This window comes from Seriola dumerili, unplaced genomic scaffold, assembly GCF_002260705.1.
Source record: "Seriola dumerili isolate Sdu_G_001 unplaced genomic scaffold, Sdu_1.0 BDQW01000242.1, whole genome shotgun sequence".
In the NCBI taxonomy this organism is placed as follows: domain Eukaryota; kingdom Metazoa; phylum Chordata; class Actinopteri; order Carangiformes; family Carangidae; genus Seriola; species Seriola dumerili.
Window position 1 is genome coordinate 8865655 of NW_019174497.1, and position 72089 is coordinate 8937743.

General features: G+C 40.5%; 3 protein-coding genes across 4 annotated transcripts in view; 2 read left to right on the forward strand and 1 right to left on the reverse strand.

Moving 5' to 3' along the window:
* Positions 1–6423, reverse strand: part of zfpm1 (zinc finger protein, FOG family member 1) — a 112313-nt gene extending 105890 nt beyond the window's left edge. The window contains exon 1 of the mRNA XM_022756264.1: positions 5862–6423. Coding sequence (XP_022611985.1) covers positions 5862–5901 — 40 coding nt within the window. The 5' untranslated portion in view covers positions 5902–6423. The remainder of the gene's footprint in view (positions 1–5861) is intronic.
* A 10595-nt stretch (positions 6424–17018) lies between these two features.
* Positions 17019–28627, forward strand: LOC111229555 (carboxylesterase 5A-like). The gene is made up of 13 exons (XM_022755909.1): positions 17019–17113; positions 18597–18798; positions 18902–19040; positions 19873–20006; positions 20165–20318; positions 20556–20660; positions 21957–22058; positions 23898–24038; positions 24248–24328; positions 25729–25870; positions 26029–26178; positions 26448–26520; positions 28259–28627. The coding sequence occupies exons 1-13, from the start codon at positions 17047–17049 to the stop codon at positions 28440–28442; spliced, it is 1674 nt and encodes a 557-aa protein (XP_022611630.1). The 5' UTR covers positions 17019–17046; the 3' UTR covers positions 28443–28627.
* A 257-nt stretch (positions 28628–28884) lies between these two features.
* Positions 28885–58146, forward strand: kiaa0513 (KIAA0513 ortholog). 2 transcript variants are annotated; one of them, XM_022755910.1, is made up of 13 exons: positions 28885–29067; positions 41857–42463; positions 44461–44560; positions 45136–45209; positions 45928–45998; positions 47442–47649; positions 47747–47787; positions 47928–48000; positions 50033–50110; positions 50555–50584; positions 55210–55290; positions 56068–56162; positions 56770–58146. In XM_022755910.1, exons 2-13 carry the CDS (start codon positions 42060–42062, stop codon positions 56817–56819), a joined length of 1305 nt encoding a protein of 434 aa, XP_022611631.1. In that variant the 5' UTR covers positions 28885–29067; positions 41857–42059; the 3' UTR covers positions 56820–58146. The 2 variants fall into 2 exon arrangements, with proteins under 2 accessions (XP_022611631.1, XP_022611632.1); XM_022755911.1 differs by lacking the exon at positions 50555–50584.
* Positions 58147–72089: the final 13943 nt, after the last annotated feature.

Below are 72089 nucleotides of genomic sequence, written 5' to 3' on the forward strand. Positions count from 1 at the left end.
TCTCTCTGCTTTTCTCTTCTTTTAATTATCTAGAGATCCACCCCCAGCCAATCGCAAACAAAACCACCAACAACAACATGACAACGCTGGCAAAATGGCATGCAACTGCCAGATGTAATTACAATGTGCCCTCCATCCTCCATCTCTCCTTCCATCTGCCCAGCCTCTCCCCTCTCTCTCTCTCTCTCTCTCCCTCTCTTGCTTTCTGCGATATCAGCAGGAGCAATCGCCGCCAAGTTTTATCACGTCTCCCATCTCAACCGCCAAAATATAAGCCCAGGGATCCAGCCTCAGTGGGCTGCCTGCCTGCCTCCTATCTCCCAATCAAGGAGAGGAGCCTTATCAGGCTGAAAGATCACCAACCGTTGGGGAGGATGACGCACAAAGAGACACAGACAAATATCTATCAGCTACACAAACACCCCCTTCTCCTCCTCTGCTATGGGCCTCCAGAAAGCCCTGGACTTAATCCACATTTGTTGTCTGTGTGTGTGGTGGGGTGGGGGCTGAGGGGGTGTTGAAAAAGATCCATGCTGTGTTGTTGTGTTAATGTACCGCTCTGTTGTGGGGGGATCGTTGTTGTTGTTGTTGTTGTTGTTGTCATCAACTGTTGCTTTTCTGGTGGCTTTAAAAAAAAAAAAAGTTATTTCAGGTCAGAGGATTAGGGGTAAAGCTACACACCACCAACCTACGTCACTTAAGGTGGGGCACAAGGTATAGATTTTTCATTTTTCATGACATACCTAAGTTTGGACGAATATTAAAAGGATACGTGACACTGTACAAGAATGTTGCCAAACTCACATTGTGTGTAATTAGCTAGATTGTTACTGAAGTCTGTAACTTTCAGATCAAAGAATAAACCGTTCTGATCAGACATTCCATGCTGATATTTGACAGAGACACGTTTTGGTAAACACGCAGCCCTTATCATTTGTTTACCTACTGGAGGTTATTGAAGGAAGCACCTGTAGCCTCCTCTCTATCACAAGCTACCACGTTCTCAAAAATCCAAATAAGAACTAACATGTATTTTACTCACAGCTCCTCCTTTAACGGAGACTGATGCTTCCTGTAGCTTTTTCTTTTATTCTCACAGCGACTCTGACACTTTTTCTTCAACCAATCAGCTTGCTTGACACGCGGGTTCACACAAAACATTATTGAAATTTTAGTGGTGAATGTGACAGCCCATCTAGCTTGTTCTCCAGAAGCAGAATTTCAGCTTTGGTGATCTATAGTGTTGAATCCAAAATAGTTCAAAAACAAAACAAAACAAAACAAAACAAACAGCCTTCAATAAATACTGAGTTACCTGTCTGTTTCTAACCTCATGGGCTCTTACCCAAAATGTAAGCATGCATACACCAAGTATGCAAATAAAGTGAGAGAAAAAATACAGTCTCTGTTTCAAACTATTTTGGGTGGCTTATATTCAAATGAAACATGTCAAATCAATTTTCATGTCAAACAGCTAAAAGATTAAGATTCACAGCATTATATAAATTCTGACACCTGCTTCACAGGTGCTCACTGTGTTACAGGGGTTTGTACAAAGGAAGGTTTTAACTGTGATGCAGCTGCAAGAAGAGCTGAGTTTGCATCAACACCAACACAGACTTAGTTACTGCTCCAAACACACAGCACAGACGAGAGCGACTAATTATTACAATAAACAAACATCCATCACTCGGCTTTAGCTTCATCACATGACTCCTTTTCAAAAAGGACGTTAGAGGTGTCCTGCTGTGATAATGAAACTCAACCCAACAACACTGACCTGGTTGGAATTTGTCATCAAGGATGGGAATTGATGACATTTTATTGATACCGATGCCATTATCGATTCTGCTTGTTTACCAATTCCTGATCAATTCTCTGTGCGGAAGAAAAGCCGGCCTACACAGGTTTGTGCCACAGTCACACCCCAGTGCTCCCGCTACAGTCCTCTTTAAAAACTAACAGGTATAAACAAACAATATTTATTCAATAAAATATTTTCTATAGAATCATAATATAAGAAAATAGTACAATTTAACACAGAGCATTGTCCACCAATTACCTTTGGTTATACAGTGTAACCATAAGCCTACAGGCTATGACTGCAGCTTTACTATTTATTTTATCAGCTGCATCAGGCCCCATTCATTTACTGAGAGATGTGCATCCATATTGACCTGTATATGAACATTTTAAATTCAGTATTTAATCAATAGTCAATGTCAGTCCATTGCTTTCAGTCCAGAGCTGTAACTAAACCTTGACAGAGAGACTAGATCATTTTGTTCTTTTACAAAGCCATATATTCTTATATTTTAAAAACTATATATTGTCTGTCATACAGTATGTATGCGCATATGGACGCATGGTTATCTTTTCCAGACAGAGACTAGAGAGAGATGCACATCAACTTAACGTTACTGTTATTTGCTGACATCAAGCTCAGAGAGGAGAGAACACTATATTTTTCTCTTTTGGTGAACAGAAGGACCATTCCACCTCATCTTCTCATCAAAGTTGGAAACACAGATACCCGCTTTGGCACGAGGGGGAGTCAGGGAGTCTCATTTGGGGGACCCTATACAACTTGCGTAGTGAGCGTATATGGCCGCCCGTCTATGAAAACCATGCTGGCATCGATAAAAGAAGGAATAAAAAGAGGAAGCTCAGAGGAATATGTTTCCAATGGTTCTTCAACTGGTTCTTAACTGGAACCGGTTCTGGATTCCCACCCAGCAAGCAGCACGCTAAAAACAACATGGTGGACACAATGCATTAGTGGTTATAGTAGTAGTGGTGGCAGTGGTAGTGGTAGCACCACTAGCCCCCACCTCTGCTGAACCTCCACACACCCCAGCCAAACAAAGTCCTTATCACTCTCACTCTTTCCTATCAAAATGTCTGCCAAATCACAAGAGAGTCACGGGGCTGAGAGCCTGGCTGGCCTCAACAGCAGCCGGGACCTGGTGTACAGGGAAGCATGGTGGACCAGAAGCACTGATAAAGACGGCCATGACACCCCTGAGACGCACACATGTACACACACTCTCTCATACACGCTAAGTCTAGTCTGGGTTTATCAGCCTCAGGGTCTGGAATACATCTCCAGGCCTCGCTGCTGGCTTTACTGTAGGTGCCTGCTGGGAGTTCACAGCTGATAGGCCTCTCTATGGAAACAGATATGAAAAAACAGGAAGTGACAAACCATATGTATATAGGCTACTTGTAGTAGCACACCAGAGAACTTCATGAATGATAACCCAGCAGATACACCTGATCACCACACATCCCGTCAATGAGTACAGTGGTACCAAGGAAGTCAGCAGCCAACATTCACTTTAACTATGTTCACTAGTCGTGCATCAACACCTCATCATCTTAACAGTGCAACTAAGAGCACATATGTTAGTCCAGGTTAGTTAGTTAATATTACTGATTACAGGGCTGAAAAACCAAACTCCAAGTATGTGGTTGTGTCAGACGAAGTAAACTTGTTTTTTTTCTATAGAAAACTATAAACTATACTTATCATTACTCAATAATATTCCATGATCATGATGTTTAAAAGTGGATTTACAGTATATCTGTTAGCATCAACTAAATGGTTGACCAGTTATGGTAATAATAAAGTGCACTGTGTGTGTGTGTGTGTGTGCAATTTTATGACATTAACTAAACTAACTCACATCTGACAATGTTTGATAATGGCCTGACACACCCTAATGATACTGTTGACAGTTTTGCACTTCAGCTTTTTAAGCTAACATTAATGTCAGTTTCACAGACTGACAGAACAGACTGCTTCACAGCTCTGGATCCTGGAGGTATCACTTGAGAGCTTAAACAACAATAATCAACAACAATAATCATCAGTTTTCACACACGTGTGTGAAAACTGTATGGTATTCACGCTCAATATCTACTGAGCTACCTGCTAGCTAACTACCTGATACTGAATTGAGACAAGTGACTGAGAACATTTAAGTCAAGTGGATCTACCACTCTGATGGAGTTTTTGAGAAGCAGAAAGAGACAGCCGAGACAACTCTTCATTCTGTTACAGAGTGATGTGTCTTCTTCTATAGTACATATCGTACAAACACCAGCATACAGAGAACCAGACAATAAACCAAAACTTTTATTTTCACTGAATTATTGTTAATTATATGTCTGTCACCTCCAAAAGCCTTAATCAAGACTTTGTTAATCATGTATGATTTTTTTTTTTTTTTTTTAAATATGTTATTGCGAAGTTTCACTTCTTCAAAATCTGACTTAGAGAAAAAAAATATTTTTCAAATGATAAAAATTCGTTTTTAACCCTTAGTTTGCAGATAGCACCGCAACTTAATGATGCGTAACACAAATAAACACTACTCACAGGTGAGGTTTGCATTCCACCATGAGAGAAAAGGTGATCTCTGCCATTAGATGTATTCATTTCAAAATTTCACAGAAAGTGATTCTTTCCTTGGTTTATCTTTTGAGATTTAAAAATCAAAGCGTAAACACACCTGCTGTCAACAGAGGCAGGCACTAAATGTGGTTATTTGTTCAGAAATGTCAACTCAAGCATCAACCTAATATTATATCCTTATATTATATACAACTGTATTGAAATAATATGATACCATAGAGCCTAGATTTCCAAATGTTGCTGTTAGACACTGGGTTTCTCGGAACACGATGACACAATCACTGATGACAAGATATTATTATTTGCTCAATGTGATAACTTACCAAACAAACTATTCTGCTGATGTCATGGTTTCCATTCCAGCTGTGGCTTCCAAACAGATACTGTAGGCCTACATCCACACTTTTTCTTTAATCTCTAATCTCCACTATAATTACATTAAATTCAGACTGAGACTCCTCATCAGCGTGTGAAACAGGCCTCAAAAGCACAGGCACGGGTTAATCACAACATCATTAATATGCTTTTATATAAACTTTGAACATCAGTCACCTGCGATAAGCGTTCACACGTTTTATAAACAGGAACAACTCGTCAAGCACGGAGACCAGCCAAGCGCCAGACCAAGAAAAAGGCCTGTCAAGCGGCTCCTAAGATGCATTATTGAGTTAAAAGGATAGATGAAAAAAAAGATCCAATTGTAAGCAGCTATCAGCAGAAGAGATCAGCCAGGCGGCCTATCTGACGCCCCATCTCTGGAAAAGAGAAGTGAAAAGCCAGAGGGAAAAATGCAACGGCGGCCTCGGCGCTGGCTCAGACAGAAAACAAATAAAAAGGATCCAATTTTAATCTTTATCTGAGCTCACATCGGATCGCTGCTTTATCTCTGTTCACATCGGCTTTTTCAGAGAACACTGACGTTTCCACAACAGAATTAAACAGGAAGCCACGGCTACAGTTTTTAGCTGCCAATGGACAAAAGCATTCTTTGCAGGGTACAAGGCTGAATGAAAACTTTTCTAATATTCTTTCACAGTCTTGATAGAGTGGGTGCCAAAGTGACGCTTTAATAATTTTGAAAGAAGAAAGAAAAAGTGCAAACCAAGGCTACATTACTGCTTAATTTTGAGCAAAATACTGGAGCTGAAATCTATTTAATTTGTGAGGTTCAATTGGATGATATTATCAAGTGCGCAACAGAGTCTCGTGTGTAGGTCTGGCTTGTGTTTAAACGATGTTTAAACATAAAAGCGGCGTCATAAAACTACTGTGGTAACAGTCGGTTAGGTTTCATACTAGTTATTAACTTTATGGTGAACGCACAATTCAACAGAAGCGCCGCTCTGAACGTGCGGCTTCTTCTCTGGGTGCGTGTGGCACACCGCACACGAGCTACATGCTCACAACAAAACAACATCAAGTAATGAACTTGTTTCATGCTTACGTTTTATCTGCCGGGGTTTGCTCTGTTTTCTCCGGGACATGGTGGCTCTTCCCCTCTGGTCGGGAGCCCGCTTTGGACGGACTGACGGAGCGGCAGAGAAGCGGTCTGGTTCTTCTGTTTTCTTCTTCTTCTCCTCTCACCCCACCTTTTACTGCTTCGACGCGGCGCTCCGAGCAGCGACCGGAGAAATCCGCATGACCCGCCTGCACTTTGATTCTTCTTGCCACGACAGCTAACGTGTGTCTACCTGTGGCTGTGTCCTATCTGTGGCTGAGTCCGTTTACTTGTCGCTACCCGCCTTCTCCTCTTCTTCTTCTCCTCAAACGTGCCTTCACCTCACTTTTCTCTCTCCGTTTTCCTGCTAACGTTATTCCTTCGCCGGGCGCTCCTCCGCCGCTCCCCCTAGCGCGTTTGTATTCGAGCACAGTTGACTGTCTTCAGAAATATCAACGCTGATGATTAACAACAGTTTTGTGGAGGTCAGCGGAGTGACTGCTGTTGTTCTCTGTCAAGTTTCCTCTCGCCGGTCCGCCCCCTCGGCCGCCTGCACTGTCTCTGAACCAGGGAGCCACTTTCGATGGAGCTCCAGCGCTACAGTCAACTCTGCTTACTAGGTGCAGACGCGCCTCGTACGTCTGACGTATGACACCGGACTCATCTCCTATTGGTTCACACCCATCCCTTGTAAAGCAAGCATTTTTTTAATCTGTCAAAATAAAAAAAATAAAAATACATATTATACTTCATATTTCAACTGCGTGATTGGGCAAATATTATATAAAAGTAGTCTAAAACATAAAACATAAGTGAATCAATAATACATATACTCTGGTGAGTCAAATTAGTATTCATTTATTTATTTTATTCCTTAATGATATATCTGCCCTAAGAATCACCATTTTGTCATGTTAAAAAATACAACATATAATAAAAAATAATTCAAAAAGGAGAAACATTTAATATGTAACGTATTGTAGGCTAATTGTTTTCCAATAGTTTGCTTCCTTAAAAAAAAAGTCAGGCTAAATTTTTTGTTAGTTGTTTTTTTGTTTTGTTTTGTTTTTTGTTGTACCCCAAATAAAGAGGGACAATTTGGTCCTCTAATGGAAGGCTAATAGAATTATTAAGTTCTTGGCACTAATGAAACTCAAAAGATTGGGCCTCATCCAAACGATTATTCTCTTGCAACCTACCTGAGCAGTGTGCCCCCCTCAATTAAATTGACATCATATGTTGTTCAAAATTCTTATTTTATCGAGTGTGTAATACATGATATTGTTGAGTGATTTCATTGTACTGTACTTCAGTCCTTTAACAATGATACAGACATGAGATTAGCTGGGATTTCCTTTTGGGCTGACTACAGGCTGCTTTGGTTTCCTGCATGGATGACTCAGATTGAAGTTATTGCATTACAAAGTACTGTAGAAGTATTAGATTATGATGCATGTTGAGGGTGAATTTGCCTTTCATTTCTAAGATTTACAAGGTAAGACAGTTTTAAGTTGGTTTCATGTTTGTATATTTCCATCACTTAGATATAGCAGCACACTACTGAAAGTTTCACATTTTCATTGTACAGTAAGAAACTACTTGGACAGTGAACTGTAATTCAGGTTTAATTCATTGGTTCCTGCAGAATCTCATTCCATCCAGGGAATTCAACCAGCAACCCCTTGGTCATACACTTGCTTTTCCAAATATGCTACTAGCCTCAACATGAACAGAGAGAGGAGCTGGACTTGGCTTATCACCAACTAAATTCACTGGTGCCACCTAGTGGCCATGTGTCAAATCATGAGCGCGCCTCACAGAGAGCTGAGAATGTGAAAAAAAAAACAAATCACATGCCTTATGCTCTTTAGAGCTCAACAGAGCAGTAGCATGGAAATTAGCCATGCTTGCAGGACCAGGGTTCAAATTCTAGGATTCTGAGAAGCTAACATTTAAAGTAGCTCCAAGTTTAAACTTTAGCTTCGTGTAACCTACACACACATGCATTAGAGGAAAACCCAACCTAGAGGGTCTTTGGTATTGTGTTGTACCATTGTGAGCCTCATTTGCTGGAATGAGGTGAAATGCCCCGTCTAACACATCTCTGTAAAGCCCATAGCTTATGATTCACATCTTCCTCATACTCACCAAACCATTCAATGAGTCCTTATACCCTGTATGGAAGCATCTGCATTCATTATATTTCTGCACTCATTTATTCAGGTATTCTTTCATTTGTCATCTCAACCACATCTGAAGGCACCTTCTTTACTCCTGGACATCACTTGTTGCTTAAAGGCCTTTCTTGTTTTGTGGTATGCACCCACTGATATGTTACAGAGTATCCACTCTGAATACTTCACCTTTTTGTCCAGCAGTGGGTAATACTTTGGGGATTTGTGTGGCTTACTAGAAATTTAAGTCATTAATCCAAATTCCAGACTGTTTGTTTGTCATTCTTTGATTTAAGTTGGGGTCAGTTGAAAATCTTGGTCATGTATTAATGTCTTGACTATTTTCCAGCAGTGAGCTCATGATGACAGACAGCGGTCAGACTGTTGTTTTTATGGATTTTAGTCACATTGTGCAACATGTACAACACATAACATATGTGGAATAGTCACCTACTGCTTATCCCTGCCAAGAATGACAGATGTGAAAAACAAAATGACCTCATTAGTTTCTGAGTCAACTCTGTCTGCTTTTCAAGGGCAACAATATTATGAGAACATAGGCTTTGATCTGCATGCTGCATGTAAAAAGATGCAGACTAAAAGATGGACACTATCTGGAAATTCAGGGTAAACAATTTTTAATCTGGCTAACTGAGAAATAAATGTGTTATTTTGTATCTTGCAGACAGATGATGTCATGGTCAAATTGTTTCACAATCGCATATTAACAAAGACCATCTGCAACTGCTGTACTAACATTTATGTTCCCCACAGAATACATTTAAATATGATCTCTTTACTTTTTATCCAGTCAAATTTTTTTCCCCAATAATTTGGTTTATGACCAAATACCTGCAAAATTGTAAACTCTTAGTCACAGCAAGTGGTCAGTTCAAATGCATCTCTGTGATTGACTTTGGTTGATATTAACACGGAATATAACCCTAAACCTGCAACCTGGTACCACTCCTTCTATTTTCCACCCCTTCCCCAAGAGAGCCTGTGTGCAGCTGCCCACATGTGTCACAGCAGGTGGACTGGGCAGACAATGATGTTGCTACATGCTACTGTAGATTAAAGTTCCCATATATGTCTTGTGTTTTATTTGAAGTGTTGATCCATAAGAAGATATATTATTGGTTTTAAGAACCAAAAACCATCTCAGTGTAGTTTTACATCTCCTCTCTCAGACTTTTCTCTAGATCTCTAGTAACAACAGGTTGGTGAGCCAATCAGAAGAGAGGAGGCTCTCAAAATCTCTTCTGATTGGCTGACTGTTTTCTGAATGATCAAATAAAAATATAGTAGATTTCAGGTAAAAAACACTCAGAGAAGCCAAATCCTGCAAGGTTGGATGGTGGGTCCAGGTGGGCGGGGCTTGGGGCATAGCTGAGAACGGTGACTGCTTTGTTGTGATGTCACAAAGTTCCAGAAGTCCTGACGGCTGGTTTTAAGGCTCAGTTGCTGAATACAGGCTGTGTACATTTCTCTGTGGACTGAGGCTTTGATACTTTCACAGTATTAATATAGAACCTAGACCTGATCTATAATCACACAACACATGGACATCTACCTTTAGACTATATGGGACCTTTAAGTGTTTTGTGTCATTTGTATCATCTGTCAGGTTAGAGTGGAACTGTGGTTTTAACAAACTTTGTTTTTTTTAATGGGAGACATATTGACTTGTCTTAGCAGGAAAAGCACAGGTGTAATTAATGAGATTGATTAACGATAGCTGCTTTCCATTTGAGTGAGGCAGTTCCAGGACCCAGTTCTGTTCATGACATGCCTCAGATACTTAATGGAATTGAGCAATCCTTCATGTTAGTAGTTGCACAAGTGTTTTACCTGCTGTGACATGTCAAAACGTCTGCTGATATCCATAGTACAATAGTTGCTCCTTGGTCAAACCAATGTTCTGCCACCTTTTGCAGTTAAGCTGCAGCATCACTGCGGAGCGAGTCCACCATATGGCAGAATGAGGTTGAACATTTTACAACAACGTGGCCTTGCTACACCCACTTCAAGTTCACAGAGCTCACCGTGTTTGTTCTGCCTGATGGAACATGATGTTTTTCTGCTGATTATAGAAAAGCAAACAGCGTCGTCAAACTTGACCTCAGGGGTGGAAGACCAAATCGACAGTCATGGATCTGTTCCCTGTTTGATCAAATTAGACTTGTTGAAGGTTATTGGTAACACCTACACTTTTAACACCTCCAGCTTCTGACAGCTCTGATTGTACTGTGATGGCTTCTTAATGTGGAACTTGTCAGGTGCTGTTAGTAGAGGAAATGGCAAGTAGGAGAGTCACAAGAGTGTCTTCCAGTCTCTCTGAATCCCGATCTGAGTCATTTGCTCGCTTCTTCCTTTGCAAGCTATTGTTGTGGATTGTAGGATAGGATAGGATAGGACAGGACAGAACGGGACAGGACGGGATGGGACGGGACAGGACGGGATGGGACGGGACGGGACAGGAAGGGACGGGACAGAATGGGACGGGACAGGACGGGACGGGACAGGACGGGACAGGACGGGACAGGACGGGACAGGAAGGGACGGGACGGGACAGGACGGGACAGGAAGGGACGGGACGGGACAGGATAGAATAGGATAGGATGGGATAGGGACATTTATCCTTCCAAGATTAAACGTGGAGATTAAGAATAGAGAAATAAATCTTTGAATATTGAAAATATCTGCAGGAAAATCGTGTGTGAAAGAAGAGTCCTGGATGAAAATGGAATCACTTGAGGACACAATTGATGAGGATCTGGCAATAATCAAATTAAGTAGGTGAGAAGAATAAAGAGGTTGTTAAAAAACCAAGGTTTGTCAGTGCTTGTAGAGTTTCATGACTCTGTACTTCTGAATAAAATAAACGTTACCTATTCCAAAATAAAACAGGAAATAATAAAGAGTCCAAACAAAAAGTCCTTTCAGGGGGGGTTCAAACCAGACTGCAGACAGGAAGAGTCTAAATAAATTAGTCAAGAGGGAAGGCTCTGGATACACCGGAGGTGGTGGGAAAGCAAAGGATGAGACACCGGGCAGCTCCTTCAGCAACAGGCTTCTCCACCCACTGAGTTCAAAGGTCAGGTCTTTTCTTCCTGCTGCTGTCAGACTGTGCAACCAGGACTGTACCCAACAAACCCAACTTTTTTACCCCCAGTGTTCGACATGTATGCAGTTACCACACTTCAAGCAGACAATGTGCAATATTACACCTCATGTTAATGCACTGATGATGTCAATATTTTTTTTCTCTCTCTTTCTCTCTTTGCTTTTCCCTCTGTGAGATTAATAAAGTTCATCCTATGTCATCTTTCTCTAAAAGATTCACCATTTTGACCCATAACTAGTACTAAATTCTAAAAATACCACAGTTCACAATAAAGCATGCCCCCATCAATATAGACTACAGATTATTTCATGTTTTAGTCTTTGTGTGGCTGTGGTGATTTGGTTAGTCAGAACCTTTTTGATATTAGTTTCTATAATAGACAATCCCTTTGTTTTCTCTTAGAAATTCAGTTGGGTCATTGAACAATATTCAAATGCACGTGTGCTGAAAGCTCAGTAATTGTATTAGCAGTGGTGGAAAGTGATTAAGTACATTTACTCTAAGTACTGTACTAAAGTACAATTTTGAGATGCTTGTACTTTACTTGAGTATTTCCATTTTATGCTACTTTATACATTCACTCCTACATTTCAGAGGGAAATATTGCCCTTTCTATTTCACTACATTTGTTTGACAGCTTTATTTAAACAAGCAAGATACTGTAATCACTGTAACACTTCAGTTCACTGAAGCATGCACCTGCACTGGGTTCACTTTCACTCTGGAGAAAAAGTAGACCTCCCTGATTGTCACTTTATAATTTGCACCCTGGAGTCAATCAGAAATAAGTAGATAACTTTTACAGTAGAGAGGCGTGCATCATTTTGCAGGTAGAGCTTTGCACAGCACAATTATCATTATTTGTCCAGTGACTTACAACCTCAGCACTGGGTTAGGAGGTCTGTGCGGTCAGATGTTGCACTGTTAAAAATATGTGAACACATGCATTTGTGATCAGACTTAAAGGAATAGTCTGACATTTTGGGAATTATGCTAATTCACCTTCTCTCTGAGAGTTGATACCACTGTCATGTTTATAAGCCATGTTATATTCAGGCAACCATGTGTGGAGGAGATGGCCAGCATTGTTCCACACAGATGATATATGGAGTTACTGTAAGTGACCCAGAACGAAGTTGGTCTACATGAGTCCATGTTTCAGATTGATGGGGGTTTACTCAGTAAAGTTTTTCATTTAAAGCGCATGTGTTGACATGGAATCGCAAATTTAACAAGATCTTACATGAGAGCAACAACAGGTAGTTAATACTTTATACGGTTTGTGTGAGGTCACACAGATGTGCAAGGTGTTACGACAACCTTGGGGTACAAACTCCAAACTCCTTGTGTTTATTTGTGCAGTTCTTCTTTTGAAGATCGGTGAAGAATTTCTGTGCATTACAACTGCTCCACTTGAAGCAGGATTCCCAGTTTGCTTCAACAAGATGCACTGCGACTAACTGAGATCATCAGAAACAAGGGAGGACCTGTCAGAGAGAAGACCAGGATATACTGGGAGTCCTGGAGCGGGTATGCATGTGCTCAGTTTGTGTGAGGTATCACCTGCATTGTGAATCAAAGGCAGAGAGCAAGATCCAACTGTGTGTATTGGCAAAAGCTGGATGTCATAGCCTCGATGCTAAGTTCATTAAGATGATTGTTATATGCATGTTGATGTTATGTTTGCTTGTAATTTGTATTGACATCAAAGGTGAACCCTTCCCTGCAAAAATGAAACAGCTTTGTTAATATGATCATGTTTAAACATTTGCATCATGCTGTTGGAGAACAAGATGATTGGATGTGCGCAGTGTTCATTGTGCAACTCTGGTCTATTTAGTGTCTGCGGTCTATTTAAAATAACTGTAATATTTTCCTCTTCAGTGTGTCTGTGTCTGTGTGAGTGTGTGTGTTTGTGTGTGTGTGTGTGTGTGTGTGTGTGTGTGTGTGTGTGTGGTGTGTGTGTGTGTGTGTGTGTGTGTGTGTGTGTGTGCTGAAGTGCTGTATTGTGTACTTGGGGGAAGATGTGGACCAGCTAATGGAGGAGAATCTGGTCTGTGTGTTTTTGTATGAATCACTTATAATGTGCATGATCCCAGTTTCTACAAGAACCCTGGTGCTCCTTCACTCATGCACATTTTTTAAGAGTTATTATTATTCATTATTATAATTAGTATTACACAATCTCATCATTATTATTTGACATAGTCTGATAACAATAATCCGATCAGCTGTGTAGGCTAGACTTCCAGTCTTGAGTCACTGCACATGGCTGTAACTCAACAGGAACTTATAGTGTACTATTGCTAAAGAAAAATTATAATTTTTCACACCTGCGTGTTGTAGTTTTGTCCATTATGTCTAAAGGTTTGTAATATTGCATAACAAATACTGTAGCAATTGTGCAAGACAACTTTATAACAGATTCCAGTGCAGCCAAGGAAGTACAAGCCTCAGTGGCTCTTTACCAAACAAAGGCAGTCATTTGTTTTACTGAATAATGAAAAATAAAATTAAAAGCTTGTACACCGATAATCTCTTACCAATGTCTTTAGCATCACAGAACTGTGCCTAGTCCAACCTGCAGGTCAACATGGATGACCTACCTGCATATTGTATGTACGCAAAGATGGGTTGTCCATAGGTTCGTAAGTACATACATCCATTCGTCCCATTCTTGTGGACACAATATCTCAGTATCGCATGGAAGGAATTTCTTCAAAGTTGGTAAACATTTTCGAATCAAATTTGGCACTTCGACTCAAGGTTGAAGTGATTCGATTTTGGTGGTCAAAGGTCAAAGGTCAAGATCAGTGTGACCTCACAAAACACTTTTTAGCCATCACTTAAACCTTCACACAACAATTACAACAAAATTTCAAACAAATGGTTCATATTTTCTATGACTCGGGATAAACAGGGACGTAACCTGAATCTAGTCTGAATGGAGGAGGCAGACAACCATGATTCTAGTTTTCTCAGCTGTTTGTCTCCTGCTAAACAGTTTTCCAGAACTTGTGTCCACTGTTCTGCAGTTATGATGGTTCACTGTCATTTAGGTTCAGCTACAGCAGCCCAGATGAAGCAGCGGGACCCTGTAAACGTACAGTTCATTCAGACACATCAGAGTAAAGTCTCAGTCTGACTTTGGATATCCATAGGTTTGGCTGCGTCACATTGCAGTCGCAGTGATGTTCTAATTTAGTTTGACTGTTAGCAGAAGCAGAGAGTGTTCAAGCAGTCTGATCCTAGACACATTTCAATATAGCTTGGAGTTGTTTGTAGTTGTTTTTAATTTTTACAAACATATTGAATAGCCATGTTTGCAGCACATTCAGGTTTAATAACTGTAATATGAGAGTATGTCCACATTTATACAGTCAAATTTATAGACACTTTTTTCCCTCTCAGTTGCATAACGTGTCATATTCAAAACAAAGTGGCTAAATCTACAGAGAAATAATGTTTTGTAAAACGATGATGATAGCTTGCCCAGTGAAGGTGGTAGCTGGTATGTCACTGAAGAAGAATTTGGCTGCTAATGATCTGATCAGCACCACACTACATAGGCATATGAGCCACAATAAAACCACTGCTTTATGCTTGCTCCTTAATCACAACTTTGGCTGGTTAACACAAGTGGACACTCGAGCTTTTCCTACAGTGATGAGTTGATGTGTTGACAGCTGTGGCACATGCTCGCACCATGTTACTTGGCCTCATCTACATACTAAATTTGAGCTACCCAAGTGAACTCAAATACACTTGTGATGCATGGCTAAAAATATTCATGGAGATTGAACCAAAGCAAATGATGCACTGGGTTTTCAGTGTGAGTGTCAAGCTGGAAGAATCTGATAAGTCTGAGGCAGGGTTTTGGAAACAGCTTGTCATGGTCTAGCTTAATGCTTGTATTTAACCACTTGACACATTAGTTCAGCCTTGATAAAAACTTCTACAGTGTGGTAACTTAGATAAGTCGGTAGGAGATTGGTAAGAGAGAACAAGACCTTCATTTAAGACATGCTATTATTAGATACAGGCCTATAGTTCTAATTTCCTCTGCTTCATAACCATATGAAACTGCATATATTCACATGAAGCCTCCTCGTAGCTGATCTGCTCCCTTTTGCTGTGTTACTTTGCTCTTAATCCTGGTTGCTGTTTATTTGTTCACATTAAAGGGGCTATTTGCAGGTTTTCTCTGCTGCTCAATGTGGTGTCTCGCCTGGTGCAGGGGGTGGTGATTGTTGCTTGACATAGCCTCAGTCATTGTTGTCTTTATAATACAAGAGGTTACAATAAGAGGTTATAACACGCTCTTTGAGCAGTGCTAAGTCTTCAGGGCGGACTGGAGGCTACAGTGAGTCTCTACTGTAAAGTGACAAGATGTGCTGGTGCTAGCTGTTTAGCATGCTAACTTCAGTAGAAGAAAAAAAGTTGTTAATGCTAATGTATGCTATTTAGCAATAGCAAAACTTACAAATAGCTCCTTTAAAGCCCTCCAGCAGTTCAGGTGTTGGTTCAGAATCACTGAAATTGTCTGTCTGTGTTCAACTGTGGATTACAGTTATACACGTGTAGCACTTTTTTTATTTGTGGCAGCAGAATGGTGTAGGTGGGATTAGGTCAAAATAAACAACAGTGTTAGTAATGAATACACCAGCGTCGCTCAATAGTTTTGGGACAACAACGGAGCTCTATGGCATCAGATACACAAACAAAACTGCTATCAATTCATCATTGTTTTTATCAAGGGATTTCTTTACAATAAGAAGAATATGGAGTACTTTCAGTCCTCAAGGTGTTAAATGTTATCTACACTTCATGTGGATGGATCCTCTGCCCACTTATTCCAACACCATTAAACCTTCTCTTCTCTTCTCTTCTCCTCTCTTGTACTTTATGCTAAAAGAGTGTCACCAGCTGTCAAAATATTCTGGACCACCTCTGTTCAGGATCACGCAGCAGCATGAGTCAGTGATGCAAGTGGGAGTTACAAATCTCTATTAACAGCCAACAATATCTTTGCCAGTAGCATTTTTTGCTGCAAACTCGCTCCTGTTTCACAAACATCTCACCATACAATCTATGTGTGCACTGAAACAACTGACTAAAGTGCATCAGCACAACGTGAACGGATCGTTTCCTGCAGTTGGTTTACATTTCACAGTAAATAAAATGAATTAGGATATGTTCAAACCTTTTATTCTCTTAAACTCAATCTTATTCAGCGCCTCTCAGCTGAACTGGCTCCCATTTCCTACAAGTAAGAGAACATTATGTCTGTAGTATATTATATGAAGTATTATAGAAATAATGTTTAGCAGCATTGAGCTGTGGTGGTCAAAGAGCAGGCTTTTGTAATTTTTGACTCAGCGTCCAGAGTCCTGCTGCATTGGAGGTTAAATCAATGGAGAGAGTACTATTTATGCTCAGCTGTAGTTGTGACATAATATGCTTGTTTGTAGTATGTGTGTGTGTGTGTGTGTGTGTGTGTGTGTGTGTGTGTGTGTGTGTGTGTGTGTGTGGGAGGTAGAGGCCGAAAGTGCATATGTGTTTGCATGTGTGTGTCTGTGTATCTTTGTGAGGACCAGTTTGAGTTATGGACCTTATGGCATTTTAGCCGGTCCTCACAACTCCTTTGAGGGCTAAGACTCGGTTTAAGGGTTCAGTTGTGATGGTTTAGGTTAGGGCAATGGGATAGGGGAATGCATTATGTCGAGGAGCGTCCTCTGAAAGATGGAAACTCGTGTGTGTGTGTGTGTGTGTGTGTGTGTGTGTGTGTGTGTGGGGAGGGGAGGGACCAGAGGGCTGGGATAAGGGCAGAGGGCTATTTCTCTGAGAGTACACTGTAATTCTTTCTGTCTTTTCTTTGAGTCCAGTCAGGATGAGAACAGCGCTGCTCTTTGTTTATCTGCTTCCTGCGCTGACAGAGGTAGCTCAGGCAACACCAGGTAAGAAAACACTTCATTTCACCTCATATTAGAGCAGAATACTCTGATGCAGTAGGCAGCGCGAGCTGACGACTGATACACTTTGTCCAGTTTTCTAATATTTTTGCAGCCCAAAGAAAAATAATCAATCCAACAATAATAAATTATGTAATAAAAAACATTGTCACATCTTTAATTTGTTTGTTCATTCTTGTTATTGACCAAAGAAAAGATGAACATGGTCAATTTGATATCTGGCTAAAGGAAACCCCTGTTCAGAGGCTACCAGTAACAGCCTTCTTGTAGCTTCACCACTGTTTGTGAGGTTTTTTTCATGGATTTTTAAGGGATTTCATAAAACAATAACTGGATTATGGAATTTTCCAAATCCACCAACTAATCCTTGGATTGACATTATTGTTTGTTTGTTTTGGTTGTTTTATAGTTGCTTACATGCATGTTTTGGCAAATATTTTATTGAAGTATACTGGGCCATCATTAAAAATGATCTCAATATAAAGAAATGAGTTTAACCAAAAGTAAAAATAGATAAATAAATAAAGGGTTATAGCTGTGTTTTCACGCGTTACCATACTTGACATTAGTGTTGACTACTCTTCAAAGCATGCTGAAATGTGTTTCCCACAATTTTTGGAAAATGATTGCACTCATGACAGCGCTGAAGTGCAGGACAGACAAAAAACATGGTGAAAAGAAAGCTGCCCTAAGGTTAAATGCATGCCTGTAATGATAAAGTCAGGTTTTGGTCCTTCATTACATATGACATAAGTAATACCACAGCTCCCGATTTCACTACATACTAACTACTGACATTTTCCATGTTTTTCTTTTTTCAATTAGTCTACAATACATTAATAATGCACTGTGTAATAACAGGAAATGTTGTTGATCACATTTGGAAGCTCATTGTCAAATAAACTTCACAAACCATACACACAAAAATATATTTTAGTATTTATACTGGCTATTTCAAGTATACTTTATTTTGTCACGTGCAATGTGAACACACTGAAAACTTCTAGAGTTTATAATGACATCACTTGAACATGGTCCTGCAAGTGCATGTAAACAGTTCACAACAAGTATAGTGTCCAAGGTTCGAGTACATACACGATATAACATGTCACGATAATGGAGACATATTTCAGAACAACAACAATATTATTATTATTATTATTATTATTATTATTATTGTTAATAATACCAATTCTTATTATTGTAATAATAATAATGCTCATATCTGAATCACAAAGCCAATCAAAGCCAGGCAGCCATATTATTCCATTTATTTCAGCACCGTTACTGTACAAAAACCTTGCAGAGATTCATCAATATACTAACATGTCTGAATCCACATTATTATATAGCTATATGACTTGTCCACTGTGATGGACAACCTCATTCAGGCAAGTCTCTGCAGGAAAACTTTGCAAAAACACTGGTGTTGTCCTTTAACACACAAAACCCACACTTGTATCTTCAGCAGGGAGCATTGACCTCGTGGTCTCGCTGAAAAATGGTCAAATCAGAGGGGAATACGTGACCGTGACAGGCACAGAGAGGAGGGTGAAGCAATACCTGGGAATCCCTTTCGCCCGGCCTCCCGTGGGGCCCCTCCGCCTGGCTGCTCCCCAGGATGTAGAGCCCTGGGAGGGGGAGAGAGACGGCACACAACAGCCCCCCATGTAATGCTGGGTGATACCTGAATTGCCAAAGAGCATGATCAGATTTAAGTAAAGTCTTTTGTCTCTGGATGACACAAACTTCTTCTATCTCTTTCTATCTCAGGTGCGTCCAGGATCCAGAAATAGTTGTGAATGTTTCTAAGACCATGTCAATGCAATACACTGTACCAGAGCTTTCAGAGGACTGTCTGTATCTGAACGTATACACTCCAGCTGAAGCAACAAAAAGGGACAAACTGCCGGTGGGTAAAAGAGATGGCCTGTATAAACAGGGATGCACGAACAAATGATTTAATTGCAGTTCAGCCTTAAACACTAAGTTTGTGAAGGGAGGGAGAGGCTTTTGATGCTGTTGTACTGAGCTGAAGTGCAATGTAAGATTTTCATTTAATTTTGTTTTCAGTATTTGCAGATAACAGTTATTAGGATTGCCACTGCTTAAATACCAAGTGACAACTCAACAGTTTCCACTGATTACACTTAAATTGCTTTCACTATTTTTAATTTAACTGACACTTCCATTGCTTTGTGTTAAACCTCCACCGGCATTTAAAATGTTTTTATTTCCTTGTCTTCATCTTTGTCTGCTTTCAGTGTTTACATCCCAACTGACACTTCAACTGCTTTCATTTCTTATTAACACACAGTTCACCTGCTTTTATCTCTTTTTAACTGACACTTCAACTGCATTCATCTCTTATTAACTCACAATTCAACTGCTTACATCTTTTTTTAACTGACACTTCAACTGCATTCATCTCTTATCAACTGACACCAACTGTTTTCATCTCTTATCGACTCGCACGTCAACTGCTTTCATGTCTCATTCTTCAGATCTTATACTTCAACTGAGATTTCACTGGTTCATTGGTGATTATGTCAGGCTCTTGTTACAAGGATCATGTAATGACACCTGAGGTGACTCTAGACAGAGCAGGTTTCTAAACAGGAAATATTTATCCCGCTGTAATCTGTTGTCAATTCCTCACAGTGTAGGTGATGCTTTACATCAGTTGTGACTTTGTGTGTGGAGAGGTCAGCTGTGAACCGCTCCTGTGCTGTGTTGTGTATCAGGTGATGGTGTGGATCCATGGAGGAGGTCTGTCAATGGGTGCAGCCTCTCAGTATGACGGTGCTCCATTAGCTGCTTATGAAAACATAGTGATGGTTATTATTCAGTATCGCCTCGGCATTCTGGGTTTCCTGAGGTAAGGGACTGTGTTGCTGATCAGATTTCTGTCACAGTTTTCAAGTAAAGACATAAACTGACAACATCCACAGTATCACAGTGACTGTTTTCCAGACTTTTCTAAATGAGATTCTCCAAGAATCCAAAGCAAGTGTCTTGACTTTTCCTGTCCAAAAGCACCGGGGATGAACACGCTCAGGGAAACTGGGGCTTCTTGGATCAGCTGGCAGCTCTGAGATGGGTGAAGGAAAATATTGAAGCCTTTGGAGGCGATCCTCAAGCCGTCACAGTGGCTGGAGAATCCGCAGGAGGCATCAGTGCCTCCATACTGGTAAAGAAAACTAATCACTGGAGGAAAGAAAAATACATGTGAAGCACCAAGTTAACCCACCCAGCAACCAGTGCTCGATGGTGAAACAACAGAAACATGATTTCAAACACACATTTATACATTTAACATGTTTAAGTGAGGTAAACGTGTGAAACTCAGTGCAAATGATGTCTGTAATTTATGAATTATCATGTCCATTTATCAAGCGATTACATACGTATCTTTCCTTATGACCAGACTCTGTCTCCACAAGCCAAAGGATTGTTTCAGAGGGCGATTTTTCAAAGTGGAGTAGCAACACTTGGGACCTACACCACGAGCCATCCTTTGAGTTATGCCAAGGTACTGTTATATGTTTACTGAGTAGATTAGCATTCAATGTTTTGAACAGATACACTCACTAAACACTTTATTAGGAAACATCATACTAATATAGGTGGGCTTAGAAACCAGCCTAGAAACCAGCCCCAATCCCGCCACGCTCAAAGTCATTGAGATAAAGCTCCTGACCTGTATCAGATTATGATTTCATGCATTGCACTGCTGTCATATGATTGGCTGATTGGATAATTGCATGAATAAGGAGTCCTAATAAAGTGCTCAGTGAGTGTATTTGTAGCAGCAGTAGCTGCATTAAATCTTTTGGCCACTTGTCGGCAGTGGATTAAGACAACAACACAGCATTTACATATGTTCACCTCATGGAGTTTTCATGGTGAACACAACAATTAGCAACCACTGACCTACACATTCAACAGACAAAGCTGAATTAAAATTTCACTGTCACGCTTGAGTCCACCTGAGGAATCTTAGTTCTCTCCATCGCTGGTCTCCATTAACTCCTGAGAAAAATATCAGCTCCTTCAGCTGCTATTTGCTCCACTTTGTTCACCAGCTAGTTGCTAACTTTGTCTGTGTGCTGTCTGGTGGAAACAGCTGCTGAAGAAAGACAAAACAATAATCCAAAACAGACTAAAAAGCTGCATCGAGCTGAAGGGAACTGCAGAGTCTCTGTAGGTGTGCTGCGTCATTGTTTGATATCATAGTTTCATTTGAAACAAGTGAGCCAGACATAGAAGCTTAAGCTACAACATGTACTGTAAATCCAGTCACGAAAACATTCTCAGGATCCAGACAGAGAGTGCTGCACGACTCAGGCACCATTAAATCAATCAGAAGCAGAAATGTGTGATATTGATTTAAACATGTGGGAAAAGTGTGTGAAGGGTGAGGAATAACAGGAATGTTCTGCTTTCAGTGTTTAAAAGGGGTTATACCCTTATCAACCTGAACAAGATCAACAGCTTTAACTTACTGAAACTTTCAAAAGTAAATGTCATTTTTCATTTTTCCAGGAGAGGGAGTAAGTAAACTAGTTAGCAGAAGAAAAAAAAAAAGCAAATATGCTAAATATTTGGATAAGAAATACTTGCTTTGGTGATTGACTTTTTGGTTTTAGGTCTTTTTGGTGCGTGTGACACAGAATGAAAATCAGGAGAAGGGAAAATTAAAGTGGTTACTGCAGCTGATCAACAATGCACCTATCCTGGGAGATACTGGATATCGTGGCTTCTTCATGTCGTGGATTAAAAAAAGTCAGGGTACATTGATTTTCATTAATCTCTTTCTTATACCTAGATTGTGGCCAACCTGACTGGATGTGACCGCAGCAGCACAGAGGAACTGGTCCAGTGTATGAGAGGAAAAAGTAAAGACGAGTTAGTTGCGGTGACTAAAAAGGTAAATGATCTTGTGAAGATACAGAAACAGATGTTAGACATGTACTTAGCTTTAATTTGATTGTGTGTTTTATTCTATATTGCATTTTCTGGATAGTTTTGTTTGTACAATGTTGTTCAATTTTTTACAAAGTTTCTGTGTGTGTTATGGATTAACCCTAAACCAAAACAACAACAACAACAACAACAACAACAACAACAACAACAACAACAACAACAACAACAACAACAACAACAACAACAACAACAACAACAACAACAACAACAACAACAACAACAACAACAACAACAACAACAACAACAACAACAACAACAACAACAACAACAACAACAACAACAACAACAACAACAACAACAACAACAACAACAACAACAACAACAACAACAACAACAACAACAACAACAACAACAACAACAACAACAACAACAACAACAACAACAACAACAACAACAACAAAAAATGCATATTGTTGCTATTCTGCCTAAATATGCAAAGAAACCTACAGTAAATATTATACGGTGCTGGTTTAGAGCTACAGAGGGAGCACAAACTAACAGAAATCCCAGATCAGAATTTATATTTACTCATTTGACAAACTGTTTTATCCAAAGCCATTTACAAGTGAGAGACCTTGACGTAAGGATGAAGCACTATATGTCTATTTAATAAGTGCACAGAGATCAAGAAAAGAAGTGCAGGTAGAGCTGATAGTAAGAGCTGGTTAGACATGTCAGGGTGTTAGAGGTGTTGGAGAGGAAGTCTCTCTGTCTCTGAGTCTTCAACAGATTCTTGAAGACAGAGAGAGACGCTCCTGCTCTGATAGTGTTCAGTAGCTTGTTCCACCATCAGGGAACCACAGACCAGAACAGTCTGGACTGAGACCGTCTTGTGTGCAGGGATAGTGATGACAGACCACGCTGACTGGAGCAACACTGTGGTTGAGAAGGAGCATCAGGCTGAATGACTGAGTTCAAATAGATTGAGCAGACCCACTAGTCACTCTGACGGCAGCCCGGCAGCTTGAATTTAAAGTGTCAAGTCTAATTTTAGCCACAAGATGGCAGTCTGTGAACACCTTTGACTGGTAAACACCCCATGGATACACGCTCACTTTATTAGGAACACCACACTAACACTGGGTAGTTCCTCTCTGCTCTCAAACAGCCTCAGTTCTTTATGTCATGGATTCACCAGAACTTTGCTCTGAGACTCTGCTCCATGTGGACATGACTGCATCACATCATTTAGACGTGTTCTAAGATAAGATAAGATAAAACTTTACAGTCCATTTTATAAAAAGGAGATTTGTCGTTGACAACCTGGCAACACAGTAAAAAACATAAATATATAAAATACACAAAAGTAACAATGCATGGGTTTTGTGTGTGTGGGATGGGGGGGTGTCGGGTTAAATTATTATGTTCCTGTTCAGAATAGTGACAGCAGAGGGCACAAATGATTTTTTTGTACCCATATTTCCTGGCAAGTGGGACCTTGAGTCTCCCACCAGATGGCAATAGCTGGAGTGATGAGTGGAGGGGGCGGGTGAGGTCATTGTAGACTTGGGTTGCCTTGTTGGTTATGGAGCCAGTGGCCATTGGAAGATGGTAAATTGTGGCCATAAAGGGAAGCAGATGGTCAGCAACAATACTCAGACAGACTGAGGCATACAGCTGACCTGTATCTGCAGGATTTGATGCAATGTTGTTGCCACATGACTCACTGAGTGGACAATTGCATGAATAAGCAGGCGTACATGTGTTTCTAATAGAGTGCTCAGTGAGTGTAGTTCAGTTTCCTTTCATCCACAGTGTCACTGATGTTGTGTCTTGTGTTTAGATGAAGATTTACCTGGGAGCTGTGGTGGACGGTGTGTTTCTAACTGATACAGCAGAAGAGCTTCTCAAGAGGAAGGAGGTGTTGAAGGTTCCGGTGATAATGGGAATAACCAACCATGAGTTCGGATGGATCCTGCCTCAGGTCACACAGATCTCAATGCTTTCATTCCAAATATTCAGACATAACATACTTTACCCAGCTGCTGTGACAACTTCACTTCACTGCTCCTGTTATTTCTGTCAGAAATCACTCCCCTCTGAAAGGAACTGAGGCGGCTTTCTTTCTTCTTTTTTTTAAAGACATACTTCATCTTGAACTAACTGTGACACATTGTGACATGTTGATCACAGAGCTTTGCTCCTCCTGGCTGGGAGAATGGTATGAACAGAGAGTCCGTGCTGGCAGTGGTGAACATGTTCAATCCTACAGGGGTGAGCTTCATGTTGATGATGATGATGATGATGATGATGATGATGATGATGATGATGATGGCTGATTGGCTGATTAACACTCAAATCATTCATTCAGAACAATTAAAAATACTAAATTTATCCTTCATGGGATTATTTGAGGCAAGCGAAACAAAATACACAAAAACTGTTTATTAAAAATGTGTTGAAATACACAAGGGTTAATGGGGATTGTCAATCCATTGCTGAATATCAGTGTTAAATACTGCAAAGCAGCATTATTTCATAAAGTGCCAAGATTGCCCTTTTACTTTGGCTGGTCTTCTGTATAAAAACCTTCAATTTGTTTTTCACGCAAGCAACCAAGCATGCCCGATCCCCTCCAGACATGTTCAAAGACATATGAAAATAGATATTAGATATTTATTTATGTCTGATTTTGTGTTTTCTTCAAAAAAAATTCTTCTTCTACCTCAGTAAACAATCCAGAATCTGTAAAAATACAAAGATAGATTATGTCGAAAGTTTATCTGCTAAACACGAGCTGTCTCTCAGTGTATGTGAGCTGCAGGTTTCCAGTTTCCATCATATTTGTGTAAGCTGTATATTGAACCATGATTGTCTTCCAATGTAATCACAAAGTTCAGCAGATGAAAGTGAAAACTGTTTTCTAGAGTCAAACAAAGTCATACATCATTCTTGAACCAACAGAAGTAACAATAAACACGTGTTAATTCAGGGGGACTTTATGTCATAAAAGATGTGTATTGGGTCATTGATAATCACATGATCTCAGTAACATCAAAGATGATGTTAACTACATCTTTAAAATTGAAAATAAGTTGTTGGAGTAAAAGAAGTAGGAACACTGAACAGTTTACTCCAGAGGAGCAGTATGCTAATGATGGGGTGTGGGTCAATGTGACTATCAGACTGACTGAGAGGAAACATCACTGTCAATGGCAGAGTTTACAATATTTACTACAAAATATATGACATGATATCAGTTCTGGTTAGGTCTCCATACAAAACCAGTTGAGTACCAAAAATCACACAATCAAAACTGAACTGTAGTTAATATTTTAGCAAAATATCTATTTCAATATAAATAATATTATCATGTTCATGATAAAGGAAGGGTTGTCTGCACAATAAATTTTAGAAGCCCCCAAAGTTTTCATTCTGCAACATTTTGACCTGCAGGGTCGACATCAGTCAAACACACTAATCACATATTCATCACATCAGATGTTACTAATACAGAGACTGTTCTTTTTTTTTTTTTAAGTAAAAGTTAAAGTAAGTAGACAGGACAGTCCTGCACATCTGTTCTACACATACTGTACATGGTTAGTGGCTGATAAGAGGTCAGCACTACTTCAGAGAGAGGTCTGATGGTCCAACCTTCCTCCTTGTTCCAGGCCTCTGCTGCCAACAACCTCATTGCAGATGAATACCTGAAAGACACTAAAACACCAGAGGAGATCAGAGACGGATTCACTGAAATCATGGGAGACCTGCTTATGACACTGCCTGTCGTCAAGGTGGCAGGATACCACTTGGGTCAGTGATGCTCCTTTAATCTCATTTCAACCAGGTGTAAGAAAAGCAGCACCTTTATGCATCACCCCTGTAGTGAACAACAATCATTACCTGCTAGGATAAACTAATCTTGACCTTTGACCTTCATCTCTCATCACACACCTCTTGTCTTTCTTTAGATGCGGGTATTCCAGTTTACATGTATGAGTTTGTGTACCGTGCTGAGATACACAAAGACACCAGACCCAGCTTCGTGAAGGCAGATCATGCAGATGATGTCGGCTTCGTGTTTGGTGGATGTTTCTGGAACGGACATATAAGAATCATAGGTAAGTGATACACTATAGTATATACTTGTAGTCCTAAAATGGGATGAGACGGTCTCCCCTGTCTTTTCTCAATGAATACTTGTGAGGCTTATGTAGCCTCATATGAACTGAATATCAGGCTTGGCCACTTCATACCCGAACTCTGGATTGAGTTGGAATAAATGAAAGAATGAGTGGGTGGGACACACATAAACACTGCATTCACTTGAGGGCATATTAATCAATATCAGTATTTGAATTTGTGATTAAACTCCTCGTCTCATCTTCAGGCAATATTACCAAGGACGATGAAAGACTTTGTAGGACCATGATGTCATACTGGGCTAATTTCGCCCGTACAGGGTGAGTAAACACTGAGAAAAAAAGACAATTAAAGCTGCACTAATCAACATTTTAAAATTTACAACAGAAAAAAATGAAGGAACATGAAAGGTGTTGTCTACAGTGACGAACCCTTTATTATTTATCACCAGACTACAGTTCACCTCAGCTCTGCTGAGCTTTTAGCATCTTTCAGTTCATTGTTTAGGTTTTATGGCCGCAACTTTACTGTGTCTTTTAGACCCATTGCTCTCATCAACAGTCATTTCCAGCAGCAGGGTTCTGTTTTCAGTTCAGATTTAATAAACAAACTGTATGTTACCTGGCCACCACCAAACATCAGACAAAGCTAGCTAGCTAATGGAGCATTTAGCAGCTTAAAGAGATTTCCTCAGGATTTCAGGGAAACCTAAACAGAGCTAGAATATGGAGCTAATATTCGTCAGGTGGGCAAGAACATGACTTCAAATTAATGCTAATGTTGCTCTACTAATATGCTAACATGAGCTAACACGTTCACCATAACAACTTTATACAGTAATGTGTCAGTGCTGTGTTGTGCTCTGCTGTCCCAAAAGTCAATGGATGCATCTTTAGTCTGGTTAAATGATTAGCAGGGTGGCAGACTTGTTTAGAATGGCAGCTTCATTAAAAGTTGATATTTTGTGGTACAGTAACCTTTTGCAAGATCAGGCTTTGACAAATATTACACTGTGATACAACACAGAAGGATGGCAATATTCAGCAGAATGTGCACATATTCATAAACACAGTAGCCTCTATCCAAACTGGGTTGTAGCAGCAGCAAATATTCACAGGATAGAGTCAAATGAAGACCAGTTGATACAAATTAAGAAAAAAATACTATAGGCAGAATCAAAAGTGCGAAATATGTATCAAAAAACTCAAATCACAAAGATGCACCACAGTCTGTCATGGTTGACTGTTTAGGTTAAATTAACATCCAGCTTTCTCACATTTGTCCATAATGCAATTGTAGACAGAAAACTGAACTTCTTTACAGAACAATTAGAATTAATTACAGACAGGGTAAATGCACAAACACCAAACTAGACAGGTCAGCAGGTCATCTAGAACTTCCAAAGCCAAAATCATATCAACTCAAAAACTCAGTCATGTACTTTTACAGAGGCTCCAGCCAGTGGAACTCACTACCAACACATAAAACAAATCAGAAGCAAATACCTATTTAAAAAATCACTCCCATAACAGACCACAAAACAGGAATGATACCACCTGCCAGGATGTTTGTTTGTTTTAATCTTCAGCATTAGATTATTATTTCAATTCTGTACATATATTGTTGAAGTCATCTGATATGTTGAGTTCATGATGAGTTGATTTTAAATTTGGAAAATTGTGTATGAATGATTTTATGTGGAGGAAGCTAAAGGGTATCCAAATAAAGAATAAATATGTGCTTTACATTATGTATGATGCAATCATGTGGAAACAAAGAAAAAACATTTACAGATATAAACATATAGAGTAATGAAAGATAGAAAAAGTAAAGACAGATTGATAGAAACATTAGCAGTCAAAAAATATATAAGGTCATAATTAATTGTGAATGCACAGGGTGTGAAAAATTATCATGCTATTAATAGGCTATCACATGAAAAGTTGCTTAAGAAAAAAACAGACACCACATGAAATCAGTAGCAAACTTGTAAACGATTTTCTTTGCTGCATAGACCAGCCTAATGTCTGTAACTGGCATGACTGAATATCTTCTCAGCTCTCCTGATGGTCCTGGTCTGGTCAGCTGGCCTCAGTATTCCAGACAGCAGCAGGAGTACATGGAGCTGGGCCTGACGCAGACTGTGAAACAAAAACTGAAGAAGGACAGAGTCCAGTTCGCTACTGTCACCCTCCCTCAGAAGCTGCAACAGTTGGCGGCAGCAGCCAAATCTGGGAACTGATTGCCGCAAGCTGTCGCATTGTTTGTGTTGGTCCCAAGTTTTAGATTTTTGTTTTCACCATAACTATCTCTATTTTACGATGGATTCACTGGGCTTCTTTTCGTAATCTTTCTTGCATGTAAGTGTCTTTTTTCATTAAATAGTTGTAATTAAAGGAAATCCTCTCACTGCAAAGAAAGAAAGGTGTCTCTTGTTATAACACCCTGATGTCATGCAGGTTGAAATGATTTTATTTAGAGCAAACAGAAATCATATAGGTGATTGATAGTGACATTTGTTGTTTGTGACATTCACATGGTGTGTTAAATAATCAAAAACTGTGCAAAAACCCTGGTCAACCTTTCATCAAAACAACAGTTTCCTTGAATTGTTGTTGTTCGGGGGTCTGAATTCAGTCATCGTGCCTCTATTGTGAAGGAAACAAGTTGACGCAGCAGCACGACTGCTCGGTCGCGCTCATTGGCTGTGCTGCTTGTCGACGTCATTGGGTTCCCCCCTCGTCGTGTTCTCCTCTGTTTGCGCCTGCGCAGTTCTGAATCAAGACTGGAGTCTCTCGAGCAGCAGCAACAACGCACAAACAGTGGGGAACAGCAGCCCCCCTCTCCTGCAAGCCAGCAGCTTCTACGTACGTACACTTCATACTTATATTTTCTTCTCCTAAAATATCAATTTACTCATTTGAGACTTATTTTTGTACGATTTCTAAACGCCATTTTGCTCACCATCTCAGTTTGTTGAATGGTTCTTGCTAACAGCGGATGGTTATTTCTCTTCTTTTCGTCATGTTTTTTTTTTTCTCTTGAAAATCGTTTAATTTGAGTAGTTTTGATGTGTAATTGGTTTCACTCGCGGATGGACCTCAATGACTGACCTGCGGTATCCCCTTTTCCATGAACATGGCTCCATAGTCACGTTCTCCTCAAGTGAACGTTACAGGAAACGTCAGTGTTTATTCAGCGCTGCTTCCTATCTCAGCTGTCAAGTGCGCCCAGTCCAGCACTGTGAACTCACTGCTCAGCATTTGTGTTAAATAATAAGCTGTGGTCTGCACTGTGAGAGTCAAAGCACCTGTTTCTGTCATGTTTTTAACTTTTCACATAATTAATTCATTGACGGATTGTAAACCAAACCTCAATAGTAAGGTGGTAGTTTAAAGTGACCTTGCATATTGACACAGCTGTATAGCAAGTAAGATGTGACTGGAAGGCTTTTGCTAATTTTTATCAAGGCAAATTAATATTCGGCGCATGTATCATCCACTTACAACATTGTGTTTGTAGGAAATGACAAGTTTTTAATTCGTCCACATATCAGTTCAACCAGCTTCTAACAAAACCGGACCTGCACACAAACCGGTCAGTTTCAGCGGCTTGTGTTGAGGAATAATAATATTTTAGAACAAAGGTTCTGTTTGATGATACTTTTAGGCATGCATTACAAAATGGCTGCTTTTGATTTCAAACGACCATCAAGTCGTAGTTCATCAGCTAATCGGACTTGCTGAGAAGCAGTGAATTGTAGAATTAACAGATTCTTAAATGGAATTTGGTGTGACTATGTTACTATCTGTGCCCTCTACTAACTATGTTAAAGAAATGTAGCCTAAGCTCCAATCTACACATTAACCTACAGATATGTAACCATATGCCAGTAAAGGAATCCCCAACTTAATCAAATATTGTTACGGCTACTAGGAGCCCATGGAGGAGATCTTCTCAGGTTTTATAGCGTCCATTGCTCAATTCACCCTGACACTGTAGTGTTTGTTTAGTTGCCTGGTTGTTAATGTTGGTGTCTATCAGTAACCATGAGCTTATCTTATATTGTATCCTCCCTCTGGGCACCATCGTCCACTAAGGTCATGAAAGATGGAGTCAAGGCTTGAAATATTTCTTATCCTCTATAGGAGCAATATATATGATCAATTGCACAGGAAGACATTTTGTCTTGAGAAACTACAGGAGAATATAAAACATGGGATTTTACATGCCTGGTCAAGAGGTGGTAATGGTATTAGTATGGAACAAATCGCTCAGTTGCCCTCTTTGACCTGTCTGTGACCTCTCTGTGCTGTTATTGAGTGTGAGTGGCTTCAGTGGGAAGTGCACCTCTGTGTAAGATGTAGTAGATAAGGTGCACCACACTGCTTTCATGTTTACTGAGGTGATGATGGAGTAAAGTGTGACCATTTTTCTGTCCCCAGGAATCCAGCTTGTCCTCTGAGAACAGATTTAGTGTTCTGCTGGGAAAGTAGCCTGTGGTGTGTAGATTATATCTATAAGTTCAGTCCCCTCAGCCATTACACTGGCCTCAGCCTCAGCTGAGATTCTAGACCTGACTTATCTGCCATCAGCCACTTCTGCTTGTCACGCATCTATTGTAGCATCTGATGTGAGGTTGTGCAGTTCATTTGTCGCTCTCTGGCACTATGTTGCGGCCCTGTCCCCAAACTGGGCTTTAAATGTATTATTATGAAGATATTTTGTTCTATATAACAAAATTACCATTTTATAAATGACAATAAATCAATGGGTTCCTGGCTCTCAGCCTGCATTGTTAAAATGTGACTTTATTATTACTGTGGGTCATATAAAGAGAGTAGTAGTTCCTGTTTGTTGGTGGATTCTGATACGAGTTATTTTTGCTACTATTAACACCTGTAATCAGGTCACACACAAACACCTCTTTCTGATAAGTCCAGTCTTGTGTGGTTCCACTGTGCCAGAGCTCCTGTAGAAGAGGCTGGAGCTGACACAGTTCATCCAAGACTAGAGTTGTTCCGATAAATGCCTCTGATAATGGCTACAACACTGTATTAGGTATTTGCGAGTACACAAGTCTATGCACTGCTCTGTTACCACATAATTTATTATTAAACTTCATAGTTTCGCAGCCAGATAAAATGGCAGTAGCCTGCACAGGAAGTTGTGCTGCGCAGCCACTGGCATCTACTGTTTTAGAGTGGCGAAGAAGAACCGATTTCTGATAATAGTTTAACGTTAGCCGTTAGCAAAATGTCTGCGATTTGGCAACATGTTACACTGGAAAGTCCCACCAGTAAGAAGGCATTACGTACCATGTGTAAGGCTTTGATTTTGGAGGGTGGTACTAGTGTTAGGACAACTAGTGTAGGAGGTGTTATTTATTCCTAGATTAATGGCTGACAGTCAAATTAGATAATAAAACGAAGACTCTATGGAATCATGTTCATGTTTTACACAGGGTCTAACCCGAGCCATGCCAGGCAACAATGATAGAAGGCATATCACATGCAGACGGGTTTAATAGTGTACAGCTGTTAAAGGAAATTTTTAGCACAGTGGTATTGGAATGATACTTGGTATCGGCCGAGTCCTGAACACTGCTGCCTGTAGAAGTGTGATCCACCTCGGCTGGAGGACTTCTGTCTCACTATCAGTGTGGAGACTGAGAGGACTTATTCTTGGTTAATAGCAGAGGTGGAAAATCACTTGGTACATGGACCAAAATGATAATTCTGGGTTATAGCAATCTTGTTATTTTCATAGCCATCATCATTTGGTCATCACTCCTGTCAGCAATAATAATATTACACTCAGCAAGTAAGTTTCAGAGCTCTGGGAACATGGTGATGTTGCTAAAAAGAAGTTCAGCAGGTCAGGAAACATGTGCAGTCAGATGATCAGACAAACTGTAAACAAACCCCCTGTTAGACAAACTCACAGCGAGCCTAACAGTAGAATTATTACTCAGACTGTCTTTAGTAAACAGTTTGCAGAGAAGCTCCTGCTGAAACGTTGACTTACTCATTGTAGTTGTGTGTTTTTCCTGTACAATGAGGGATTGTTACTAACACTTCGGCATAGACATAATTCATTATTATATAATTTACACCTGTGCTTTTACTGTGACATGTCAAAATGTCTTCTGTGAAAAAGCATCACTAAATCAGAATTATCCTTGATTGAATTCTTATAGAGTAGTAGTTCAAATTAATTGTACAAACATTAATATGTTCATGCATCAGTGTTAGTAATGCAATACTACTTTTGCTGTTGATATATTTTAAGACATTGCTGATAATAATTCTGTACCTTTTATTTATTACCCACTTAAGTCAAAATAAGTGTGTCAGTCCTTCATTTGTGCTGTTCAGCTGAACACTGTTCGAAACCACAGACCTTTATTTTGAAGTCAAGTGGAGATGCCACACTTCCCAAAGATACCAAATATTTGGTGAAATGTATAGAGGATATATCTAAAACACTGTTGGACAGTGTGGAACGGGATTATACAGGGGACTGGCGGGAAAATGTGACGTTAAAGGGTGAAGTAAAGGATCCAGGAGGAACGGCAACTAGCCTTGTTTCTTTGAACATATTCATCCATCAAGAATGGTGAGACGCTTCATTTTTGGTCCTAGCAGACACAATAATGAACAATAACTGAACAACTTACCCTCTCAAGTATTCCTAAGGATTGTGGGTCAGGGAAGTCCCAGGTTGGGTACTGGTTCCTCCATCAGGCTGAGCTGTGTTCAGTAAACGCTTTGGAGAGGAATGTGAATAATGGACCAGTGGCCTGAGAAGGAGACTTTGAAAGCACCTTGCCCATGCTGGATTGATACTCTATAAAACCATATCTGACATGGAAGAGAAGCTAATTTATGGCTATGCATTTGCGGCATATTGCTCATAAAGCTAGGGTGACAGAGACAGATGAACTGTGAAACACCACGAGTGCCGAGTGTTAACAGCAGTGCTGTGCTCATATCTTGCTCAACTGATGTTTTTGTGGACGAGGGTGCTGAATAACATTTCCTGGGGGTGGGAGAGGCTCGAGGCACGTTGCATAACGGTGCTGTCTTCTGTGTGAATCATGCAAAGTGCAGTATCCACTGAAGATAAGAAGAGAGCGCAGGATGGGTCCTGTGAATCTGTGGTGGTGCGCAGCTGACAGAAACAAACAGAGATCCTCTCTACCAAATCACTCAAGCTTTGTCACCTCCCTCTGTGTACACCACCTCTATGGATGGTGTAGGGAGCAGGTTGTCAGTGTGTGTTTGTGTGTATGTGTTGGTTTTTGTTTTTCTGTTCATGGAAGCAGAAATACTGCAACCTTTGCGGTCTAACTGAAGGAGTGCTGATTTACAGTCTCTCAGTGTCTTTGTGTGTGTGTGTGTGTGTGTGTGTGTGTGTGTGTGCTGTGGCAGGACAGGAGGACAGGACACTAAAATCAGGCCAAATAGCGTCACTGGCCGGCTGGTGACTGTAGTGCTGCCATCCATCCTCTCCAGGGAATCACGACCAACTGAGGGGCTCTGCTGCTCTCTCAGCTCGGCTCAGGCCTCCAGATAAAAGCTGAGAGAGAAAGACGTGAGATCTGACTCTGCATCTTCAACATGAAACACTCAGATTCAGGGATTCAGGAAGTGACACTCAGATTAAGATTTCTGTTCCAAGTGAGACCTGTGATCAAATTACATTCACAACATCACAACAAAACAGTTTAGTCACACAGTCACCACAGTCACCACACACACACACACACACACACACACACACACACAAATAAAAACATGTCAGTAAGTGGAACTTTTAAATCCCATTAGAGAAATTAGTTCATTACAGTAGTAAGGCACAGAGCACTGGAAACCAGTCCTCCCCAGTGCAGAGTTAGTATGAGAATTTGAACCTATTTGGTGTTACAGTATATATATCTCATATGACCTGTAGGGAACTCAGTGTGCTGACTGTGACAGCTGTCTTGAGTAAAGAAGTGAATGGCCCTGTGGTAAAGTGTGTCCAGTGGTTTAAGTGCAGTGGCAGCAGCATTAGCCAACAGTGTTCAGTAACAGTAATCCAGTGCAGACAGATATAGTGGATTGTATAATGTTTTTTAAAATATTTTATCAAATGAGAAATAAGTGTCCTGCAGTGTAAGAAAATTGGAGAGTTGAAGAGTAGAAATTAAGTTTTACTAATTATGACCAAATAAGCAACAAACAAAGTCTAAAAAACGTAGTGTTTTTAACAGTGTATTTTAACACTTAAACCCAGCCAAACTGCTTCCTCAGGACTTTTACCAGCTGTTACAGCAGGGCTGGTATTGTTTTCACTGTGTGATTCTGTGAGTTTCACCTTGTGTGTCAGCATCATAGTTTCCTGAAGTCTCTGTTTCCCTCTGTCCAGAAAAAAAACTAAAAGAGAGCCAACGTTTCCAAAAGTCTCTGCTTTAGGGGCTCTAAAATTCCAGAGTAGAGTGGGTGCCAGACGTAAATGTAGCAAAAGTGCATTTCAAAACTAAAATGTATTATTGTGGATGTAGCCTGTAGTGTGTGTGTGTCTTGTGGAAAATGTGGCCCTGGAAACACCTACTGTAGCAGGAACTACCACCGAGGCGGTTTTGAGGACTTGTTGTACTTGCAGGTGATTCTATGTCTGTGTGACTGTGGCCAGACTACTGTCACTGATCGCGTCACAACCGTGCACAATGCAGTCAGGAAACTTCACAGGTGTGTAGTTGAAGGCTGAGTTCGAGGAGGGGTCTGGTCCGACCCATCAGTGCTGAATACTCATGTTATAGTAATAACCACATATTACATTAGTACGCATGGCTCGGACTCAGAACATCAACATGTTGACGGTGTTGTGGCTGGTGTAATCCCATCGCAAGATGGCCACTCTAGTTTTGACAGTGACAACCCACCAACTGCTATCAGATTCTGAATCACATGTTGCTTAATCCTGATTGGTGCACAAAAGTATGTGACATCACATTTTCCAACTGAGCCCCACCCACTTCAACCCAATGAGAGGAGCACAGTGAAAAACACAAAGAAATCTGTCATGTCAAATAAAATGTTTTAGCCTTTAAATTGGTAAAAGAGATATTGAGGTTGTCAAAAGCAGAGAAAGTAGAGCAGAGAGGGTAGGGCAGAACCAACAATGTACAGGATGGTATCATCGGCATAACAGTGAACATTGCAGCGTTCAGTTGGAAAATAGAAATTTGTGTTCAGAGTGAGTAACAGTAAATTAGTTACATCTCTTTTTTTAACATTGCAACTTGTAACGAAACTTTTTTTTGACAGAAAATCCATTGCAAAAATTTTGGGGGAAAATTGGAGCGAATAACGGGAAATATCTAAAGCCATCAGCAACAACAGTCTGAATTAAATTCCACAAGAATAATCTGAAGAATCATTTAGCCAATTAAAATCAGCGTATTTAATTAAATAATAGCATCAAAAGCTTTGGAAAGATCAGCACAGTTGCTTTTTATCAAGGGAAACATCAACAATAGAAGTTGCAGTTATTTATGAGTTGGTCTAAAGCCAGACTGCTGTGACTGAACTACATCATATCCTCCAGAGTGATGCAGAGTTGTGAGTTAATCAGTAATACAGGGGTTTAGATAGACAGACAGACAGACAGACAGACTGACTGACTGACTGACTGACTGACTGACTGACTGACTGACTGACTGACTGACTGATTGACTGACTGACAGCTGTGTAGGTTAAACTTAAAACATTTAAGTTTTCTTACATCATGGTTGCTCCTTTTTTGTATATATTTCTACATGTTACATATATGTGTTTGTGCGCCTATGTGCATATGTGTGTGTTTATCTCTTCCCCCCATACTGTGTGTGTGTGTTCATCTGAATGTGTCAGCCTGAGTCTTACTCACTAAATACTGCGTTATATAACCACCTCATCTTCAGAGCTGCAGCCCAAACACAGGCCCAAGGGCTCCCAGACTGGCGCTTGTGTGTGTGTGTTTTTCTTAGTCTAACAATGTTATAGCTATGTGTGTTCAGTCAGAAGACCAAACAGTGCCATGAGATAGAGGAGCTAAAACAGATTAGCTGAAGGACTGAGTGCAGGGTGTGTGTGTGTGTGTGTGTGTGTGTGTGTGTGTGTGTGTGTGTGTGTGTGTGTGTGTGTGTGTGTGTGTGTGTGTGTGTGTNTGTGTGTGTGTGTGTGTGTGTGTGTGTGTGTGTGTGTGTGTGTGTGTGTGTGTGTGTGTGTGTGTGTGTGTGTGAAGGACAGGCAGCTGCTGCTGTTCTCCCCCTTAGAGAGTGTGAGGCCGGGGTGAAGGGGCCTGTGTGGGAGTCAGCTGTATGATGCTGTGACTGGGTCCTGTATTTCAGATCTGAGTACACTGGTGTTTCATTTACACAATAGATGTGCAGAAGTGCAGCAGACAGTGTGATTGTTTGAACGGATCAGATATTAAGTTTAAGATTTTAGTTTCCTGTCTTTGTGGTTTTCAATCAATGATTTTAACTTCCTGTTATCTGCATGATGTCAGTGCTGAACTAGCTGGACTACCTATTCTTGACATTTCATAAGTACAAGCAAAGGGCACAACTTACAGGTTTAAAGCTGCACTGGGAATCAGGTTTATGTACAAATTGCTCATGTAGAGCTGCAACATCCTGTTGTCGCTGACTGGGAGACTCCAGACTCTCATTTTAATAAATTAACTTCTGGTACATGTTCTGTTCCCCTCAAAATACGTCTTCCTTCCTTTTTTGTCCCAGTGTTTTATGCTTTGTGAACTGGAAACTGATATGCAGCAGTCTCAATTACTGTAAGAATTGATGGAGCTCTCCATCTGATATGAAAAAACACAAGAGAATCCTAACAGGAAGTCTTTTTTAATGTCACACCACAAAACCTGCTTTTCTCAGCTCCTTTAAGGCTGAACGTCTCCACTGATCAGCAACAACAGGAAATAACCTTACATGCATTTTCACATCTCGGCGACTTATTTAAATAAAGAGTACATAAAGAGTTTGTAGAGTCAAAATGGTTGGCAGTTTTATTTCCTTTTTGTGTCCATATGCCTCATGTCTTTTATTTGACTCAGACACGTGTTACTTTATGAGTTTCTATTTTATGCTTCTTTCAAATTCAGATACAGGTTACAAAATGAATCTGGGGGCACGATGATTTTTCAACATAACATTCACTTCACTAGTGTCTATAATGGAGCCCGATTGTCAAGGTCTCCCTCTCACCACTCACGTTGTTGCATCTGAGCAATAGGGCACTCTCTCTCTCTCTCTCTCTCTCTCTCTCTCTCTCCCTCCCTCCCTCTCTCTCCCTCTCAGTCTGGCCCAAACAGATGTTTGCTCTCCATGACGCTCCTCTGTCGACCCACCTGCAGTTTTTTTGAAGAAACATCTAATATCCATAATCTGTTGCATCTGCACAGGTGACTCCATCCATGCTGCCTAGTGTGTTATTAAGGGTCCAAGCCTAAGTGCGCTGTGCTGGGAACCCTGTTGTGATTGTTGTTGTTGACGTGACACTTTTTCACAGAGGGTGTTGCATTCTTGTGTTGGGTCTGAGCTCTACCTCATGAGCTGGACACCAAATATGCTGGTTTTCGGTTGTCTATCAATTTATTGGCTATCATGAATTAAGAAAAATATTAATATTAAAAATATCAATATTAAATAATAACTTTAAAATGAATTAAAGTCCTCGGGGCACCAGCCTAAACTAATAGGCCAAATAGCCAATATGGTTTTAGTCTCAATTTATTACCATTAATCTGGAACTCTGATTAACAATTAGAGTTTACTAACTATAACCAAACTACCAAATCAACAGTAAGTTAAAGTTGAAGGATTGGAATTCTACCAAGTAGAGGTTGGCAATATTCACGCTTGTGCAACATTAAACACACCAGTAGTTATACTTAAAGGCATTTATTTACCATGGAGCAGAGTAAAACACAATGTCTGATCTAGTATATACAGGTGTGTGTGTGTGTGTGTGTGTGTGTGTGTGTGTGTGTGTGTGTTTGTGTGTGTGTTTGTGAGGACACAAACAAAGGCAAGATGGCCGATTCAAAGTGGTCACTGTGACCACATGATCTGAACAAAGAAGACTACACAAGATGGCGGTAAACAAAGAAACTACTCAAAATGGCCGCTGAGACCACCTGGGGTGTGTGAGAGGGAAGGTGTGAGTTTCTTTGTTAGCCTAGCTCATGTAATCTAAAGGTACCAGGTTAGAGGGAGGAGGTTAGCTTCATGCAGGTTCTAGAACTGAGACGTACTACTATGTGTGTGAACATACTAAGCAAACATTACAACAACAAGTCTCTTTGTGTTCATGTCAGACATGCTGCTGCCCCAGCAGACTGCAGCATTTATGCTGCAGACTGCAGCATAAAAGAGTCCACTGGCCACCACTGACTGATAAAACATGTGCAGCATTTCACTGCAAACGTTAAAGGACCTGAGCCTCCTGAGGAAAAAGAGCCGGCTCTGCCCCTTCAGGTAGGTGGCATTCGTGTTCAGGGACCAGTCCAGTTTACGGTCCAGGTGCACACCTAGGTATTTATAAGTGTGCACCACCTCAATGTCCTTCCCTCCAATGTTGACTGGCTGAAGGGTGGGCCTAGACCTCCGACAGTCGATGACCATCTCCTTGGTCTTGGAGGTGTTCAGAAGGAGGCAGTTCTTGTTGCTCCATTCACTGAAGGCCATCGTCAGATCCCTGTACTGCTCCTCCTGCTGTTCCTGATAGGCGTCACAATAGCTGGGTCATCTGAGTATTTCTGGTTGTGGCAAGACTCAGTGTTGTTTTTAAAGTCGGCCGTATACAGGGGGAACAGGAGCAGAGCCAGAACAGTTCCCTGTGGAGCTCCAGTTCTGCTCATGACTGTCCCTGAGACACAGGGTCTGTAGTCATTTATCTCAGCCAGTATGTGGACTTGCTCCCACTTGTTGCCAGCGCATCATTATATGTGTAAAAAGTCTTCTTTGTGGAAGTCAAGTTATAGCAGCTGGTTTATAGCTGGTGATGTCAGCCATATTGAATCATGACAGTCTTGTGACCTGAGTAATTACAGTGTAGACGCTTGAATCTAGAGAGTGAAAAAAGACTCAGGCGCACTGATCTGGAGCCTCTTCTATTTGTAAGAGGAAGATGCATCATTCATGCCAAAATGATGAAAAACAGTCAACTGTCTGATCGCAGTTTTGGGGGTGGGACCATGGAAAGAGCTTATCAATGGTGACCTTGTTTGAGGTGAACTGAGCTTCGCCTGGAGAGCAGATGAGAGCAGGCGGCAGCAGCAGGGAACAGTGACTAAAATCTGCAGTCAAGATAGACAGTTTCCAGTTACAGACTCATCCTGATAGAGCCAGTCCCAATTTAATAACGTACTATCAGATCTATTCAATCAATCTATTCAGATTGTTCCCAGCTCCCAACTGTGGTGATTGTTTTCCTTTGTAGACTGTTCAAATGCTATAGTGGCGTCTGTGATCTCTGTCTATGCTTTAACCTCCATATTACATCTTATCAGTTTGTCTCCTTATATAAATCAGCTGACCAGGTTGTCTCTCTCAAATTCGATAAATGAATTCAAAACAATAATAAATAGTCAAAATACACGAGGAGAGGAAATGAACACAGTAGATTTGATTATTGATCTGTGAGATATTTAGACTTGTCACCTCTGCACAGATGCTATTTTTAGAATCTTCACATTTTACCAAAGGTTTTTTTTCTGTTGTTTAATACTTTAAGAATTCAATCAGTTCTGTCCATATAGTAGACTATAGACCTATGATAGGTTGTCTTCCATGCACTGGAACTATCTGTAATATAAGCTGAATGTATTCAGCCGCTCTAACTGATAAGTCTCCATCGAACACACATTTATTCTCTTTGCAGATTAAACCTTCATGGTGTGAAATCCAGCTATGAAATGAAAATCTCTCCAATTAGAAAGACAATGAAAAGTTTCTATAAAAGGTCAAGTTGTTGATTCATCTTCTAAACCAATCAGCTGTTAGATCAGGTGAGAGCCAGGCGTTTCCCATCATGCCCTGAGGTGCTACAGTTAGCGGAGAGCAACTGTGATGCTTCAATGACAAAAAAAAAGTTCCTTTCACCTCCTCATGAAAATTGATGATGGTGCTTTGTGTTTAGTTTCACCAGGTCAGTAAATCTCCCTCTGCTGGACAACATTGAAATACAACAAGCCTCTTCACTTTGTTATTACTGGTGTAATTTTATTTTAAGGGAAACTTCATGTCATGAGGAAAAACAAAACAAAAGGCTAAATAAATGTAATTTAACAAATGTTTTTCATTTCATTATTGTTACTAATATATCATCATTATTATATTATACAATTAACATTGTGTTGCGTTTCACTTTTATGTCTGTGTGTACAGTGATGTGTAACTAATAATATTATTGATTGATTCAGTTCCATGAAGTGCTCCAGAATGCCACTCCAGTGATCGAGCATGCACAATACTAGGACCCTAGAACTGGCTCACTTAAATTGAATGCAACCATGACATGTGAGAAAAGCTCCATTCAGTCTGATTATCAGACTGTGGGAAAATCACAGGTGCAAAAGAAAATTCATTAATGCATTCCATTGACGTGGACCAGGGAGCAGCAGGTACGACAGGAGCACTGTGGACTGATAGAGGCTGCAGCCACTATTAACATTACTACTCACAGCTGTGGTTGTCAGCCGTATGGAAATGTCTGCTCAGAAAAAGTCCTATAAATGTAATGATGATAAAAGCAAACAGCTCCTTCCTCTACATGACTTCCTGGAAGGCAACACATTGGAGTGAGAGATAAAACAATCAGGAGCAAGAGTCTTCCGGGTGGAGTGAGGTCCACACACTGCTGAGTGAAAAATTCTAATTTAAGAGTGAAATCCTGACTGTCTGTGTCCAGAGAAAACTGGACAAACCAGTGTTAGATATTTATTATATAGTTTAGATATTTTTCCTTTCAACAAGGGCAGGGTGTTTTTCAGCCATATGTGCAGAGGCTAAATAATAATAGGGTGTCTTCATAGACAAAGCATTGTGATCTCTGACATTTGTGTTTGGCTAACAGTCTTGCCAACATGTCCAGAGAACTACAAAGACCAATCCACAGGCCACTCACTAACTGGTCCAGACCACCATCTTCAGAGCCGCTACTGGTTTTGACCAGTGGTCTGTTTTGTCTGTTTTGGCTGATTTGGCGACAGACCAGACTGAAATATCTGTACAACTATTGGATTCATGATTCATTCATGTTCTCCTCAGTATAACTAAATTTGATGATGCCCTGACTTTTCCTCTATTATTAAAGTTGTGTAATACTTTTGTTTGTGACCAGATATCAACCTCGGCTGTACGTTGGTGTTTATTGCTAATTAGGAAACAACAGCATATTATCACACTAAACTAAGACTAAACTCGTCAATTTAAATATTATACCTCATCATCATCAGCATGTTAGTGATGTCATTGGAAGCATGTTAGCATGCTGACGTTAGCAACAGAGCTGTTAGCATGGCTGTAGACTCACTACCATTTGGATCTGTTATTTTCGACTGAATGTGAAAGATGATCACTGCTAATTTTCTCCCTCCTTTCTCCACAGATGCATTGGGTTTGTGATTTTACCTGATGTCAGCACCCTCAGGGGGTGGGAGGGTCTGCAAAATCAAAACCCAGTAACTGACCTCAGTTGAAACTTTCAGCTGGTGCCCACTTCTGTGACCGCCCCCATGTTCCTGCATAGCACTAAATAGCTCTTTCTAAAAAACACTGTTGCACAGCTGAAAGAAGAGACTTGTTTTCAGTATGGAGGGCGTAGCAGTGCAAAACCTGATAGACTTTGACCTGCCCTCAGATAACACAGCTCTCAGCGCAGATGCAAGCCAACATGAAGGCCACACAGATATTTTCTCCCCAGAGCCAGCGTCTTCCATGGGAGTCCAACAGCAGCCCTTACTGCCAGAGCCCATGGCACCATCCAAGGCCAACTCTCACCACCAACACCACCACCACCGCCAAGAGGAAGGAGGCAACGACAGTGACGCCACAGAGTCAGCAGACAGCGAGAACGACATGGACCCACCCTCTCATACGTGGGAGCTGAGGAGGTCATCGTCTTCGTCCGCTCACAGTCGGGAGGACGCTGACGCTGAGGCGGTGGAGAAGAGGCAGTTCATGAAGGCTTATGTGGAGAAGGTGTTTCATGGAAAGTAAGGGACTTGGTTTTTTTTAACTTCCAACTTAAACTTTTTAAAAACTGTGCTCTTTTAATCAGTAATAATCAATAGTTTCTGTCCTATAGTTTAATCCATTTTTATGATCATGATGATTTGCTGATGGAATTGCTACGTATGTCCAGAAGAACATCATTTCCACAAATGTAGATCAGAATTGAGCCAAACATGGTGGTTCTATGAAACTGCACAGGAACATACAGTATCTGTTCAGTCCGGAGCAGCTCACCGAGGCACCGCAGACACTCTCATCTGAATGATGTTGGGGCTATTGATGTAGTAAACCTTGTGTGGCTTATGGGTGCAGGGGGAGAGGTGAAGGTGCCCCTCAGCCTCAAGTACTGTCTAAGAAGGACCCTCTGCCACTACCTGCAGGAAGTCTGAGCTCAACAATGTGACTGTCAGACAACTTGTTGAACTTGTTTACACTTTCCCGTTATTCCATAACTGCCAGCAGACCCTCTATATACCTTTCTGTCCTCACCCTCTCCATCTTCCACCAGTTTTTCTTTTTATCCTATAAGTTTTAATGTTTTGTTGATGGTTTGTTTTGTCAGCAATTCTCCCTTTTCCCTGACTTTGTGACACTGATGTTTTCTCCTGCTTTGGGCTGTATATTCACTTATACTCAGATCAACACTGTTCTAGTTCTGTCACCCACAATGACTAGAAAGATTCACCCGGTCAGACGCTTCCATGACTCACCAGCGGAGGCCCATGGGGGACAGCAGTCTGACTGACGCATGAATATTTGACAACAGATCAAGTGTCAGTTTGGTAAAATGTTGAGAGGGCACTTCTAAATATCATGGCACCTTTGTGTTTAATTTCACAGACGTTTCTTGAACTTTTTCTTGGCATTTTCCCTGCAGAGATCCTGCTGGGTGCTGTCTCTCTGTCAGATATTTTTTGCTATCTGTTGGTCACTGAGCTCTTTGTTCAGTGCTAGAGATGGTAAATTGAAATAGTAACCCCCTCTGTAATGTCATAATCTAAAAGAATTCATGAGACCTCCAAGCCTGCAGTCTGCTGGTGACGACCTGCACTTCACCCCTCTTTACTTTATTTAGGACATTTCAGTCATCTTTACTGACTGACCCTTGTTCATTCATCATCATGTTTCTACCATGATGACAGAAACGGAGAAAATAGAGTCACATTTCTGTTGACTGAATTGTAGAACATGATACGATGCTACTTTATTGTCATCTTAAACTAAGGCAGTTCCATCTAAGAGGCTGACACTCAGATTACATGTACACTTACACGTATGACACTTCATCCAGTTATACATAACATAACATAACAATCAGAACAATCATGGAAATCACATACAGATAATAAAAATCATCATAAAAATCATGCAGAACACATACTCGTAACCACAGTGTGTCATGTTTACACCTTGGGTTTGTTCAGATTAAACAAACCAGACATAATGTGCTAATGAGTGGATTTTAGTTGCTTGTAGGTGGAATTTCAGGGCTAGCTGTTTCCACCTGTTTTCACTCTGAGTTAAGCTAACTGGCTGCTGGTAGCCGCGTCATGTTTACCATACAGACATGAGGTTAGTGTCAGTCTTCTTGTCTAACTTTCTGTATTACTCTCCCAGAATGTCGAACTATTCCTTTAAAAGTTAAAGGTTTCCTGTTAACATTAGCTGGAAGCTCAGTGATCTAAAAACAGGGCACCACTGCTGAGCCGTAATGCAGCTACACACCTTGGCATTGCCAACGATACAGAGTTTGTTAGGCATTTCAAATTGTGCACATTTTTTTTTTAATTCTTTTTGTTAATACAAAGTCTTGTGCATAGATCTTGTCGTTTTTGAATATTTTCCATGAACAGCTCAAAGATATAGCTTTGAATTTTTTTCAGACTTAATTGAATCTGATACATTATTAAATAAACAAAACCGTCTATGAAGAGACTATCCATTTACAGGGTCTGTGTATTACACCGTGTTTTCACAGGGAGGACTTTGACCAGGAAGAGAAGGCTCGGTTTGGAGAACTGTGCAGTGGAGAGACTAGCAAAGGCAGGGAGTGGTTTGCCAAATATGTCAGCGCACAGGTGAATATGGGGAAATGATGGGATGGTAACTGTTCAAACATCACGTGTGACCTTCGAGGAAACTAACCTAACCTCAATATTCCAAATTCATTGGCCAAAGAATTAAAGGTTCTTGTTGGACCCCAAACACATAGTGAGTTTTCTGAAACTGAAAAAGATCTAAAATAATTACAGATATTTGTGGTATTTAAGTGGCTCTCCAGATGTAAACAAGACCAACTAATTTCCTTGTTTTAAATGACGTTAATGTTTCCCTTACTTCAAGGAATCACTGTGTGTTTGAGGGTGACACCTGTTTCAAACTTGGGTTTTGGCAGACATAGTGATGGGTAGATCAGTTTTGAATGAACTGTCTCTTTTAATTAATAAATATACATAAAATTTGTTAGACATTATAGTGCCCATGTGAAAACAGGAAAGCAAACCAAAATAAAATTAGTGGTGGAGTCCTCAGTAAGTTTTTGAATGTATTAAGTTTTTTATTTGTATAACTTAGCTGATGGTTGTTGATCTTATCTTTCTGATGAGTTTTAATAATCAAGCTTGTAACTGTCTCTGTCACACTGTGTTCACAGCGCTGCCACTCTAAATGTGTGAGTGAAGCTACCTTCTACAGACTGATGCAGTCTTTTGCAGTTGTCCTGTTCGAGTGAGTCTACATGTGGTTGACTTTGTCGGAGACCAGCATACTATAATGATCCAAACCTATCTGACTGTAAAGGATGAGTGTGGGGACAATCTATACATTTGTTTTTGTCTGCAATTTTCATGAAAGACAAAAATATCTCAATACTTTTTGACTTTTGTATCCTGTCTCTGCCTCTCTGTCCAAAGCCCATTGGTTGTATATAATACTTATGTCTATGAAAGACATACTGTGTAGAGTAAAGTAAGTATCATTTATTAAAACAAAGGCTCTGTAATCTCCTAAAACAGCTGGGCATGGTAGTTTTTAGCAAATGTTACTCAGACTGGAGGAAATAGAGCATTTTATGGGGACTATTTTCAGCAGTGGATTAATACACACTTGCACTCTAGTGTTTATTTCCAGCAGCATGTGTATGTGGGACTGAATCAGAATAAACTAGTGTGTGTGTTCATGCTAATGAAGATACATGTCACCCAGTGCAACAGTGTGGCTCACTGATGTATTTTGAATAGTTTTTAGGAAACAATGCAGCTCTACGGCTCCGGGGAATAAGATGTATCAGGTTTGGAATACACAGCCAACCATGATTTGTAGTATCAGTTTAAAAAAAAAACATCCCACCCACTTCTCCTTTGAGTTGAAAAGACCCAGTAAATGACATCAGTTCTTGCAGTGAGGTCATGATAGGATCATCTCTAAAGACATGTCGTGTTTACAGATGTTACCAGATGGACGACTACAGCCCGGCCAAAAACCTCATGACTATGTGCTTCACATACTACTACATTGGTAAGGTCTAATTCCAGCTAAACATTTTCACTCTGTATCGTTCATGTTCTTTTCAAACTGTCAGACTAGTTTTACATAAACACCATGTGGTGTTGAGGTTAAGAGCAACTTAGCTCTTAATTACAAAAGAAAAGAATTATACAGCAAAAGAAAGAAAAGCAGCTGTGTGTGTTTAGGTGAAGATCTCTCCTCAGTGCTGATTCAGCGAGCGTCACTGCCACAGGTTGGCCCTGTGGTTTCTGTTGCAGCAACACCACAAACAATACATGCAGTGACTTTGTGGGGTTGCATCAAGGTTGTGTTTGTGCTTATGAAAGTAGGAAGCTTTTCTTGATTAGTCAACCAGTGTGCAACAACATCTGTCTGCAGTCAGGTTTGCTGTAATGTTTTAGTTTTTTACATATGAATATGAATAAACTAGCACCACTGGCAACTTCACACTGGTGGATGGCTACAAAAAATGTCCTTACAAATGATACAAACCTGCAAAGAAATACAACACTGATGGATCCATCTGAAGCTGGTGGACTAATTATTGTTTTCATTTCCTGCTCACTGAGTTACAGCTGGCTCAGGTGAAGCTAATTGGTCCATCACATTTCAGACAGGCCAATTTTCTCTAAAGACCACATGGTGTCTCACCTGTGAGATTAACCTGGGTCCAGTTTCACAAAGACAGACTGTGACTGTGTCTTAGATATAACAGTCAGGCTTCATATAGACTGAGTCTGAATTCATCTGTTGCTCAAAGCAGTTTAGTTCTTCACTATCTTAAGTTGGACTGTAGTACGATGAATTCTGGGTAAATTAAGAATTTTTTTTCTAAATTAAAAAATGGCCGACCGAGGAGCCACAGAAAATGTTTGTCTTTTGGAAGAATTCAACAGCTACAAAGACGTTTACTTGAGAAATTCAGTGAAGTTAGATAAAAAGAAAAATCTGATTTGGAAAAAAAATTGCTACAATCAATTTTAGCAAACCGCAAATGATGAGCCATCTTTTCCTGTTCTTTGTTATTGAATGCTACCGGTCAGCACAGGTGTCATTGATTGTTACCATGGTAACATTGCTTTTAGGCCTGAAGCAGTCTTACTTGCATCAGACTAATCTATGAGCATAATTAAGACTGGACCGACACTACACACCAGTCTGAAATGTCTTTGTGAAACCGGCCCCAGGCCTCAGAGACTTGAACATGTGGCTTTGGATAAATTCTAAGGTGATGTCTGTCAACAATATAATTAGTATTCTGTACACTGTTTATCAGCCTGACCAGTCTGTGATACCATAGACCAAAGGCAACACAGGGACATCGAGTTAAAAAGACAGACTGCTGTTAAAACAAATTTGTCTTGTGGGGCTTTAAAACATATAAAACATTTCATTAAAGCCATACAAAGACAGAAATCATCATTTTAAACTCGCTGCTCTCCTCCTCTTCAGGGAAGTCTCAGCCGTCTCCCTCAGAGCTGCTGGATCGTGGTGGACCTCCAGCTGGTCTGGACTCATACCTCAACAAGGCCAACTCCTGGCTGACTGGGAAAAAGGATGCTGCCGAACGCCTCCTTAAAACTACACCTAAGCCTGACGTCAAAGGCTTCTTTGGAGGTCTAGAGAGCAAGCTGAGGAGCTCAATGGCTCCTAAGCCTGAGTGAGAAAACGCTCAGTTAATGAATTTTCTTCACAAGCATAGTCTTATATGATTTGAATTCCTTACTCTTCCCTTCCTCCGTTTCTCTTCCTCCTAGACAAGGGGAAAGCCCAGGTGAGACGAAGCCCAAATCACCAGGTACAGTGCTCTTACTGCTGTTCAACAGACAGTACAGGAAAAACCTTTCTCCTTCTCCACTGATCTGTTAACGTTCATAAACTGTGGTTTAGAAATGTATTTAGCTTTGGCAGTGCCTCATGTTTTGTCTTCCTCCACAGTGTCTGAGGCTCCGGAGGAAAAGAAAGGAGAGAAGGTTTACCTGTACACTCACCTGAAGCAGCAGCCTATCTGGTAAGTCGTTGATCCATCATGTACTGTCCCTGTGCCTCATCAGAAGCTCATTTAGATGTCTCTGAAACATTTTACAGTGCATCAAGACTGTCTGCAGAAACCAAAGGGTAATGTTAATTTTGTAAAAGACAGTATTAAAATGAACTCAACTTTATAATATATATATTCTCCGCTGAAAATCTGCCTTCTAAGTATTGAATACATGCTGCCGACTGTATCGAGAGCAGCATATCTATGTTTGTCGCCATGGTTACTATACTACTATATACTACAGTCATGGCTTGGCTTTGCTTAGGTGAAGTTCATGATTTGGGTTAAAATAAGTACTTCCTCAACATTAGACCATCTTTGTTGTCATGGTTACAATAATAACAACTAATAGTAACTTTGTTAGTTAAGCAATTTTACACAAGAGGTTGTGATGTTGTACTGAATACCAGCCTGCGGCCTCGTACCTATGACCCAATCACAGCTGTGCTGGTATTCAGTACAACATCACGACCTCGACTGTGATATTGCTTTTATACTACGGTTCTACGAGCGCCATATTGGTTAAATAAGCAACAACAGCCAACACAAATAGTTCTACAACTGGACTGGTACTAGACTGTTGCTAAGCAACACGCAATATTTTCCTGGCCTGTACAGTGCACACTAGCTTACTACTTTGTCTACTCATTACCTCAGGAGTGCACTGAAGTATCCAGGATCTTTCCTTTCATCCTCTTCTGACGACCAGACATCATTTAATTCAAATATTATTTCCATGAAAGACAAACTTCCAATCAAATTACTTGGTTGGAACTAACTGTTGTATAATCATGGATACAACACAAACTGCTAGAATGGTACATCGCTCTCCTGTGTCATATTCATCCATCCACCACAACCTCCTCCTGACGTGGACTTCGTCTCTCTTTATACTACGTCACCGCACTTTTCCCTTATTTCCTGTCATAATTACTACAACACTGGCTGTCGCCTAGCAACAAAACATAACAATGGTTCATAATAACCTGCTGCACAGATGATCTATGGGCTCATTTCCTACAGGAGGACAGTCTCTGAATTCCCAACAGTTGCAGTGGTTTCAATGGTGACCAAAAAAAAAACCTCTCAGACTACTTCTCCAGCCTGATCAGCTTCTCTCCTGACGATCTACATGTTTAGTTCTGTTTCGCTCTCCAACAGTATCAGAAAAATATCTAGTTCTTAAGCCACTCTTCACCAGCTAGTCTCTAACTTGGTCTGCGGGTTATGTACAGTGGCTTTATTAGAGATTAGTTGGGCTGATGAGAGAAGCTGAATGCTGCAGTAGCGATGTGCTGCTTTAACTTTGACTGTTGTTTGGTGCTGGACAGGAAGTGCACAGTTGGCTCTCAGAGCTTTTTGATTAAAAACAGCTTCCTCCTGCAGGAAGAAGAGGGACACTACGAGAGCAGAGAGAGCGAAACTAAACAGTACAAGTTTCCAGTCAAAATAATCAGCCAAAAAGTTAAAAGAGACAAAAGTTCTGTAGAGATGAAGGGAATGGTTTGTCACTACAACTGAACCCTTTCACATACAAGTACACCATTGTTAATGATTGTTTGTTGATTATAATTGTGACCATATTTCCTGCAACGTGGCTGTTTGGTGGAGGCAAACAACCACAAGGTGGTAATTCTAGTTTTTTTAGAGTGTTTCACAAGAGAAAAAAATACATGAAATAGATATATAATAATATAATAAATTGATAATTCAAATTCAAATCTTTCTTTTCTTTCTTACCTATTCAAATTATGTTGTGGCCCCTAGGGACGTCTAGGGGGGTCCTGACCCCCATAACTGACAACATTAAGCGTGTATCAAAGCATTGTAATATGGACCATATCACAGCTTAATGCACCACTGTGTGGGATATAGAGTGATCTATTGACCATGTGCCCTCATGTTTTTGTCCTGGAGAAATGTTCTTTGCAGCCTCATCTCAAGTGATGTAGTGAAGTAGTCCAGGCAGGAAACTTGTAATGTGTCGTCTGTTCTCTGTCAGGCACACGCTGAGATTTTGGAACGCTGCTTTTTTTGATGCTGTCCATTGTGAAAGGAAGAAAAGATCACCAACCACAAGGTGAGGGTGGAGAACAGTCTGAACAGATAAATGAAACAATTAACTGTTTTATTAGTATGATATATTACAAATTTTAGTATCTTTTAAACCCTAAGTGCTCTATTTCTCTCTGTGTGTTCCTTTGTCACTGTAACTGTCCATTGAAATATTAATAAAGGTTGAAGATCCTGTATGGATGATCTGCTGCTTCAGCAAAGACAAATCTCACAGTGCTGTTCAGTCTAAACCACTGACAATCTCCTGATGCCCCACACCTCTTCTCTTCTCTTTTCCTCTCTTTTCCTCTCTTTTCCTCTCTTCTCTTCTCTTCTCTTCTCTTCTCTTCTCTTCTCTTCTCTTCTCTTCTCCTCTCCTCTCCTCTCCTCTCCTCTCCTCTCTAAGCTGTTGTTGTTCTCCCTCTTTCTGCATGTTGACTTTGTCTCTTTGTGCCTTGCTGCCGGGCAGGGGAACGCAGGATGAAGAGAAAGACGAGAGGTCTGTCCTTCTATTTGTCCGCTGCCCTAGAAAAAAACAAAACAAAGAAAACAAATAAACAGAAAGAAAAACAAAGTCAAACAAAGAGGAAAAGCACAGAATTAAGGAGGCAGACAGGAGGAGAAGGGCAGAGGCTCTGCAGTTTGAGTCACAGATCTTCTAGAAACAGTATCTGGTGACGTCAGAGCTGGAGGGGACAGAGAGCTAGCTGAACAGACTGTTGTTGTGTGGTTCTGTATGGTTTTAAGAAAAATATTGGTAGATATTTTGTTACGTGACACATTGGAAATATTTTGTGTATTTAGCTTTTCCCTTTTTGGTTTGGTCTATGAAGATGAAGAGCTGTGTTTAGAGTTGCACGACTAGCCAGAACAAGTAGTAGTTTGACTGTTGGTCAAACCACAAGACAAGACAGTGATGGTCTGTGGTGTGTGTGTCTAAGACATTTAAAAAGACCCTGAGGAAGAGGAATTGAATCTTTTGTGTTCTGGCATAAATAAGTACAAACTATGCATAAGGCTCCTTGGTTAAATCTATAAAGGTGGCAGAGTTTATATAATAGATTAAAGTGCAGTTATTTAAATAATTTCCGTGTCAGTGGCAATTCAATAATATTGACAATATTTTTAAAAAAATTCAACCCTAGGTGACATTTACATCATTAAAATGAAGCTTCACCACCAACGGCTAACTACAAAGTTATTATATATTATATTATATGCTTAAGAGATAGCGGGGACAGGGGAACTGGTCATAGTCCTGGTAGCATGAAGTGTGCCGCAGGAATAATTACAAGATTTTACAATGTTTTAACTATAATCAATTAATAAATTCATCAATTCAAAAATAACTGATTGAAAAATTGATAGACTTAAAAAAGTTAGGCTTAGCTAATTAACAGCTGATTTGCCAGCTGCTATGGAGGTCTGTTCGGTCACAGCTTCTGATGCTGTATTCACATCTTTAAATTTTACCGTGTGGAGTTTTTACCACTAGTTGTGCTGTGGAGCAATGTTTAAATTGTTTATCATTGATTTGTGCACACGCATGTGGTGGCACATCCATATAAGAGCTCATGTGGGGGATGGGATAGAGAGCCCTGCAAACAGTTTCACACTTTTCCACTGATTCACAGCTGGTATTTCTAAGAAAAGAGATTTCAAAATATTCAAAATATCAACATTGCAAATGTTTTATGAGCAGGGAAATATGTTAAACATGTGAAAGAGAAACAGTGAATATAAACATAATGCGTTTGTTTAATAGAAAACTTCACCTGCTACCTATTAAATTCAAGAAAGCTTCAGTGTCTTTAAATCAAAGTTATCACACAGTAGAAACTGTAAATTTTAAAGCAGGAAACAAAAGAAAGAAATGCAAGATAGAACACAGTAAACCCCCCAAAAAATCCTTAAAGCCTTATAATTAAAGTAGCATTCCATCTTAAAATTGTTGATTACGTGCAACTGTGATTATGTTTTAATATGTTTTTACTTTGAGTTATTAATGCTTAATTGAAAAGCTAATTTGATTAATCAGTTTGTCGCTTTTAAAAACGTGTCAGTATCTTAACTGATTATAATTAAACGTGGTGCAAGTCTATAATCATTCCGCCGGCACACTCCAGACTCCACAGCTGCCAAGACGGATGACCCACACCACACATCCTCTTCATCAGCTGTGACGGGCGTGAGACTGTGAATCAAAGTGAAACAGACGGTGCGTCGAGGAGGGGGGTTAATGTGGGTGCAGCTTGGTGCTCAGGCCTCTTGTGAAGGGTGAGGCTCAAGGTCTGGGAGTCACCCTGGGTCTAATTTGCAGTTTGTCAGATGCGCTCCAGTGAACAGAGATAGGATAGTCACTAATGGTAAATCCCCAGACTGGATGACTGGAGTCTGATGTGAGACTGTGTTGTGTGTAAATTAAAAGATATAATCTGTTTAATCACAGCAGGGCTGAACTGTCCACATCCCTAGAATTATAAATTGAAAGCAGTTTGACTTATGATTATAATTGAATCACTGTGTTTGTGTAATGTTGATTTATTTAGTGAACCCTATAATTATATTTCTGCTTCTGTTGGCATGTTGTTGTGGTCGTCTAATAGGCGATGTGATTCACCTGGGTATTCTGTCATGCTGCTGTTGAAATGATTTTTGTGGCGAGTAAAAGCTTCACACCCACAGTTAACATCCTGAATGTGCAAAGAGACAGTGTTAAATGTCTGGGATGGTATTTATATCCAGAGGCAGCAGCACTGCAGTCTGAAGTCTCTGTCTCTTCACAGCTCACTGCATGTTCACACCATTAAGCTTCTTGCATGTGATGGTTTTTCTACCTCCATCTGCATGTTCCCCTCGCTGTCTCTATCTTTGCACATTTCTAAGTTTACACTGTGGATTGATAGTCGAGATATGGAGAGTTGTTCATGTTGCACATGACATAAATACAAATAAGTAAACACGTTGCTGTTTTGTCGATTTTGATGTCTGGAGATGTGTTATTTTTCATTTCTTACCTTAACAGGTCGCGTGAGTTGATGTGTGATGTTGAGATATTTACTTATGATCCTCAGTAGAGTATATAGTCGATTTATTATTTTTTGGCTTTTTTGGCTCAGTTTTTCACCTGGTCCTGAGGGAAATACCTGGATTTTTAGCTGCTAAATGCTTAATTGAGGTTTAATAGAGACTTTTTGTTGCTACCTGATGCTGCTGTAAATGAGACAGATGAGAAAGGAGAAGCTGAAATTCTCTCTAGAGCTAAAGAAAACACTGGAGTCAGGCATTAATTGTGGGTGCATCACCTTTAGAGCCCACTTTGTTGTTACATATAGTTCATCAGTTAGCCCGTTCTTATTATTGTCCTGTTGTCCATCAAGGTTTTTAAATATAAATCTCACCATCATCTAAGAATCTGTATCTGTATAAATCTGTATTTTCATAGTGAGGATAGGTATACCTATAGAAGCTCTGAGAGGCAAGTAAAAAAAAAAAAGTATTTGTTTTTGCAATACTCATTTTGGCCACAAGAGGCTGAAGTGCACCACTATTTCAGTTTAAATAGGACCAAAAGCGTTCATGTTATTTTCCAGGTCATTTTTAATTTCTCCATGTGCTCTAAACAGAAGGTAGTGTTTCGTTTAGCTATAAATGTATTTTAATCAGCAACGTTTTTCTGCAAGAGAGGCTTTAAAGATCTACAAACCCATACAAAGAGCAGGTCACAGTGGATATTTGGGTTAAACATTGGACTCTCACCCAGGAGACTGAAGTTCAATTCCTGTTGTACTGTATTTATTGACTTATTTACCCCAAGCTAACACATTGTATCTCTACCTTGTGTTTAGAGTACATGGAGAAATTAAAAATCACTTGGAAATTACCATGAATTCCTTTAGTCCTGGTGCATGTCAGCCTCTTGTGGCCAAAATGAGTATTACAGAAACACACAAAAACAAAAACACTTATGACAAAAAAATCAGAACAAAACCAAAACACTTGCATCTTTAGGCTTCTGTATATATACTGTATATACCTGTGTTTTATAAAAGTTTTAGATTTCAGCATCAATAATAATACAGGTAATTTGCATTTGTTGTTCAGGACAGCAAAGGAAAGTACTTCTTCATAGTCACGTGAAGTAGTGAAATTGTATAGTTTTTACCCAGTGTTTTTTTTTACAACTCAGGTCAAGTCAGCCATGGAAAAATGTTTCAGGTTATTAAGTATTTACATTAATACACAGTGTGAATCTATGCTTTTCATCTGCTTGTTAATAATAATTTGGGAATGAGTCATTTGTTGTTTTATTCTTTCGCTGATGGCCGGTTAATGTGTTTCTTGTCCTTTAATATTGTTTCATGTGTTTTATGTGTAATGGAATCTTGCTTTTTGGTTTCCATTACAAGATGAGCAGTTACAGGGATGGATGTCATGGATGTCAGCTTCTTTAGGCAGATTACAGAGCTGTTTTAACCATAAAAAGTAGAATAGTGAAAAGTTAAAGATCCCATTGTCCAGCATTTTAAAGGTCCCATATTTTCCCCTTTTTTTCCCCCTTGTTGATCCATAAGAAGATATATTTGTGGTTTTAAGAACCAGAGAGGAGGCTCTGAGCCTCTCTTCTGATTGGCTCTGTCTGTTTTCTGAGTGATCCACTAAAAATATAGCAGATTCCAGTTAAACACTCAGAGAAACCAAATCCTGCAAGATTGGATGGTTGGTCCAGGTGGGCAGGGCTTGGGGCATGGCTGAGAGCAGTGACTGCTGTGACATCACAAAGTTTCAGAAGTCCTGACGGCTGGTTTTAAGGCTCAGTTTCTGAATACAGGCTGTGTGCATTTCTCTGTGAACTGAGGCTTTGATACTTTCACAGTGTTAATATAGAACCTAGACCTGATCTATAATCAAACTACACATGGACATCTACCTTTATACTATATGGGACCTTTAAAGTTGTATGTAAAACCAGTCTGCTGTCTATGGTATTGCTTCAAAAAGTCAGCATGACATCGACAGGAGATCTTTTTTGACACCCAACCCTGACCTGTTTCTGTAGAGAAGCTGAAGGTCAAGTCGAGACTTGAGAATTAAAGCTTGGTTCTGACTGTCTCTGTGCTGCAGGGAGAAGTGGTGTCACATGACCCAGGAGGAGAGGGACGACAGCTCCAAAATCGATGAGAACATTGTCTTCGGCCAACTGGGGTGAGGATGCCAAAGTGTTGTCCGTGCACTCATACAATGGAATAAAACACACAGAGGCTTTAAGCGTCAAACATGTTACTTTTTTGGACACACACACTGACATTTATTAAACACCACAGACATTTATTATTATACTACTTTCTAGACCAGTTGGAGGACACATGCGCAGTTGGTGCCCCTGTAGTGTAGTGGTGGTGGGGTTTTTTTTCCACTCTGTGTCTGATTGGCTTACCCTGATATTCTTACTTAATCCTAACTGAGTACTAGCCAATCAGAGGCAGGGGAGGGGTGGGTATCGCACACCTGGGGGCCTCGTGTACGCACTCTGATGACAAAATTTGCATCACTAGGGCCGTAGCAGACCCTCAAATACTTGTGTATGCAGAAAGTACAACACTACCCTCAGATTGGAGCTGGGAGGAGTTTCAGCTGGTTGCTTACGGAGGCCTCCTCATGGTAAAACAAGTGAGGCTACTGGTCCCAATAATAACAATAATATATGATATTTATTTTAGGTAGAGAAGTAGAGATTATACTTAGGTTTAGCCATTTCCTCTCTTCTGATGCATTTAGAAAAATAACTTAACCATTCCTATTATAGATGCAGATAAAGCACACTTTGTAGGAGAGGGTGTGAAACTGTACAGTCATTTATCACTGGTCCACATATTGTCTTTCTTTTGATAGTCTACTCAAAGACAAGTGAAGTTTGTTGTAAATATTAAATATAGAACACACGTCCTGTGTTTGTAATAGTTTCCATTTGTGTATTTTCAGGACATTCACCCATAACATGCTGGCGTTTGGGCTCAGTAAGAAGCTGTGCAATGACTTCCTGAAGAAGCAGGCAGTGATTGGGAACCTGAATGAAGGTAAAGTGTTATAATTCAGCGGATAATTCACGCTAAAACACTTGAACTTTCAGCCCAGTCACTTACTTGGTATTCATAGTCGTAAAGCAGAGGGGTGAGAGCAGCTTCCCTTTTACACCTGATATTAACTTGTGAGCTGGATCTCTTACCTACACACATGTTAATGTAGTTTAAATGCACACTAAGCACACTGCAAACAGAATGTGATCGGATCAGCCAGACCACTTCTGGAAGTGACTCACACTGTGATCAGATCTCAGCATATATAAATGACAGTTGAACAGTGTGAACACTTTCTTTATGCGGCTATTTTAGTGTCATGTCATTGTAAAGCTGTCTGCCAAAAAACCACTTTACACTTCCTGCCCAACACCAGACACCAAACAGCAGACAGATAAAGAAGCAGACATTCCCTCAGGAGCAGGTAGAGAGCAGAGGAGAGATCCCACTCATCAGGTGGCCAGAAACACAACACCGTGTGAATGATAATGTTGCTCAACAGTTGCAACAGTTTGCTGAGAAGTTCATCTTAAAAGCTGATATGTTCATTTAAATGACCGTAATGCAGCTAAAAAAAAAAAAGCATGTGTGTTTTATTCATTTTCAGAACAGTACAAGTTGCTGAGTGACCACATAGAGAAAATGGCGGCAGAGTGAGTTTGAGGACGACAGGTTGCATTTCGAAGTCTCTGCATCAAAGACTGAAAGCACACAGACATCAGATTTCTTTTCAGCTCTTCATAGTGACCAATTCCCTGTTTGACTGTTGTTGCATTTTGTGTGGTGCACTGCTGAGAAACGGCATAATCCTCTGCACTGAACTGTGCCATAGTTGTAGCAAACACTTGTTTATCCAGCTTGTTCGTGCTCTTCTGCATCCTGTTCCTGTATCAGCAATAATACGATATCAGCAGCTGGTGCATACTTCAATATCTGTAACGCCTCTGTCTGTGACCTGCTTTACCAAAACTAGAAGCATCAAGTGAAACCACCAAGTATAAAACCTGAACATGCTCGATATGGTGTCAGATAGATAATGCTGTTTTATTCTGTGTTTCCTTGGAAACCCTATTTATTACATGTTAGCGTAACACATCTAATAACATCTGGTGTGTCATCCTGACGTATCATCCTGCCTTGTTTAGATTTACATAAACGTCCACACACAGGTCGAAGCAGACGGGTACACGGCTCATAGTGTTCTAATCTACTATTTGTGTGGTGTCTAAAGCTGATTACTGTACACTGTAACACTGTAGTATCCTAATTGGCAATACAAACTAATAATACAGCTTTGAAATCATGTAATATATAACTTTATTGTTGGCATTTTAAAATGGCTGAAGTAATATCCCTCCATGACCTCTCTTAAAGAAATAAATGGTCTGCGCTCTACCAGGTGAGCCACCGGGGCGCCCCTCATCACTATTTCTCTCCGCTAGAAACACTTCTGTTGTGTTGTGAGTGGTTGCAGCACATATTGTCAAATTGATGAAGATGTTTTCTGAATTTGTTTGTGTTTTCTTAAGTTGCAGTGTGTTGAGCTCTCTGGGCCATCGTAGGAAACACCTACCAGCGCTTCTGAAGCTCACAAGTTAACATGCATTTTGTTTGTTTAATTCACACAAAACTGAAGTGTAAAAATGACAGTTTGCATATTTTGTTAAAACCACAACTTGTGATTTTTACACTTCGGTTGTTGTGTGGATTAAACAAACATGATATGATGTGTTAATTGGTGCAGTTTAGAGGTGCTGGTAGGCGGACGGGTTGCTGTAGAGAGGATGTAGAGCAGAGGACGTCAGTAGAGTAGGCAGTCCTTGTGGCCCAGGACACATTTGCGTTCACACTCCTAAAAGAATTCGGACACATGTGGCCCAGACCACCTCCAAATGTATCCTCGATATGTCTTGGGTGTGTTCACACCTGAACTTCGAGCTGACCACTTGTGATCAGATCACCTGAGATGGATGTTAATATCAGGTCTAAACAGGGCCTGTTTCCTCCTGCTTCCAGTCTTTACGCTGAGCTAAGCTAAAGGCCTGCTAGCTGTAGCTTCATAGTGGACAGACAGTGGTATCGGTCTGCAACTCTTGTTTTGTCTTTCTTCTTCTTGTCTTACTTCCTTAGAGAAATGCTGCTACCTTTTTCAATTCCATTTTTGCCGCTCTCACTCCGACACACATTTATAGCCCAGTGGTCGTGATTTTATGCTTTCATTTTGATTTTGATTAGAAACTGATCCCTTAGGAAGATTTCCCATCCAAAGTGCCTTCCATGAAAGTTAATACACATGTCTTTATCCTCTGATGCTTCCCTTGATTGAACACTAATGCACAGCCTGCAAAGACGACTTTTTTTTTTAATCATTCCCTGCTAGATTCACAACTGCTGCAAATACAATTCACGGTATTTCTATCTGTAGTGGTTTATATTCATTTAGTTGAGCTGTAATGCCAACAGCATAGCTGAGCTCCAGCCCACCATACACACTCTTTCCTGTTCTGCTGCATGTGCATCTATCTGTGTGTCTACCTAGCATGTGGAAACAGTATCAAGCAAATGTAAAATGAGTGACTGAACTGTGTGGTGACACTCCCTAATTGTATTACTTCATCTTGCCACAGCGGGGTAGCATTGTGTCTTCATTCAAACATCCAACTCATCTGATTCAAGACTATATCAATGTGTGTGAATATGAAATATGGTTGTCTACATTTGAACGTCAGGATGATGATCTCCCTGACAGCCATTTCAAATTGTTGTAATCCATTGTGTCAATGAAGTCATTCTGTAAATACTGTAGATATTTCTCTGTATGTTGTAAGAATTTAATCATGTGCTGCTGTCTGTGAATTGTGGGTCTTTAATTGCAGATGCATAAACAATAGATGTACAGTAACAGTGCTTTGTGGCCCTTGTTTCCATGAGAAATATAAATGTCTAACTGTAGTCATGACCCTGAAGTGCCCCCGTACAGACCACCTGTGTTTGATGTGGTCATTCAGTGTTTGCCTGCAGTTGTGCAATAATCTCCAGTGTAAATGCAGCTGGATGATGTGTCTTCATGTCATCTTCTACACGCAGTCTAATCATACAAATCATATGGAAAGCCTTGCAGACCTCTGTCCGCTTTATACTTTTTTTTTTAATTAGCTCTGTTAATTCTCTCTCGTGTCCCTTTGCATGTGTGTCTCTAAATCATTGAAACATATTCTTAGGCTATGTGCAAAATGGCTGTTTTTTCCTGATGTGATCTTTGACTCCTGATTTGGTTGAAGTATTTGACCTGTACATTAGTAGCTCAGCATGAGCCATTTGCACTACATTTAGTCTCAGCATCTCTACACAGTAATCTTCCTCTGAATAACATTGATGCCTTTTATATTTGTTCTGCATGGCCAGTGCTCTCTCTCTTTACATGGAGCATATCCTCTGTGAAATCTTGATGGTATTTTCTCTTGTTGACCAATTTTTGTTACGTATCAACCCAGTGAAATTTATCATCAAAGGAGTACATTAGGTTTTTGTGGAATTGCAGTGTTGGTATTGTCCCTGTGTCCCCAGTTGAAGTTTAGTTTTGGGGTTCCGTGCTAATATTTAAGCATACATTTCGCTGTGTGATGGCAGCTAGCCAGCATTATTCAAACCGAGATGAAGATTAATTCAAAACAAAATAAAAGACCATTAACTCGCTGTAGCTAATGTAGCCTTTTTTATTCTGGAGCTATCTCAGGTGAACATTAGATGATTGACATTGACCCAAATCTCTCACTTCATTTGGAAAAATAAATAAGCAGAGAAAGTTTATGCAAATTTTACAAATTCCTTTACAAAACTGCCACTGACTGAAAATCATCTGAGACTACCTGTTGTTTATTCAACAGTAGGACCTAGTTCATATAAAAAAACAGTAATATTCTGCATGTTAGCATATCTTCCTAGCATCATTAGCCAACTGCCATCATGACAAAAAGTACTGACATTTATATAAATGTGCTGTGTTGTAAAACTGAAGTGTTATGACTGAAAACACAGTATGCTAACGTTCATTAGCCTGTGACTAGGCTTGGTTTAGCTGCTGTGACTGTAATTCCTGTATGTGACGAAGTGGTGACAATGCTAAATGTAACCTAGCTAGCAAATGACAGCAAATGAAGCATTTGGGAACCAAGGCTTAACTGCAAAGTCACATAGAATTTAGCATGTATGCTATCAAATGTTAGCTGGCATAGATGGTATACGGGGAACACAAGGTTAATATCAGTGTGTACATGTCTATCTGCTGGGTGTACAGTCGCCTCATTTGCATGGACATGTAATGTTGAATCAAGTTGCTGAAACTGTAATAAATTTATTTTTTGATGTCACTTTTTGTGGATCTCTTCCTGGATTTGTGCACTGTCCTCAACGTGTCAGTAAGTGTTTAGTAATATATACATACATTGTGTTTGCACTGTTACTGTTTACCACACATTTACAGATACACTATCTCAACATTTCAGAAGTTTTTTTCTGCAGATCTTTTATTTTTATGCCTCTGTGCCGCCATCGGTCAGAGCTGGAGGCATGTTGTTTTCGGGGTTGTCCGTCCGTCCGTCCGTTCCATTCTCATGGATGTGATATCTCAGTAATGCCTTGAAGGAACTTCCTCAAATTTGGCACAAACATTCACTTGGACTCAAGGATGAACGTAATTGATTTTGGTGGTCAAAGGTCAAAGGTCAAGGTCAGTGTGACCTCACAAAACACTTAAGCCATTACCTAAGACTTCACACAGCAATTATGACAAATGGTTAATATTTTATATGACTGGAAAAACACGGATGTAACCTGAAACTAATCTGTGGTGGAGGGATACAACTACGAGGAGGAAATTCTAGTTATTTACTTTTGTGGCTATTTATCTATGTATCTTGTCTTGGTTATTTTTCTTATCTTATTTTGTCTTCTTGTATATTTCATTTTTATTTTATTTTTAGCGCTGTTGGTCTCATCTACAATAACAATAAAGTGTTAAGTTTTTAGCTGAAGCTGCTAACAAAACATTTTGTGATTTGTTGCGCATTTGACCCTTTATATATTTAAAAAGTGTTATTTTAGCCACTAGAATTTCTGCCTTGATGGAAAAGCCTGTGAAAGACCATGAAATTCAAAAAAGCAAAAAGTAATATAAAATGTGATACCACTCTAATAAAAACAATGAAACTTTATTGATCTTTGGGAAAATATTGTTGCAGCAATAAAAGCAATATCAATTCAGAAGGAAAAAAGAGAGCACCCTTTTAAAAATACTGCACACTCGTGCTTTTTTCTGTATGTGTAGGTGTGTCTGTGTGTATGTGAGAGCTTGTATATGTCTGTGTCAATAGCAGCAGGGTGTTGATTGGGACCCTCTGCAGCAGTACAATGTGCTGGACTGTTACAGTGTTTGAGTTTCTGTCCCAGCTGCCTGCACTCTGCCATTTCCAGCTCTGTGTATAAATAAACAGCAGTCACGCTAGCTGCGCTCTGATTGGACACCATGTAATGAGTTGTGAAAGGCCAGTCAGCAGTGTCACACCATGAACACCCGCCTCCATCTAATTGATGGCAGACCTCAGCATACATGACACAGTTATGCAACATGCTGGTCACTTGTTGTCACTTTTTCTGTGTCTGGTGCTCTTCCCTCACAGACTGAAATCTGCACATCCTGTGTGCAGTGATGTAGGCATGTATGAATTATGTAATTCATCAAGTTTTTTCAATGCATGTGTGGACATCTAAACACATTCTGTATACCCTGTATGATCTATTCTGTAGTTAATGTGCAAAAGCTTCACATGTTGCATATCTTGTGTCAGTTTTTATGTATTGCATTTACATTGATTTTGTTAACAGTTCAATGTTTACTTTTTTTCTGAATATATACAGTTTTTTTTTTTTTTACATTGCCATCACATCAGCATCAAAGCTGGTGGGCTGCAGAAGTAAACTTTTGAGTAACTCATGAACTTTACCTTTGTTTCAATCTGCTGTTGCAGTTATGTAAAATATTGTGGTGCTAGTGTAAAACAAATGTTTGACAAAACAAAAAAGTTTATTGCTGCAAACTCCTCTCTAATTATCCCTCAGTGAGCTGAGGCTTTGCAGAGGGCAGGAACTGCAACCATGAAAGTCCCAAAACTAGAACAAAAAAAAAGAAAAGGCTCCTGTGGTCAAAAGGCAAAAAAAGTCCATGGCTTCCTGTGTGACTAAGCTCAGAAGTCCAGTCAGCAGCTTTCAGAGCTTCAGTTGACATCTGATGGACGGCATTCAGATCTTCTTTGATGACGTTTAGTGAAGCTTGTAAAGCAGATGGAGCTTACATGTGAACAGTTTCCTCTGAGGTTGGTCCACATGTGATACTGTTGTGTGACTTCGAAATACACAGTTGATATGTAATACATGTTCAAACCTACATGAATTTAATCATTTCAGTAACAGTGTGGTGCTGGGCAGAGGGTCAAAGATTTACCCCCCATCAGTTTCTTCATAGCCTGTAAACATGATAGTCTGTGTCTCATATATTTCATATTCCACATACATGTTTACCTTACACACGTTTAATTCCTCCACTGAAATCCTTTCTATTCTCCTTCTATTTGTTGTATAATCTGTGTAATTTATTTCTATTATAAATCATCTCTAGTTCAAACATCATCAATAACCGATAATATCTAATATCATGGATCATCAGAGTGGTGTAACATCAGGTGACTTCTCTCTGCTTCTTCTTTTTAATGATAGGGGACATTTGCTCAAACACATGTATTTTATAGCAGAGACACACAACACAACTATGATGCCTTCACAGTCACTCTGACAATTACACATTTAGCAGACATGTGGGATTTGTACCAGAGAAGTTGTGCAGTATAAATCTTAACTGGTTTGTTTTAGCTTAAGTACGCAAATCAAATTTGTGTATATTTGTGCGTGTGAGGACACAAACTCCAAACTCAATTGCAACACAATTCCTAGTTTACATGGACGTGTGTGTGTGTGTGTGTGTGTGTGTGTGTGTGTGTGTGTGTGTGTGTGTGTGTGTGGAGGAGGCAGTGGCCCTAAGTGAGCCTGTGATGAAGCTTCACTTCCTCCGGGATTACGTGTTGAAGTCAGGGTGGTCCCAGTCTGGGGGTGGTAATCCTGCTGCTGTGTACAAGTCTTCCTGCCAGTGTTCGTATACACACACACACACACACACACACACACACACACACAAGCCTCATGAGACTGTGGTGTGTATTTATTTACAGTTGGTCGAAGCAAAGCTGCAGAGACGTTGAAGTCTGGTTAGAATGACCCTTTCTTCTGCAGGATTGGAAATGTTTTGTCTTTAGGATTTGAGTTTTTAGGGAACACTGCTTCCTCTGCAACACACTCATGTTAAACACAAAATAAATATTTGTTTCTGTGCTACTCCACTGCTGTGTGTTTGTGTATTAAATAGGCAGAAATAATCTCATTGTTTGGGTTGAACATCCAACAGGCGGAGAGAAAGAACCAGTTTTACAGCGTGAGTGTGAATGGTAAAGAGGGATGGACATAATGTAAATAGAAATACTTTAAATAGAATCTTGCACCTTGAGAAGCATGTGTGTGCTTATGTGAGCTGGCGCTGAATGATACGGCTTCTGGATGAAACATGAAAACTCACCTTAGAGTTACAGATGCAGTTGAAGTGAGGTGGGTCTTTAAAACACAGGCACAGCATCATAGGCTTTAATGCATCATGGTATTTAAGTCATAAACCGCGCTGCACATGTCATGTCATTGCATGTCATCTTATTGTGTACTGAGCATTTTGAAAAGGGGAGGTTTACTGTTTACAGCTGCTATGTTATAAATAGTGGCACTGGACGGCCTGCATAGTTCAAATGCATTATATAAAATCACTCATAAACATTATGTCATCATAACCATACGTTTAATCAGTGCAAAACAGAGAGAGAAATATGAATGGAGGTAGTAGCTGAGATACAGATACACACCAGCTGATCCAGGCACTGTCTGGACAGTTATTTCAGGAATTAGGTACAATATAAAGAAAGGTATACGTAGCTTTTGTGACAACAGGCTGTGATAGATGGATTTAAAAAAGATTTGATTGATTTAGAAGGGATTCTATAAACACGATGATGATTGGATAAAAATAAAAACAATTTTCATGACAGGCATCTTTTATCATCCAGTATTTACTGAATCTTATTATGGTAAAAAAAAAAAAATTCTGAAGGGAACAAAAACTAATTGACTGTCTTTTTAACATTGTTTAGTTGTGAACCCTTAAAACCAAGTGATGTCATGGCCCCACATCACAGGATGCATAAATGACTGGGAGTTTTTTCTTTGAATTTCGTTTTATTTTATGTGTATAATTTTCACCACAGGGAGGTAAAACACTTTGGCTCATCATAAAAAAGCAAAAAATGTAAAAGCCAATATTGTGCATTAGAGGTGTGTTTAATTGATGATGCTGCCGCCTCTTGTGACCCTGAGATCCTAAACTTGAGGGTAGGACACAGTGAAGAGAAAAAAAAATGTATGTGATATTAAGGATGAATAAATTGTCATGTGACCAAATCAGTTCAAACACAAAATAAAAGATAGCCAAGTTGTTTATATACATTTAGTATGGGTTATTTTTAAATGCTTGATATTTTAATAATTTAATACATACAGTATATGTAGCTGTGTGTGAGTGACTGAAATACTCTGTTAAACTCTAATGTAGTTGTCACTGAATTTAATAAATCATTTGGCTTTTTTTGTCATATTTTTTCAGTTCTTTCATCTCCTCACCTGTTCTCTTCTATTGTTTATATTCTCTATTGCCCGCCTCACTCTTCCCATGTTGAATAACACTCATGTTCTTAGGTTACAACCTTATCATTACATTTATTTATTATGATTTGACTTTGGGAGAGTGTTTGGACATGTTGGCTGTTGAACATGAGGCCAGGAGGTAGAGAGGTACTGTTCATGTAGCCAGAGCCAGAGCACATACTTTGAGGGCTCCTCCTGTTTATTTGACAGGGTCTTTACTAAAGCTGAGATAATCAGACCCACTGAGGTTTAACTCATTTGTATTAATTCTTCCACCAGAGCAGCTCTGACCAGCTGAGATTCACACAGAGCTCTGAGTTCTAGTGGTGCTCTTTCAAAATAAGTTTTCTCTGAAATAGGTTGAAACTGACATCCAGTATTTTCTAGTCCATATTCAATAGAACAGACACATAGTTCTTGATTTTCAATGAGACATATAAAAACAAATTATTTTACATAGCACAACAAATAAAAACGGTATGGACAAACATATTGGGACACTTTACCTAATATTTTGTAGCTCTATCTTTTGAGGCAATCACTGCAATTAAGCTCCCAGCTGTGAGTTTCAGCTCTTCTCATGGATGTTCAGTTGGATTAAGATCAGGACTCACAGCAGGCCGCTTCAGAGCAGGTCAGTGTTTTTATCTCATCCATTCTTGGCTGCTTGTACATGTATGTTTGTCATTATCCCATTGGAGCTGAGACGAGCTCTCTGATGCTGGGCGTTTTACGTCTTCATGTCATGTCTTTGATAATTTGCCTTACACTTCTTCATGATATCAGCAGCTGTGGTCACAGGGACATCAGGCTGCTTGGAAATGATTTTGTAGCCTTTATCAAATATTTTCTTACTTATCTCCTCAGACGACTCCTCTGCTCTTTTTCTCTGTCTCTTGTCTATGTTCAGTGTGGTGCACACTTGTGATACTGATTGAAGACAAACAATAACTTATTTATCATCACTTCTGAAGGGGTCTCAACATTTTAGAAGATCTTTGTTGAACATGAGCGTGGGTTTGCATATGGACAGTAGGGACCAATATGTAGGAAGAACAGAATCATCCCTACCAATATTTGAGTTTGGAGTAAAGTTATTAGATCATTCCGATGTGTCCTCCCAGAGGCGACGTCTCCAAGACGACGGATTTAGGTATACTAGCATGTGATTGGCTGAAAGGGCAGAGACTATCTGGAGGCTCATGTCATGTACAACTGCCGAGCACGGCTCAGTGTGCTGACAACAGTAAGTTATCAGTGCTGTCAGTCCAGACCTCAAGCATGAGTGAAAATGTAGTATATCAGATGACTCCCTTTCTTCTATTGTCTGAATATCACAGCACACAACTTCATTTTGTCCATGTCAACACATTTTTCACTTATAATGCCACCAAAAAAGAGACATCAGGAGTAAAAGGTAGTAAACTAGCCTGTAGCCACAGTGATTTAAAATGAAAAGCTGCCTTACTTTATTAGATTGATAATACTGGATACCCAGCATGTTACTGTAGTAGCTAGAGCTTGTTTAAAATGAAGGAGAAAACTGCAACACTGGTAGGACAACTGAATATAAAAATGTTGATGTCTTTTCTATTAACAAGTAATTTCCTACAGTTAACCTTCTTGTAGTCTTTGATCTGTTACTGCATATAGTTTAAGTTCATTCGGTTGATAGCATTAAAAAGTTAAATGGTGGAGAGGGCTATGTAATACTTCGCTCCAAAATCTTCATTTGAGTTCAAATGAGGCGGCACGGTGGTGCAGTGGTTAGCGCTGTCGCCTCACAGCGAGAAGGTTCCGGGTTCGAGTCCCGGCTCGGACACGGGGTCTTTCTGTGTGGAGTTTGCATGTTCTCCCCGTGCCTGTGTGGGTTCTCTCCTCCCACAGTCCAAAGACATGCAAATGGGGACTAGGCTGATTGATTACTCCAAATTGACCATAGGTATGAATGTGAGAGTGAATGGTTGTTTGTCTCTGTGTGCCCTGCGATGGACTGGCGACCTGTCCAGGGTGTACCCCGCCTCTCGCCCGAAAGGATGCTGGGATAGGCTCCAGCCCCCCCGTGACCCTACTAGAGGATAAGCGGTAGAAAATGGATGGATGGAGTTCAAATGACTGGTGACCGTGCCACAGTATATGAATCATATCATTTCCATCAGGGGTGGACAGTAATCAAGTACATTTACCTGAGTACTGTACCTTAGGACCATGTGTGAAAGTTTAGAAATGAAGAAAAATTCCTTTCATTTTAAATGGATGCCTTACACTGTCTTTTTTACAACCAACACTGTCTTTTCTACAACCAAACTCCTACACTGCCTACGAAAATTCACAATGTTGACATTTACATTTACATTTATTTGGCAGATACTTTTATCCAAAGCGACTTACAAGTGAGGTACTGTATGTTGAGTTTATTTAATTCCAGCTAAACTTGTAGTTGCTGTTTTTTTTGCTATGGATGGTGAATGATTTATGGCCATTTCTATGGATTTTGTATCATATTCAACAAGTGGTTCATTCTACAGTCAGTTAGTGCATTCAGCAGGTTGTTTCAGAGTAATTAGGTTCTGTGAATGCTCGGTGGAACAATACAACAACACATTGACATAAAAAAAATGTACTTAAAGGTCCCATATTTGTCACAGCCTGCTCTACTTCTTTCCTGCTGCGGTGGTGATTTTCCACTCACCCAACCTCCGTCTCATTCTCCAATCCGCCACACCTCCACCTATGCCTCACCGTCCTCACCTGTTGCTCCCAGCTACGCTCCATCTCCAATCAAGCCAGTATTTAAGCAGCCTCGGTTCACCCACTCATCGCCAGATTGTCTTCGCTCTCGTGCATGACCTTCCAGCACTCTCTCTCGGACAGATTTCCTGGTTTCTACTTAGCTTGTCTCTGACCACCTCTCCTCGTGTCTGCCCCAGTAAACCCAACAGCCTTCTGTCCCTGACTACTAGTTTTGCCTGTGCACTTCCTGGTTCTCATCTGCCTGTGGCTGTGTGGCGTTTGACTGCTTCAGCTCCCACAAGTGAGAACGCCATTCCACCTGCAGTCATCAGAGCCTCCTGCCAAGCGAAATATCTCCCCCGAATGAGTGCCTTTGGCATTTCCTGTTCTGCTGGTTCTTCGATCCTCCGCCTGACCACGACAACCCTTCTGCCTGCTCCCTCTGGGTTTGTCTGCTCCGCTGCCTGCCTGCCTGTCGCCAACTCTGCTTCCTCATTGACCACAATCTCTGCCTGCCCCCAGCTAAGAGACTGCACGGGGGCTAATGAGCATGCGGCAGGGGGACCTGATGGTTGCCGACTTCTCCATCGACTTCCACACCAAGGCCAGCCAGAGCAACTGGAATTCTGCAACCCTTTGTGACGCCTCCCTCCACGACCTTGCTGACTACATTAAGGACAAGCTGGTTTCCCACGACATTCCTTCCATGTTGAATGGGGTCATCAAGCTGGCCATCCGGATTGACCTTTTCAGCGAAGCCAAGGCCACTTCTCTGCCTCCGCATCGGCCCTATGACTGTGCCACTCCTGCCTGGCACATCACCACCCAAGGGCCGTTTGTACTCCCTGTTCGCTCCTGAAAGGAAGGCCATGGAGACCTACATTAATGACTCTCTGGCTGCAGGCATCATCCACCCCTCTACATCTCCAGCCGGGGCAGGCTTCTTTTTCGTCGAAAAGAAAGATAAGACTCTGAGACCCTGCATCGACCACCGGGGTCTGAACGACATCACCGAATATCTTGTAATGCCCTTCGGTCTCACCAACGCCCCTGCCATCTTCCAAGCCATGTTCAGCCACTTCATCTTCGTCTACCTCGACGACATCCTCATCTTCTCAAAGACCTCGGAGGAACACGTCCATCACGTCCAGTCAGTGCTCCAGCGTCTCCTTGAGAACTCCCTGTTCGTCAAAGCCTAGAAGTGTGTTTCATGCTTCAGCCGTTTCCTTCCGGGGGTACATCGTGGCATAAGGCAGCGTTCAGATGGAACCGGCGAAGATCTCCGCCATCGCCTCCTGGCCTATTCCTGACTCCCACAAACAACAGCAGCAATTCCTGGGGTTTGCCAACTTCTACTGCCACTTCATCCCCAACTACAGCTCTGTGGCCGCCCTTCTCACTGCCCTCACCTACTCCAAAGTGCCCTTCCAGTGGACCTCTGCTGCCGACAAGGCCTTCCAGACCCCCAAGTCCAGGTTCACCTCAGCGCCCATCCTCCAGATGCCTGATCCTGAGCGCCAGTTTGTGGTGGAGGTGAATGCCTCTGATATAGGGGTGGGAGCTGCTCTGTCCCAAAGATCTGCCACTGACCAGAAGCTTCACCCTTGCCCCTTGTTCTCTGCGCCTGTCACCTGCCGAAAGAAACTACGACATCGGGAACAGAGAATTGCTGGCGGTGAAGATGGCTCTGGAGGAGTGGCGACACTGGCTGGAGGGTGCCGAGGAACCCTTCCTTCCTTCCCCCTGTGTCATCGCCACCATGACATGGGACATAGAGGAGAGAGTGAGGGCCACCACCGAAGGTCAGCTTGGTCCCAGCGCGTGCCTGCCAAACTGTCTGTACGTCCCACAAGCCCTGAGGTCCTCCAATGGATCCACACCTCCAAACTCTCCTGCCATCCAGGTTCCCAGCAAACTCAAGACATCCTCCTCCAATGCTTCTGTTGGCCCACCCTGGGGGAGGACACTCACGACTTTGTCAAGGCCTGCTCTGTCTGCAACCAGCATAAATTTTGTGCAATGAAACTGCAGGAGAAAATGAAATCGAAGGCAACTTGTACCAGTGAGAATGAATCCAGTGCAGGTGGTGACCCAGTCTTCATAAATCTTACAGGGGAAAAGAGCAAGAGATTCAGCTCCCCTGCTCTGTCTTAGTCACAGGTAGAGCTGATCCTTATGATAACCTCATGAATTTATAACGTAGAGCCCCACCCCACCCTACAATTTTTGCCTATGAAACAGTTTCATCATGAGTAAATGATGAATGAATGATGTTTTCTGTCTTTTCATCTTTACTAATTAAACATTTAACTCACTGAGCAGCTCAGAGGCTACTGGCAGCTACTGGACACTTTTAAGGTGGAATGTTTTCTTGTGTGTTAATCAATGCATGATTGACAATTGGAAATCTATCAATACACCTTAAATGTCAATATGACAAATTTGACCATTTAATTTATTTTTATTAGTTCTCTTTAGTGATGATCAGATCTTCAAGCGCTTAAACTGTATTTAATAGGCTATCAACCGGGATTATGTGAACTGTTGATATTTTATTTCATCTGGATTAAAAAAAGTAGCAAAGGGCCATACTGGTGGCTTCGGCAGCTCTACACCTGTGCTTCCACCACAATGTTGCACATAGTACAAAACAATGTAACCCCGCTTTCATGCAAAACATTGAGGGAATGGTTTACACGGTCTTTAACAGTAATTTTTATTGGTAAATGTGGGACATTCTGCAGCTTCACAACATGCTTGAAGTGAATTTGTGACGTACATCAAGATGTTACAGGACTGGACTGATATGATAGGTTCAACTCACAGGAAACTGATGATTTTTGATCAAATTTGCAGAAAAGTTGCAGTGATTGGACAAAAATGCAAGATCACGCAGAATTCATGGGGACTGGAATTTGCGTTAATTATTGCAATCGCGACATCACAACTTTCTGGAGGGATTGATTATTAATACTGTGAAAGTATCAAAGTACTCAGTCCATAGAGAAATGCACACAGCCTGTATTCAGAAACTGAGCATTAAAATCAGCCATCAGGACTTTTGGAACTTTGTGATGTCACAACAAACCGCCCGCAGCATTGCCCCAAGCCCCGCCCACCTGGACCCACCATCCAACTTTGCAGGATTTGGTTTCTTTGAGTGTTTACCTGAAATCTACTTTTTTTTATTCAATCACTCAAAAACCATCAGAAGAGAGACTCAGAGCCTCCTCTCTTCTGATTGGCTCACTGACCTGTTGTTACTAGAGCTCCAGAGAGAAGCCTAGGCCTGAGAGGAGATGTAAAACTACCCTGGGATGGTTTTTGGTTCAACATTTCAAATATAACACAGGAAAAGAGGAAAGACCTTAAGTACAAATTTGACTGAACAGCTTTCCCCTGTATTGGAGTAACATATGACCAGGAGGATCTATACTTTGACTCAAGAAATGGAGCTGTGTACTTTGCCCACCTCTGATTTTCATAAATACAACAGTTCAGTTTCCCCTTTTAGTATAACAGGTGTGTTTAATTCAATTTAGCCTGGGCTGTATGAGCATGTCTCATACAGCTTATAGTGGAAAATACACAATATAGTGCAATGCAGTTACAGTTCAGTGCACAAACTTTAGAAACAGCCGTAGTGTTTCTCTAACAAGTCTAACTGAACATTTCTGATGTATTGCAGGTCTGTTGTTTTTTATTTCATGCGATCAGACAGGTGTTGATGTCGGTGTACTGTCCATATGTACATGTACTGTACTCCCTTTGTATCTATGTGTTTGTGTCCAGGTTGTAAACAGCATCAGTCCTGGTCTGGAGAACATTTTAGGCTCGTAATGATGTATAGCGCTCTGTGCCAGGAAACCTAACTTGATTAGCAGTTAATGTGGCCTGAACCGAGCCTATCAATCTTCATCATGGCCCCGCCCTCCCCCGGTGCTGAGTGTGTGTGTAGACAAGTGAAGCCGGTTTATGTAGAGAGTGAAAAAATATAATAAACACTTGCGTTGGGAAGCCTTTTGAAGCAGCCAGCTTTAAACCATGTGATTTAGAGCTGAACTGGGACTTGATTGCACATGAAACAGGAGCAATGACACTTTCCAGAATTATAGCTACATTTCTCTCCCCCTCTCTCTCTCTGTGACAAGAGAGACTTCAGCCCTGTCTAAACATGAGTCATGATGAAGATATTTAAAGTTAGCTTAAAATGCTCTGACCTAATCTACACTTATCCCCACTGCTCCACACATAGACTTTACAGGAGTCCACCTACTGTCCTCCATCTTGAAACCACTTAAAAGTGACAGAAACAAGGATGTTGGGCTTGTCACAAGTGAAACC

What these genes read in the sequence shown, in the direction of transcription:
- kiaa0513 (XM_022755910.1), top strand. Translation starts at nt 42,060, where the DNA reads ATGGAGGGCGTAGCAGTGCAAAACCTGATAGACTTTGACCTGCCCTCA. An exon ending in GAGAAGGTGTTTCATGGAAA is followed by an intron (nt 42,464 to 44,460) that starts GTAAGGGACTTG and finishes GTGTTTTCACAG; the next exon opens with GGAGGACTTTGACCAGGAAG. An exon ending in ATTGTCTTCGGCCAACTGGG is followed by an intron (nt 55,291 to 56,067) that starts GTGAGGATGCCA and finishes GTGTATTTTCAG; the next exon opens with GACATTCACCCATAACATGC.
- LOC111229555 (XM_022755909.1), top strand. Translation starts at nt 17,047, where the DNA reads ATGAGAACAGCGCTGCTCTTTGTTTATCTGCTTCCTGCGCTGACAGAG. An exon ending in CAAAAAGGGACAAACTGCCG is followed by an intron (nt 19,041 to 19,872) that starts GTGGGTAAAAGA and finishes GTTGTGTATCAG; the next exon opens with GTGATGGTGTGGATCCATGG. An exon ending in TCGGATGGATCCTGCCTCAG is followed by an intron (nt 24,039 to 24,247) that starts GTCACACAGATC and finishes TGTTGATCACAG; the next exon opens with AGCTTTGCTCCTCCTGGCTG.